The sequence below is a fragment of the Mobula birostris genome, unplaced genomic scaffold (genome assembly GCF_030028105.1).
Source record: "Mobula birostris isolate sMobBir1 unplaced genomic scaffold, sMobBir1.hap1 scaffold_672, whole genome shotgun sequence".
Taxonomy (NCBI): domain Eukaryota; kingdom Metazoa; phylum Chordata; class Chondrichthyes; order Myliobatiformes; family Myliobatidae; genus Mobula; species Mobula birostris.
In genome coordinates, this window is record NW_027278391.1 from 150,768 (window position 1) to 222,856 (window position 72,089).

Genomic DNA, 72,089 nt, shown 5'->3' on the forward strand with positions numbered 1-72,089 from the left:
ATGTGCACAACTTTGGTTTACACCCTGGTTCGAAAACACATTGTCTCATTTCTATATACAAACGTACATTATCTGGTTACATATGTTATATACATGTATATAGTTAAATGACAATAAGCTTGACTTGAATTGATTCTACAAATTCTTTCTCTTAAGATCCAGCACCAGCCTGCATATTGAAATCCCTCATGTCCATCGTGACATTGACCCTTTTACAAGCCTTTTCTATCTCCATTGTAATTTGTACTCCACATCCTGGCCACCGTTCAGAGGCCACTATATAACTCCCATCAGGGTCCTTTTACTCTTGCAATTTCTTAACTTTCCCCACAAGATTCTACATCTTCTGATCCCATGTCACTTCTTTCTAAGGATTTGATTTCATTTTTTATCAACAAATCCACCCCAACCCCTCTGGCCACTTGCCTGTCCTTTTGATATGATGTGTATCTTTGGATGTTAAATTCTGAGGTATGATCTACTTTCAATCACAGTTCGGTGATGCCCACAATGTCATACCTGCCAATTTATGACTGTGCTACAAGATCATCCACCTTATTACATATATTGTGTGTTTTCCAATATAACACTTTTGTGTATTTACTACCCTTTTCAATTTTCTCTCCATGTTGCCTGAGGATAAATTCATATCTTCTTTGAAACTTTTTGTCTTATTCTTTATTCTGGAGATCTCCGTAACCTCTCCTGCACTCTCTCACCCTTTTACTTTACTCATACTTTTCCAAGCTGTTGTACCCACACCCTTACTATTTAGTTTAAGGTCCTATCCGCAGCCCTAGTTATGTGATTCACAGGGACCCCATCCCATCGGACAGCTCCCTCCTTCCCCAATGCTGATTCCAATGTCCCACAAGTTGAAACCCCCCATTAAGCCGCATTGTGACTCTGAATATGCAAGTTTTATGGAATTTTATTTTAATAGGTGTCAGAATTTGGACGATTTTAGTAAATATTATATCTCCTTTATTTTCAACTGTTTTCGTCTAAAATTGATGTACATCTGTACTCCCAGTTCCGATTTAACCAAATGACACCCATATACTTTGTCTTCAAGTTTAATGTTTCAGAATCAGCTCTCTATAGTGAATGTGACAGTGCCTTGATTTAGTGAGTTCTCTATCCTCTACCTCTGGTCATGATGGTTGTCAACTAACTCATTAGTTGTTAGAAAACAAAGAATAGTGAGAGTGTATCTATTCTGTATTCTCTGGAGTTTAGGGAAGCGAAAGAAAACCTTAATGAAGCTTACAAAATTCTGACAGGCTGGCTGTGCGTTTGAGCGGGTTAAGGAGACTGCAATCAGCATTAAGAATTTAGAATAAGTGGTAAGCCATTTACTACCTAAGCAACGGAAAATTCTTCATGCAGAGATGACGAATCATTGGAGTTTTCTATGGAGACTCATTTGTTTACTTTGTTCAAGCAGAAATCAACGCGTCTGGTAAATTAAGGGGACCATTGCAGGAAAATGGCGTTGAGGTGGCTTAAACATAATCCTGAAGAATAGTGGAGCAGCCTCGAAGGAGCGAATAATCGCACTCTGCTCCTATTTTCCCGTTACACACTCTCCTCTGGTGGGATCTCCAAGGCCACGGTCAGAGTGTGTCGTGACAGGCGCGGCGTGGCCAGCTGTAGGGGTGGGTGGCGGGGGCCTTCGGGGACACGCTGCGGCGCAACTGCGGGCAGCCATTGCTTTCGCATCCTCGCTCTCGGCGTCCTTTTCCTCCTCCGGGTTCCAGTAGGAAAGCGGCGAGGCGCTATGCGGGAGCGGAGCTAGGCTGACTGACTGCTCCGGCTTCCCCTTTGCACGGCAGACGCAGCGTAGAGCCCAGATGGAGTACCTGAAGGAGCCAGCCACCAGCACCCAAGGCCACATGTGAGTAGCGATGTCAGTGCCTGATCACAGCACAAACCCATTCCACGGGAGTGAAGATTAAACAAAGTAAGCCGCAGGTGCTGGAAATCTCAAGTAAATGTGGAAATTATTCAAGCAACACACATCAAAGTTGCTGGTGGACGCAGCAGGCCAAGCAGCATCTCTAGGAAGAGGTGCAGTCGACGTTTCAGGCCGAGACACTTCGTCAGGACTAACTGAAGGAAGAGTGAGTAAGGGATTTGAAAATTGGAGGGGGAGAGGGAGATCCAAAATGATAGGAGAAGACTGGAGGGGGAGGGATAGAGCCAAGAGCTGGACAGGTGATTGGCAAAGGGGGATATGACAGGATCATGGGACAGGAGGTCCGGGAAGAAAGACAAGGGGGGGGGGACCCAGAGGATGGGCAAGAGGTATATTCAGAGGGAGAAAAAGCAGAGTGAGAGAAAGAATGTGTGTATAAAAATAAATAATGGATGGGGTACGAGGGGGAGGTGGGGCATTAGCGGAAGTTAGAGAAGTCGATGTTCATGCCATCAGGTTGGAGGCTACCCAGACGGAATATAAGGTGTTGTTCCTCCAACCTGAGTGTGGCTTCATCTTTACAGTAGAGGAGGCCATGGATAGACATGTCAGAATGGGAATGGGATGTGGAATTAAAATGTGTGGCCACTGGGAGATCCTGCTTTCTCTGGCGGACAGAGCGTAGGTGTTCAGTAAAGCAGTCTCCTAGTCTACGTCGGGTCTTACCAATATATAGAAGGCCACATCGGGAACACTGGATGCAGTATATCACCCCAGCCGACTCACAAGTGAAGTGTCGCCTCACCTGGAAGGACTGTTTGGGGCCCTGAATGGTGGTAAGGGAGGAAGTGTAAGGGCATGTGTAGCACTTGTTCCGCTTACAAGGATATTGTACCTCTTCCTAGAGATGCTGCCTGGCCTGCTGCGTTCACCAGAAACTTTGATGTGTGTTGCTTGAATTTCCAGCATCTGCAGAATTCCTGTTGTTTGCCGAAATTATTCAGGCAGCATTTGTGGAAAAAGAAAGTCAGAGCATCTGGAAACTGGAACTTTAATTGTTTCTCTTTCCATAAGCAACATACCTCACGCTGGGGGGAGACAACTTGCGATTCCGGTATCTGTAGTCTCTCCTGACTTTTCTTTCCACAGATGCCCTCTGACCCTCTTAGTACTTCTAGCAGAAATTGTAAAGTCGTGGTTAATACATCATGGGAACTTTCAACCAACCTTGTCTGTATGAGCCATCAGGTACCATTTTTGGATTAAGAACTGGCTGGCCCATAGAAGTCAGAGTAAGAGTGGAAGGTTGTTAATCTGGCTAGAAGTCCATGATTGGTGGTGTTTTGCAAGAATCAGTGCTAGGACCTCTTATATCAAAGATTTGGATGGAAATTTAGATGGGTGGATTAGCAAGATTGTTAGAGCTGTACACAATGTAAAGGACTATCAAAGAAAATAGTGAGGTATTGATCTGTTGCAGATGTAGTTACAGAAGTGGCAGATGAAGTTTAATCCAGACAAGTGTGAGGTGTTGCACTTCAGGCAGTCAAAGGAGGAATTATACAGTTAATAGTAGACTCCTGACTAGAATTGAGATGCAAAGGGATCTTGAGTTCTTGATATGGTGGGTTTTAGAATAAGGAAATTATGCTGCATCAATATAAAATTTTAGTCAAACCATACTTGGCTTATTAGGTGCATTTTTGGCCACCCCATTGTATGCATGTGGAGAGGGTGCAGAAGGAGGTTGCCAGCATGCTGCCTGGATTAGAGGGTATGAGCTATAAAGAATGGTTAGACAAACTTGTGTTGTCCTTAGAGCTTTGGGGGGAGTTCAGGGGGAACCTGATAGAGGGTTTAAATTTACGAATGGCATAGATTGGGTAGACAGTCAAAATCTGTGTACTAGGGAAGAAATATCAAACACCAGAGGTACCTGGAAAATGCTTGTTTATTGAGATACAGCATGGAATGGGCTCTTCCGGCCCTTGGAGCTCTGCCGCCAAACAACCCTGATTGAACCACAGACAATTTACAATGGCCGATCAGCCTACCAGCTGATACGCCTTTGATCTGTGGAAGAAAACTGGAGACCTTGAGGAAGCCCATGCCAACTTAGGGAGAACGTACAAACTCCTTACAGACAGCGGCGGGAAATGAACCAAGTCGCTGGTACCGTAAAGCATTGTGCTAACCTCTATGCTGCTGTGCCACAGTGGATCAGGCAATTTGGTGGAGTTTGAGGCTTCTAGGTAAACACATGAATATGAAGATAATAAAGGGATATGGATGATAAACTGGAGGAGGACATTTAATATAAATTGGCATCAAGATCAGCACAGCATCATGAGCTGAATGGCCTGTCCAGTGCTGTACAGGAAAAGCACGAGGCAAGTTTTATTTTACACAAACTATGTAGGTGCCTGGAATATGCTTCCAGGGCAGCCTTGGAAACATACAGTATGATAGTAATGTTTAGATTGATACATGCACAGATAGTGAGTAGTGAGGTATGGACCATGAGCAGGCAGATGGAAATAAATCGGTATTGTGATTGGTGGAGACACAGTAAGTTGTAAGTCCTGTTTGTATGCTACACTATAGAATTATGTAAGATTAGGAGAAGCATAGATAGGGTAGATTGTCAAAATCTTTTTCCCATATTAGTTGTTTTGAAGGGGGATCTAAAGGATATTTTTAAAATCTGGAACACAATGCAAGAGGAGGTATTGGGGTCAAATTTAACTATTATGTTCAGGAGACATTTAAACAGGTATTTAACTTGGCAGGGTTTAGAAGGATACAAAGGGTAGATGGAGATAAAAGAGCAGCATCAATTTATTGGCCAAAGAACTAGTTTCTGTGCTGTACAATGCTAAAACTATGAGAGAGCTCAAAAGAAATAGCCTGGTGTCACACATGTAGACGTGGAAAGATTTGGAGATAATCTAAGATAATAGAAGGAGGATGGGTAGATAAAAATGTGTATTGTATGTTCTAGACAGTGGCAGGGCAAGATTGTAGTGGCACTCAACAGTGTATTTTGGATACTTGTGAAAAAGAGCATTCACTACATAAACAAAAATCATACTAAACCAGTAGGAACTTTTAGGCACTGCTCCTCAGAATGATTTCGAGAGTAGTAATGGAAGAGGTTTACTCAGTGGTACGAGTGGTGAGGGACTTCAGTTGTGTGGATCGATTGGAGAAGCTAGGATAGTTTCTAGGATAATTATGAATAAATATAAGTAATTGAAGGAATTTGATAAATCAAATAGAGAACATTATTTCCACTGGCAGCTGAGTTTACTGACTGGTTGTAAATGTGAAGTAGAGATATAGAGCTCTGTAGCACAGAAATAGGCCCCTAGGCCCGTCTAGTCTGTGCTGAACTGTTATTCTGCATAGTCCCATTGACCTGTAGGTGAACCATAGCTCTCTATATTTCTCCCATCTGTGCACTTATCTAAACTTCTCTTAAACATTGCAATTGATCCTGTATCCACCGCTTCCACTGGCAGCTCATTCGAACTCACATTGTCCTCTTGTGTAAAGAAGTTCCACCTCAGGTTCCCCTTAAATATTTCACCTTTTATCTTTAACATGACGTCTAGTTCTAGTGTCACCCAACCTCAGTGGAAAAAGCCTGCTTGCATTTACCCCTCATAATTTTGTGTACCTCTATCAAATCTCCCTTCATTCTCTCAGGTTCCAGGGAATAACATCCTAACCTATTCAATATTTTCCCATAACTCAGGTCCTCAACTCCTGCCAGCATCCTTGTAAATTTTCTCTCTACTCTTTCAATCTTGATCATATTTTTCCTTAGGTAGGTAACCAACACTGTACACAATATTCCAAATTTGGTCTCACCGACATCTTACACAACTTCGACATAACATCCTAACTCCTGTACTCAGTACTCTGATATATGAAGGCTAATGTGCCAAAAGCTCTCTTTACGACTCTATCTACCTGTGACATCGTTTTCAAGAATTATGGATCTGTATTCCCACGTTTCGGTCCCACTCCTTAGTGTTCAACCTTTCACTGTGTAAGCAACTTCCGCCACCTCCAACGGGATCTCATCACCAAGCACATCTTTCCCTCCCCCCCCCCTTTCTGCTTCCCACAGGGATCGCTCCCTATGTGACTCCCTTGCCCATTCGTCCCCCCGCCACATCCCTTCCCACCGATCTCCCTCCTGGCACTTATCCTTGTAAGCGGAACAAGTGCTATACCTGCCTTTACACTTCCTCCCTCACCACCATTCAGGGGCCCCAGACAGTCCTTCCAGGTGAGGTGACACTTCACCTGTGAGTCGGCTGGGGTGATATACTGCGTCTGGTGCTCCCGGTGTGGCCTTCTATATATTGGTGAGACCCGACGCAGACTGGGAGACCATTTCACTGAACACCTACGCTCTGTCCGCCAGAGAAAGCGGGATCTCCCAGTGGCCATCCATTTTAATTCCACGTCCTATTCCCATTCTGATATGTCAATCTATGGCCTCCTCTACTGTCAAGATGAAGCCACACTCATCTTGTAACAACAAGATGAACAACACCTTATGTTCCGTCTGGGTAGCCTCCAACCTGATGGCATGAACATTGACTTCTCTGACTTCTGTTAGTGGCTCTCCTCCCCTTCTTACCCCATACCATATTTATTTTTATTTCCCCCCCTTTTTTTTCTTCTCTCCCTGTTCCTCTCACAATCACTCCTTGCCTGCTCTCCATCTTCCTCTGGGCTCCCTTCCCCCTTTCTTTCTCCCTAGGCCTCCTGTCCCATGATCCACCTCTTCTCCAACTCTGTATCCCTTTTGCCAATCAACTTTCCAGATCTTAGCTTCATCCCTCCCCCTCCTGTCTTCTCCTATCATTTCGGATCTCCCCCGACCCCTCCCACTTTCAAAACTGTTACTATCTCTTCTTTCAGTTAGTCCTGACAAAGGGTCTCAGCCCGAAACGTCGACTGTACTTCTTCCTATAGATGCTGCCTGGCCTGCTGTGTTCACCAGCATTTTGTGTGTGTTGCTTGAGTTTCCAGCATCTGCAGATTTTCTCGTGACTGTAAGTTCTACCCAGTTTTGTCCTTTCAAAGTGGAACACCTCACACCTGCCTGCATTAAATTCCATCTGCCATTTTTCACCCCATTTTTCCAGCTGGTGCAGATCCCACTGCAAGCTTTGGGAGCCTTCCTCTCTGTCTATTATGCCCCAAACTTAGTGTCATCTGCAAACTTGCTGATCCAATATAACACATTATAATCCAAATTATTAATATAGATTACAAACAATAATGGACCTGATATTGATTCCTGCAGCACATCTCTGATCACAGGCCTCCGGTCAGAGAGGCAACCATTTGCTACCACTCTCTGGCTTCTCCCATGAAGCCAATGTCAAATCCAGTTCACCACCTCACCCTGAATGCCAACCGACTGAACTTGCTCCACCTGCCTCCCATGTGGGAATGTGCTAAAGTCAACGTTGACAATGCCCACTGCCTTTCCTCCATCAGCTTTCCTGGTAATCTATAAAAATTTTGTAAGATCGGTTAGACACAAAGCCAAACTGACTATCATTAAACATGCCCTGTTTATCCAAATACTTATATATCCTGTGTCTTAGAATATCTTCCAATAACTTATCCACCACTGATGTTAGGCTCACTGGCCTGTAATTTCCCAGCTTATTTTTGGAGCCTTTCTTGAGCAGTGGACGTTAGCTATCCTCCAGTCCTCTAGCGCCTCATCCATGGTAAATGATGTTTTAAATACCTCTCGGGGCCCTGTAATTTCTGCACTAGCCTCCCACAAGGTCCTTGTCAGGCCCTGGGGACTTATCCACCCTAATTTGTCTCAAGACAGCAAGCATCTCCACTTCTATTACACTCACAACACGCTGGAGGAACTCAGCAGGTCGGGCAGCATCCATGGAAACGATCAGTCAAAGTTTCAGGCCGGAACCCTTCGTCGGGACTGTAGAGGGAAGGGGCAGAGGCCCTATAAGGAAGGTGGGGGGAGGGTGGGAAGGAGAAGGCTGGTAGGTTCCAGATGAAAAACCAGTAGGGGGAAAGCTAAAGGGGTGGGGAAGGGGAGGCAGGGAGGTGATAGGCAGGAAAGGTGAAGAAGGAATAGGGGAAAACACAATGGGTAGTAGAAGGAGGCGGAACCATGAGGGAGGTAGTAGGCAGCTGGGGGAGGGGGCACAGTGAAATAGGGATAGGGGAAGGGAGGGGGAGGGAATTACTGGAAATTGGAGAATTCAATGTTCATACCAAGGGGCTAGAGACTACTTAGGCAATATATGAGGTGTTGCTCCTCCAACCTGAGTTTAGCCTCATCATGGCAGTAGAGGAGGCCATGTATAGACATATCCGAATGGGAATGTGAAGCAGAGTTGAAGTGGGTGGCAACCAGGAGATCCTGTCTGTTATGGCGGACGGAGCAGAGGTGCCAGAAACATTGACTGATCATTTCCACGGTTGCTGCCCGACCTGCTGAGTTCCTCTAGCGTGTTGTGAGTGTTGCTTTGACTCCAGTATCTGCAGAGTATTTTGTGTTTACGATCCACTTCTGTAGTCTGGATACTGTCCATGTCCCCTCTGCTGTTTAGCCTCATTTCTGTAGACTCTGCCAAAGGAAATAATTGACAAAAGGGTAGGACATGTGATGAGAATTCATTTCACACAGAATTATGATCGGAAAGTGTTGGATCAACAAAAGATGATCTTTGAAAGGAAATGGTGTATGAGATTTGGAGGCGATTTGTAGCATTATGGGGTACAAGCAGGGAACAAGTAGGACGGATGTTTACAAACAAGCGTGGGAATTACAAACAAAATAGTTGCTTCTTGTGAAATAAGATCTAATTAAAATTGATATATTTTCCAACGTTCATCACCTCAACTTTGCTGCTCTTGTGCAACTGTGCATTAAACTGTTTAAACATTGGCTGCTCTTTGAATACTTGTCTACCAAGCAATTGCTTCCAGCAACAGGTTAACAGAGAACAGCTTTGCTTTCTGATCTGGTGACCTGTGACTAACTTCTGATATTGATCATGCCTTTTGTGCCTTAAATATCCAGCTGATGCATAATTATCCATTTTCCATCAGATCATTTTCTATTGCTGGGAGTGCAAAGCATTATTAACAAGTGTGTGCAAGGTTATGATCATACATGTTTAAAAGAAATCAAGTTTTCTAGATTAAGCAGTGAATCATTTTGTTTAAATAATAAACTGAAGTGGTCTAAGCCCTTGCCCCTAGCTTTCAAATTCTCAACATTTATAATTAAATATTAAGAAAGTGCTTCACTGAACTTGTAAAGTTCAAAAAAACTTGGTCTTATCAGCTTCCTTTCTAGAATATGGGAAGGTATGTGCTGTTGCATAATGTTTTATTTGTCAAGTCCCTTTGATATATTGAAATTAATTTTGTTTTCTTTCATCCTTAGTTTATGTTGCCAGTGTGGTGTCCCTATCTCTCCAAATCCTGCAAATATGTGTGTTGCCTGCTTGCGGATCCAAGTTGATATCACAGAAGGAATCCCAAAACAAGTAAATGTTCATTTTTGCAAGCAATGTGAGAGGTAATTTTGCCAAATTTAAGTAACGCTTTGTTTAATAAATGTGTGTATGAGGACAGGGGAAGGCACGAGCTTGTAATAATACAGACGTAAGAGAAATCTGTGTGTTCCTAAACTGACTGGTTCAAGAGTTGCTTACCTCCTACTTCTTTTCTGGAGAGGCTTAGTCTCAATTTATAGTCTTGATTTTAAAAAAAATTCTATAAAGTTCTGTATTCATTGGAGTATTTACTTATTATATAATAGCCTATTCTGTAAAAATAAACACGCTTATGAATCTGGTCTTTTGGAGAGTTGATAGTCAGATATTGATGTCAAGAACATTCCAACCTGATTATTTTTAAACGATCATTCAAACCACTTGAAGTTCAGAGTTTAAAAATATAGCAATATCATTTGATTGTAGAGTTATGAAAATGGTCTATTTATAGTCTGCTTAATTTTGCTTTTAAAATGTTGCAGTTTTGAGAAGATTAATCTGGGAGTTATTTGTTTATTATTGCCATATGCACCGAGATACAGTGAAAACTTTTATGTTTGCATGACATCTATTTGGATTATTCCATGTATAAATACATTGAGGTAGTACAAGAACAAGAAAATAAAACAATGTAGAATATACTTTTTTCAGTACAGGGAAAGTGCTGTACAGGTAGAGTCATAATGTCATAGAAGAGTACAGCACACAAACAGGCTCCTTGGCCCATCTAGTCCATGCTGAACTATTTAAACTGCCTACTGCTGTTGACTGGGACCATAGCCATCCGTAACCCTAACATCCATGTACCTATCCAAATTTCTCTTAAATGTTGAAATTGAGCTCGCATGTACCACTTGTGCTGACAGCCTGTTCCATGCTCTTACGACTCTCTGAGTGAAGAAGCTTCCCCTCATGTTCCCCTTAAACTTTTCACCTTTCACCCTTAACTCATCACTTCTAGTTGTAGTGCCACCCAGCCTCAGTAGAAAAAGCCTGCTTGCATTTACCCTATCTATACCCCTCATAATTTCCATATAACTTAGGTTCTCCAGACCCAGCAACATCCTTGTAAATTTTCTCTGTACTCTTTCAATCTTATTTACATCTTTCTTGTAAGTAGGTGACCAAAACTGCACACAAAACTCCAAATTAAGTCTCACCAATGTCTTGTACAACTTCAACATAACGTCCCATTTATTGTACTCAGTATTTTGATTAATGAAGCCCAATGTGCCAAGAGCTTTCTTTATGACCCTACCTACTTGCAATGCTGCGCAATGAATTCCCAGGTCCCTTTGTACTGTTGCACTCCTCGGTGCCCTACTGTTCACTGTGTAAGACCTACCCTGGTTGGTTCTACTGAAGTGCAACACCTCAAATTTGTCTGCATTAAATTCCATCTGCCAGTTTTCCAGTTGGTCCAGATCCTGCTGCAAGCCATTCCTCCTGTTCACCACCTCCAATCTTGGCGTCATCCGCAAATTTGCTAATCTAGTAAACCACATTATCATCAAGATCGTTGATATAGATGACAAACAACAAAGTACCCAGCACTGATCCCTGCAGCACTTCATAGTCACAGCCCTCCAGTCAGAGAGGCAACCACCTACTATCACTTTCTGGCTTCTCTCACAACACCAATGTTTAATCCAATTTACTACCTCATTTTGAATGCTGAGTGACTGAACCTTCTTTAGCAACCTCCCATGCAGGGCCTGTAAAGTCCATATAGACAATATCCACTGCTTTGTCTTCATCGACTTTCTTCGAAAAACTCTATAAGGTTAGGCATGACCTGCCATGCATGAACCCATGACTATCCTTAATCAGTCCATGTCCATCCAAATACTCGTACATACTGTCTCTTAGAGTAGCTTACAATGACTTTTCCACTACTGTCATCTCACCAGCCTATAATTTCCTGGTTTATATTTGGAGCCTTTCTTAAATAGCGGAACAACATTGGCCCTCCTCCAATCCTCTGGTACCTCACCTGTCGCTAGGGATGATTTGATTATCTCTGCTAGGGCCCTGGCAATTTCTGCACTTGCCTCTCGCAGGGACTGAGGAAACACCTTGTCAAGCCCTGGGGAATTATCCACCCTAATTTGCCTCTGAGATAGTGATGCTGAGGAATTTAAAGTTACTGACCCTCTCCACCTCTGATCCCTGATGATTCCTGGCTCATGAACCTCTGGCTTCCATCTCCTGAAGTCTACAATCAGTTCCTTGGTCTTATTGACATTGAGTGAGAGGTTGTTGTTATTACACCACTCAGCCAAGTCTTCAATCTCCCTCCTGTATGTTGATTCATCACCCCCTTTGATATAGCCCACAACAGTGGTGTCATCAGCAAACTTGAATATGGTGTTGAAGTTGTACTTAGCCACACAGTCATAGGTGTAAAGCAGGTAGAGCAGGGGGCACGTATAAGTACATATCCCTGTGGTGCTGCTGTGCTGATAGAGATTGTGGAGGATATGTTTTTGCCTATCTGAACTGACTGGGCTCTACAAATGAGGAAATCCAGGATCCAACTGCAGTACTTGGGTGTGGTGACCCAGGTTTTGGAGCTTCCTGATTAGTTTATAGGGGACGATGGTGTTAAATACTGAGCTGTAATTGATAAAGAGCAACCTGATGTATGCATCTTTGCTGTCCAAATGTTTCATGGTTGTGTGAAGCGCTAGTGAGAGGGCATCCTCTGTAGACTTGTTGCTTTAGTAGGTGAATTTGAGTGGATCTAAGTCATCATTCAGACAGGAGCTGATATGCTTCCACAGCAGCCTCTGAAAGCACTTCGTCACTGTGGATGTAAGTGCCAGTGGGCTGTAGTCCTTTAGACAGGTTACCGCATTCTTCTTGGGCACTGGTACGTTTGAAGCCTGCTTGAAGCAGGTGGGCACCTAACACTGCCGGAGTGAGAGTTTGAAGATGTTGAATACACTAGCCAGTTGGTCAGCACAGATCTTCAGTACTTGGCCTGATCCTCCACCTGGACTGTATGCTTTCCTTGGATTCAGTCTCTTGAAGGCAGCCTGCAAGTCATCTTCAGATACTGAGACTAAAGGTTCATCGGGAGACATTGGGGTGTGCAATGGCTCTTTCCTGTTCTGGTGATCGAAGTGAGCATAGAAGGCATTGAGCTCATCTGGAAGTGAAGCTCTGCTGTCCCCTATGTCGCAAGATTTAACTTTGTAGGAGGTTATGGCATCCAAACCCTGCCACAGCTGTTGAGCATCCCTCATTGATTCCAGTCTAGTCCGGAAACCCCACTTTGCCTGAGAGATGGACTTCCAGAGATATGCCTGCATGTATTGTAGCATGCTTGATCTCCAGACTTGAATGCTTCTGATCTGGTTCTCAGCAGGTTCTGCATTTCATTCTTCATCTCGAGCTTCTGATTGGGGAAAACCCGGAATGATATTGTGGGGACACACTCATCCTCGGCTGTTTTTATAAAGTCTGTAATGACCCTGGTGTAGTCATTCAGGTCCTCAGATGAATTCCTGAGCACGATCTAGTCCACTGACTTAAGGCAATTCTATAATTGTTCCTCAGCCTCTCGTGGCCACCACTCGGTTGTCTTGATCTCTGGAGCCTTGCTCTTTAGGCTGTGTCTGTATGCAGGTGGCAGGAGTGCAGCCAAATGATCTGACTTGCCAAAATGCGGACTTGGGAAGGAACGATAGGCATTCCTTATCGAAGTGTAGCACTGGTCTAGAGTGTTGGGACCTCTGGTGCAACAGGTTACGTGCTGGTGATAATTGGGCAGGGTCTTCTTCAAGCATGCAGAGTTAAGGTCACCACCTATAACTTGAAATGCGGCAGGAAAGGCCATTTCTTGTTTACAGACAGAATCGTGCAGTTTTGCGAGCGCTTGCTTATGGGTATACAGACTGTGGTTAGGATCACCGATGAGAGCTCTCGAGGCAAGTAGAATAGCCTACATTTAATCGTTAATTTTTCCAAGTCAGGGGGACAAGAAGTTGACATAACCCCAACATCCATGCACCAGCGAGAATTGACTAAAAAGCATATGCTGCTACCTTTTTCCTTACCAGAATTTGAGCTTTGATCCATTCTGAAAATAGTAAAACGTGATCGGATAGCTGGGTCTGGCGTGACCAAGTCTCAATGCAACAAACAATTGAGATCTGCCTTATCTGCCTCTGATACAGCAGCTTTGCCCTGAGATCGTCAATTTTATTTTCAAATGACTATACATTCGCCAACAAGATGCTTGGAAGAGGAGGCCTCATTCTGCGTCTCCTGCCGCATTTTCAGCCATGATATTGACCCTGAAAGGCGTCGCGATTAACTGCTCTGCATTGAACTGTTGAACTTGAGATCTGAAGATCATTGATGTAACTTTGTATCCTGTTGTTAAGAGGAAATTTACATGTTGCAGATTGCAATGAAAGTAGTTCAAAAGGAATATTTTTAAAAGGAAAACAGGTACAAATTCCTACAGTCCGCAGTGAGTCACCGATGTACATCTGCGCCATCTTCCTTATAGTCAAGTACAAATAATTACTTGATTTCAAGCTACTCAGAGGTATTATTGACAGATGAAATATTACTGAATTGTCACTTTTTTTTGTATGTGGGTAAATGTTCTAACTACATTTGTGGGTAAAAAAATTGAATTTTTGGGTGCATATAATACATTGCATTTTCAGTGAATTTGTTTACTTCTAAAGAATTACTAAGTTGATGTCAGAATAACTTAACATCACAATAGGTCAATGGCAGATGCAATCTCCATGGCTCTTCACACGGCTTTAGGCCACCTGGACAACACAAACATCTGCATCAGGATGCTGTTCATCACCTATAGCTCAGCATTTAATACCATCATTCCCACAATCCTAATTGAGAAGTTGCAGTACCTGGGCCTCTGTACCTCCCTCTGTAATTGGATTATCGACTTCCTAACCGGAAGACCACAATCTGTGCGGATTAGTGATAACATGTCCTCTTTGCTGACGATCAACACTGGTGCATCTCAGGGGTGTGTGCTTAGCCCACTGCTCTACTTTCTGTATACACGTGACTGTGTGGCTAGGCATAGCTCAAACACCACCTATAAATTTGCTGACGATACAACCATTGTTGGTAGAATCTCCGATGGAGACGAGAGGGCGTACAGGAGTGAGACATGCCAACTAGTGGAATGGTGCCGCAACAACAACCTGGCACTCAACGTCAGTAAGTTGAAAGAGCTGACTGTGGACTTCAGGAAGGGTAAGACGAAGGAACACATACCAATCCTCACAGAGGGATCAGAAGTGGAGAGAGTGAGCAGCTTCAAGTTCCTGGGTGTCAAGATCTCTGAGGATCTAACCTGGTTCCAACATATTGATGTAGTCATAAAGAAGACAAGGCAGAGGCTATACTTTATTAGGAGTTTGAAGAGATTTGGCATGTCAACAAATACAGTCAAAAACTTCTATAGTTGTACCATGGAGAGCATTCTGACAGGCTGCATCACTGTCTGGTATGGAGGGGCTACTGCACAGGACTGAAAGAAGCTGCAGAAGATTGTAAATCTAGTCAGCTCCATCTTGGGCAGTAGCCTACAAAGTAACCAGGACATCTCAGAAAGGCAGCATCCATTATTAAAGACCTCCAGCACCCAGGGCATGTTACCATCAGGTAGGAGATACAGAAGCCTGAAGGCACACACTCAGTGATTCAGGAACAGCTTCTTCCCCTCTGCCATCTGATTCCTAAATAGACTTTGAAGCTTTGGACACTACGTCACTTTTTTAGTATACAATATTTCTGTTTTTGCACATTTTTTTAATGATCTATTCAATGTACATAATTGATTTACTTGTTTATTTATTATGTTTTGTTTTATTATTATTTTTTCTCTCTGCTAGATTATGTATTGCATTGAACTGCTGCTGCTAAGTTAACAAATTTCACATCACATGCTGGTGATAATAAACCTGATTCTGATTCTGATATCATTTTTATTTAGGATTTCTGTCAAAGATATTGGGCTTTGAGGGGATTGTGGATTTTTCCAAACTTTTCATATTATAACGGCATCTTTTCTATATTTATTCTACAGAAACAAGTTAGAAGTCATAACAGTGAAAATGTCATTGATAAAGATACCATTCTCTCTCTGTTATGTACTTTAATAATTTGCAAAACAATTATGCTGGAAGTGTATTGGTAAAAAATATTTGCTAAGATTTGGTTTTAACTTTTGGACTACAGTAAATCAGTCCTTTAAAATCAACAATATAGTTTCACCATGCTGAATGTGCAAATATAGCTTGACTTGATGTTGGAGACATGACACCTTATAGAAAAATACTGCTTTTGGGTTACAGAATGAAAGCTTGAAGATATATGGTGATCACTTGTATAATTGAATTAGCTAATGCCACCTAATTCATCAAACTTGCTCAGATTTATTCAAAATACACAACTCTGAAATCTTTCATTTCTCTGAGTAGTCATGAAATCAAGAAAGAAAAGAAAAGGCAGCGTGATCATCAACCCCCAAATCCCACTTCCCTGCAAAAAGAGGATCAGACACATCAACTCGCAAATCCCCGCTTCCGCACAAAAACGCACAAAAAAATGAGCAAAATGGATCTGCTACATAGACCCTAAAATCCCTCCTCCTGCAGAAGAAAAACGAACAAAATGAATCAGGCAAATCAACCCCCAAATCCCTCTTCCTGCTCAAAAAAGTGAACAAAAAATGGAATTAACTTAGATGCTGGCTTTTGATTTTCCTCAACAGATATCTTCAACCTCCTGGAACCTGGATACAATGTGCACTGGAATCAAGAGAACTTTTAACTTTGTGCCTTAAAAAAATGAAGGCCCCTTTGAGCAAGGTTAGTAGATTGGGTCATATGGAAAAAAAGATTGTTTATTTTGAGTTTTGTTTTTCAGAATCTTTATTTAATTGCAGACAAAGAATATTTATACTTCATAGCTTAAGGTTGTGTTGTATTTTTTCAGTTTCAAAGACCTGGTTATAGATCACAAGCTATTACTGATAGTATATTTTGTAAAATTTAACAAGAAAATGTCAGTGTTTATTTTAAAGAAGAAAGTAATCCTTCTGTTTGTTGAATTAGCCGCTAAATATTTAAAAGTAGCTGCAAGTTATCTGATATCAATTTATATACAGTGAATCTACGAAGCTCTTGTGCCAAGATGAGGCCACCCTTGGGGTGGAGGAGCAACAAGTTGTATTCGTCTGCATGGCATGAATATTGATTTCTCCTTCTGGTCAAAAAAATACTCTCTCCTCCCCCCCCCCCCAATTTCCCACTCTGACCTTTTACCCCTTCTCACCTATCCCCTAGGTCCCCACCCCTTTCCCTTTCTCCTCTCCCATCCTATCAGATTAGTCCACTCTCCCATCCTATCAGATTCCTTTCCCACATAGCTGGCTTCACCTATCACCTTACGGATAGCCTCCTTCCTCCCACTCCTCACCTTGTTAACCTGGTGTCTTCCCCCTTCCTTTTCAGTCCTGAAGAAGGTTCTTGGCCCAAAACTTCGACTGTTTATTCATCCCTGGAGATGCTGCCTGACTTGCTGAGTTCCTCCATCATTTGTGTGTGTTGCTATAGTTTTACCACACGGAACAGTTAGCTGGCAGATTTGATCGTACCAAATAAACTTGTAAGAGATATTTTATGTAAAAGATGCTGGGGACTACTAGTAGAGGAGAAATTCTCATTCCAGCACCTATTGCTCATTTGGAATATGAAGTACAAACTTGTGAAATACCAGTTTTGGAAATGTCATCTAGCATATGCTACTGTTTACATCCATCCAATCACCTAATATTATTTTGTGCTTGGTAATTTTTCTTTTAACTAATGTCCTTGGTTAATAGTTAAGCAGTGTGTCTTCTCTATTCTGGAGTCTTAGACAAAATCACCCTTAACAAAGAAATAGTTAAAATAATAGTTGTCAAGTGAAATTTTTGTTTGTGGTCTCTCTGTGGCAAATGTATAGTTTATGATGCTTAGTTATGATTCTCATACTGGTTGCTATAAATACCTGTGTAAATATTATTACTTAGATGAAATTTTGTAGGATGGGATAAATTTTGGAAGGATTTTCATTGGATATTGCCGAATTGACTTTGGGAAGGAGAGAGAGAAAATTGGCAGAGGGAATAACAGTTTGTAAAGAAGGTTTAAATAACTAAATGAGCATTGGAGACTTCATTTTAGAACCTTTATGCTATCCTTATTCTGGTGTAAATTTGGACACATTTCTCTATAGAAAATCTAATGTGGAAAACTAATCATTAAGATACATTAGTTATCAGCATCAGCATGTGGTTTCTCTTACGCAGGTGCGACTTATAGATGCAGGCTTCATTTGGACAGAGCCTCATTCAAAGAGGTTAAAGGTCAAGCTTACCATTCAAAAGGAGGTAAGATGAAGCTTAATCCTTAACAGCAAACTCACTCAAAGCATTATGTCATGACTTGACATTGTCACTTTATTTTGAATATCATGAAGAATCGTGAATGGAAATTTCAAATGTATTTAAAAATTGACATTTAAAGATGTGTACTGTTACTTCTCTTCAAAATGACACTTGATCATGAGTCCTACACTGCTTTCTTAAGAGTTTGAGCAATGAATCTCCATTTAAATTGGATACAGGTGTCCCCCACTTTTCGAATGTTCGCTTTAGGAAACCTCACTGTTAAGAAAGACCTACATTAGTTACCTGTTTTCACTAACAGAAAGTGTTTTCACTGTTACGAGAAAAGGCAGCACGCGGAAAAAGGCAGCAGCTCTCCCCCGGATTCGGAACGGCATTCTCGCCGGCATTGCTTAAACACATGCCTGTGAGCAGCCGTTAGCAAGATGAGTTCTAGCGTATCGGAGAAGCCTAAAAGAGCTCGTAAGGGTGTTCCACTTAGTGTAAAAACTGAACATAATTAAGGGTTTTGATCGTGGTGAACGAAGTAAGGACAAAGTGAGTTTGGCTTGTGGAAGTTGACGAAGATGATGTTGAAGAGGTTTTGGTATCCCATGACCAAGAACTGATAGATGAAGAGCAGATGCAATTGGAAGAGGAAAGGATAACAATCGAAACCGAATGCAGTAGCGAATGGACCGAAAGTGAAGTTGTCCAGGAACTGAACGTGAAGCAACTGCGAGATTTTCGCTGCAATGATAAAGTACGACTTTAATTTTGAAAGGGTATGTCGGTTTAGGGCATATTTGCAAGATGGTTTGAGTGCTTACAAAGAATTGTATAATAGAAAAATACGCGAGGCTCAGCAGTCAAACATACTGTCGTTTTTCAAGCCTTCCACATCAGCCACAGCAGACGACGAACCTCGACCTTCGACATCGAGGCGGGCAGTCATAGAAGAAGATGACCTGCCTGCCCTGATGGAAACAGACGATGATGAGATGACACCCCAGTGTCCCACCACCACAACCCCCGGGCCGCGGACAGATACCGATTCGCGGAGAATGCAGCTGTAGCCGGGAGGCACCCAGCACATCTTTAAGAAAAATAGCCGTAATAAACAAGCTAATTAATTAGGTGCCGCCTGGCATGTAAATGTTGGCCCAGATCAGAGGCGACGCAATCGGCAATCGCCTCTGATCTGGGCCGACAATTACGTGCCGGGCGGCACCTAATTAATCAGCTTGTTTATTTCGGCTTTTTTCTTAAAGATGTGCTGGGTGCGTCCTGGCCACCGCTGGACCGCTGCATTCTTCGCGGATCGGTATCGGTTCGCTGCCCACCCCAACCTCCGACGACTCAGCCTAACACACCATCATCAGTGTGCTCGGCACTGTCTTCCCGATTCCGGTAAGTGATACTACACTGTACATACATTATTTCTACTTTATATCGGCTGTGTACTTTTACGTGTTATTTGGTGTGATTTGGCAGCTTCATAGCTTAAAGGTTACCGGAGAAAGTGTTTCTGCCGAGAGCGCTTGCTGAGATTTTCGCTACGGAGAACAGTGCAGGCAATGATTGTGGAAAAGTATTTCTACTTTATATAGGCTGTGTATTAATCATATTATTCCTGCTTTTACTATATGTTACTGTTATTTTAGGTTTTATGTGTTATTTGGCATGATTTGATAGGTTATTTTTGGGTCTGCGAATGCTCACAAATTTTTCCCATATAAATAAATGGTAATTGCTTCTTCGCTTTACGACATTCCGGCTTACGAACCATTTCATAGGAACACTCTACCTTCGGATGGCGGGGGAAACCTGTATTCTTAATTTATACTGGGCCAGTTATAACTATGTCAAAGTGCAGTTGCACTTATCCAGAATAAGAAAGTTGCCTGGGAAGCGCTTGTTTATTAGATGAGCTACCTGTGGATAACATTCTCAGTTTTGCATGCCTTATGATGACTTCAGATTTTTTAAAAATTACCTTGCACAATCCACAGCTGGTAAGGTTACTGACTCGGCTGGCTGGCTTTGTTATCTGGATGTCTTCAACTTTTGACATGAGGAACATTTTCTGACCTTATGTACAACTGAAATTATTTATGCTATTAAGTTGTAGTATATAATATTCAATCTATTTTACATTTTCTAATAGCAAGTTTTGTGTGCAGGTAATGAGTGGAACAATATTGCAGCAAGTATTTGTGGTAGATTTTGTCATCCTACCACAGATGTGTGATGATTGCCACCGTGTTGAAGCTAAAGACTACTGGAAAGCAGTAGTGCAAGTTCGCCAGAAGGTGAATAAATTGTTTTTAATGTACAAAAATAATGTACCTTAACATTTTGATGTGAGTAACAGCATTTCATCATTTTGAAAGGTGTAGATATGTGTGTGGAACAAATAGCAGTTAAATGCATAGAATTATTTACTGCAACAAAGCTAATGAAATAACATGGATGAAATAAGGTGCATTATATTGTAACGCAGTTAGAAATTGGCAAGTATGACCTTGCAGACATCACAGAGTTGTGGGTGAAAGAAGATACAGCTGGGAGCTTAACATCCAAGGATATTCATATCGAAAGGGTAGACAGGTGAGCAGAGGGAGTGGCGTGGCTTTGTTGGTTAAAAAAGAAAATATAGATGCCTTATCAGTAGAGTTAAGAAACTGCAAAGGTAAAAAGACCCTGATGGGAGTTATAAGCAAGCATCTGAATAGTAGCCAGGATATGAGATACAAATTACAATGAGAGATAGAAAAGGCATGTAAAAAGGGCAATGTTACAATGGTCATGGGGGATTTCAGTTTGCAGGTAGATTGAAAAATCTGTGTTCGTCCATCGTCATCGATGAAGACCTCGACACCATGATTGGAAAATCGGGCTGGTGTTGGATCTCAAGAGAAGGAATTTGTAAAATGCCTAGCAGATGACTTTTTATAGCAGTTTGTAGTCGAGCCCAACAGGGAGAAGGCAATTCTGAATTAAGTGTGTAATGAACCAGATTTGATTATGGAGTTTAAGGTACAGGAACCCTTAGGAGGCAGTAGTCACTCACTCTGCAGTTTGAGAGGGAGAAGCTAAGGTCAGATGTATCGGTATTACATTGGTGTAAGAGGAATAACAGAGGTATGAGAGAGGAGCCAACCAAAGTTGATTGGAAGGGGACACTAGTAGGGATGATGGTAGAGCAGCAGTGGCTGAAGTTTCTGGGAGTAATTCGGAGGATGCAGGATTCATTCATTCCAATGAAGAAGAAGTGTTTTAAAGGGAGAATGAGGCAACTGTGGCTGATACAGGAAGTCATAGACAGCATAAAAGCAAAAGAAACGGCATATAAAATAGTAAGAATCAGTGGGAAATTAGAGAATGGGGAAACTTTTTAAAACCAGCCATAGACGACTCAAAAAGCAATAAGGATAAAAAAGATGAACTATGAAGGTGAGCCAGCCAATAATATAAAAGAGGTTACCAAAAGTTTTTTAGATGTATAAAGAGTAAAACAGAGGCAAGAGTAGTCATTGGACAGCTGGATGCTCGAGAAGTAGAAATGGAGATTTAAAAAAAACAGCAGGCAAACTGAATAATTACGTATTTTTTATCAGTCTTCACGATGGAAGATGCCAGAAAGTCGAGTGTGTCAGGAGATAGAAATGAGTATAGTTGTTACTACTAAGGAGACAGCACTTAGGAAGAAGAAAGGTCTGAAGGTAGATAAGTTAACTGGACCAGGTAAACACCCCAGGTTTCTGAAAGAGGCGGCTGAAAGAGATTGTGGAGGCATTAGTAGTGATCTTTCAAGAATAGCTAGATTCTGGAATTGTTCTGGAGGATTGGAAAATTGCAAATTTCACTCCACTCTATAAGAAGAGAGAGAGGCACAAGACAGGAAATTATAGGCCAGCTAGCCTGACTTCAATGGTTGACAAGTTGTAAGAATCCATTATTAAAGATGAGGTTTTGGGATTTGAAGGCACTTGATAAAATAGGCATAGTTTCCTATGGGGACAGTTTTTCTGACAAATCTGTTGGAATTCTTTCAGGAAACAACAGGTAGGATAGACAAAGGAGAGTCAGTGGATATTGTTTACTTGGCGTTTCAGAAGGCCTTTGACAAGATGCTGCACATTGGGCTACTAAACATAATAGGAGCCCATGGAATTATAAGAAAGATACGAGCATCGATAGAAGATTGGCTGTCTGGCAGAAGGCAGAAAGTGGAGAAAAAAAACATTGCCTTTACTGGTTAGCTGCTGGTGATTAATGGTGTTCTGCAGGGGCTGATGTTGGGTTCACCACTTTCCATGTTATATGTAAATGATCTGTATGATGGAATTGATGGCTTTGTTGCCTTGTTTGTGGATGTCAAAAGAGGTGGAGGGACAAACAGTGTTGAGGAATTGAGGAGATTGCAGAAAGACTTGGAGAGATTAGGAGAATAGGAAAAGTAGTGTCAGATTTTACAGTGTAGGCAAGTATATGGTCGTGCATTTTGGTAGAAGGAATGAACTTTTTACTGTTGGACTTGGCTGCTCGGGAGGTCGTTCCTGCCTGTGGCCATCGAACATGCAGCTCCTCCTGTGGAGAATCAGACACCCTGAGCCAATAGACTGGTCCTGGACTTATTTTCCATCTGGCATAGTTTGCATTTTGTTGTTTGATTGTTGGTGGTTTTTGTATTGCTATATTTACGCTCTATTCTTGGTTGGTGCGGCTGTAATGAAACCAAATTTCCCTCGGGATTAATAAAGTATATCTATCTATCTACCTAAAGCCTTAAGCTATTTCTAAATAGGGAACAAATTCAGAAATCAGAGGTCAAAAGGACTTGGGATTCCCTAAAGGTTAACTTGCAGTTTGAGTCAGTAGTAAGGAAGGCAAATGCAATGTTAGCATTCTTCGCGTGAGGACTAGAATACAAAACTGAGGGTTTATAAGGCATTGGTCAGACTGCAGTCGTAGTATTGTATTCAGTTTTTGGCCCTATAATTTAAGAAATGATGTTCTGGCATTAGAGGAGCCAGAGGAGGTTTATGAGAATGATCCAAGAATGAAAGAGTTAATGCATGATGACTGTTTGTACTCCTTGGGAGTTTAGAAGAATGAGGGGAGAGTTCTCATTGGAATCTACTGAATATTGAAAGGCTTAGATGAGTGGACGTCGGGTGAATGTTTCCTATAGTGGGAGAGTGTAGGACAAGGGGACCCTAGCCTCAGAACAGAGATGAGAAGAAATTTCTTAGTCAGAGGGTAATGAATTAATGGAGTTCATTGCCACAGAAGACTGGAGGCCAGTCTTTGGGTAGATTTAAAGCAGAGGTAATAGGTTCCTGATTAGTTAAGGTGTTAAAGAGTTACAGTGAGTAGGCAAGAGATTGAGGTTTAGAGGGTAAATAAATCAACCATGATGGATAGTGGTTAATTATTTACATAGCATTAAATAGCACACTGATTTATTTAATAGCTCACTTTGTTAAATGTGTATTTTTTTTTCTGTCACAAATTGGAAGTCCCATGGTGATGTGATATCATTAAATCTTTTCACATAAATACTTGCTTCATTTGTAAAGTTTTATGTATATAGCTACAATATTGTTAGTTACAACAGATGGATTGGTGGATATATAAGCATGAGTGTAAACAACATGTCTGTTTGGAATAATTGGCAAAAAGGATTTTTTGTCATATGTTCATTAGTAAGTACATGTCTTATTCATATGACATTTTCCAGTGAAATTGACTTTCATTCAATAAAGCATTCTAGAACTTGCACTCACTGGCCACTTTATTAGGTACAGGAATGGAACCTTGTGTGTGGTTTTCTGCTGCTGTAGCCTATCCAGTTCAAGGTTTGATGTGTTACGTGTTCAGAGATACTCTTCTGCTGTTGTAACACATGGTTATTCGAGTTACTCTTGCCTTTCTGTAAGCTTGAACCAGTCTGGCCTTTCTCCTCTGACCTCTCGTTAAAAAGATGTTCTTTTCCCCCACAGAACTGTTGCTTACTTGACTGTTTTTTTGTATATCACACCATTTTCTGTAAACTTTAGAGACTTGTGCATGAAAATCCCAGGAGTTCAGCAGTTTCTGAGATACTCAAACCACCCTGTCTGGCACCAACAATCATTCCATGTTCAAAGTCACTTAGCTCACATTTCTTCCCTGTTCTGAACAACAACTGAGCCTCTTGTCTGTATGCTTTTATGCATTGAGTTGCCACAACATGATGTTTGCATTTATGAGTGGCTGTACTGGTGGCTAGTGAGTGTATGTCACATAGTGAAGTACTGGAATTTTTTGTGTTTATTATAAAATAAAAATGAAAATACCTTTTCTATTTTTTTATGTTTGGAATTCCTTAGACTGCACACAAGAAAACTTTTTATTACTTGGAACAATTAATCTTAAAGCATAAGCTACATCAAAATACACTGCGTATCAAAGAAATGCATGGTAAGTGAATATTTATGAAATTGTCTTTTTACCATAGATTGGGAATATCCTAGATTTTCACTGATATTAACCAGATACTTCGGTCATGGTCAGAATTGCATTTTGTTCTGGAAGGTGACAGAGCAGAGCCTTAAATCGTTATTCCCACGGTTCGGGTGTATACTTTCTAATAGTATGAAGTTTGTTATGATTGGTACTGGGACTATAAAGTTTCTTTCATTCCCTGCTATTTTAGAGAATCATAGAGTCATAGAAGACTACAGCATAGAAATTGGCCCTTTAGTTCATCTGGTCTGTGCTGAACTGGTTTTCTGCTTAGTCCCATCAACCGGTACTTGGACCATAGTCCTCCGTACCCTTCTCATCCATGTACTTACTCACGTTACTCTTAAATATTGAAATCAAGCCCACTTCATCCACTGTTTCTGCTGACAGCTTGTCCCACTCTTGCAGCGTTCTGGGTGAAGTAGTTTCCCTTAAATATTGCACATTTCACTCTTATCCTACGACCCCTAGTTCTAGTCTCTCCCAACCACGGTGGAAAATTTTTCTTGTGTTTTCCCTATTTATACTGATAATCTTGTATACCTCTATCTAATCTCCCTTCATTCTCCTGCGCTCCAGGGGATAAAGTCCTAACCTATTCAGCCTCTCCCTGTAACTTGGGTCCTCAAGTTCTGGCAGCATCCTTGGAAATCTTCCGTGTAATCTTTTAATGATATCTTTCCTGATTTGCAAATTACACCTCACAAATGTCTTAAACATCTTTCTGGGTGATTGTTAGATAGTTAGTCAAAATAGATTGTTGAGGAAATTTTCGTCTTAGAGCAAGTTAGTTATTTATTGTCTTTAGAAATAGCTTGCAAGGGAATTCTTCTGGTGAGTGTTGCTGCAACTAGATACAGAAACTAACACTGGACAGCAAATTTTTTCAGAAGTGTTGCTTCCAAAATTATTTTTAGTTATGATAGACGGCTCGAAGCTGAACACAAATACAATTTCAGACTGTTTGTATCATGTAGAAATTTGGAGAAACAGGAAATTATCTTTTATTGAATATAATGTGTTTAAATGCATAACAGTGCTAATGCTTTGCAATAGTTCAACTAAGTTAAAAATGTTTTGTTGATGAGTTTTGTTTGTACTCAGTGTCTGAGGCTTCTCACTTACGTGTCCAACAATAATCAGCCAGCATTGATGGATTCTAGTTTCCCTGATACCATTTCTACGTGACCGCAGTGTCCTGGTGAAATCTTTCACCATGCTTGTCACTGACTGCGCCAAGATTTGCAGGGAAGAAATCTAAATAGGAATGCAGAAAATTAATCCTTTGTGACATGCTGCAGTTCAGTCTTGTGTGCTTTAAGCATGTTGTCAACCAGCTGCACAGAGTTTGGTGCTCTGTAGTAGCTAAGAAAAGTTTCAACAACATTCTTAAATGCCTTCCATGCAATATTCTCTAATCCCACTTGAAGTTCTTTGAATTGCCTCATTGATGACCTGTTTGATTTGTGGACCAACAAAAATGCCTTCGTTAATCTTGGCACCGGTTATTCTGGGAAGCATCCGTCTGAAATATCAAAATCCTTCATGGAAATTTTTGTGCATGGTGACAGCAGATTCCATTCTTGCAGTCTTGAACCTTGTAATTCTGCTTTTGCCTTTGACAAACCCAAATCTCTGACTAGGTCACTTAACCAAATTGAGTTATCAGATGATGCTCACTCGACATAAAGGGTTCAAAATTTCTATTAGTATCAGTGTAATTTTCAGTTCCTGGCTTGTGCATCATTCCTTCATCTTTTGCTTCCTCTAGACTCCATGTGGCTTTGATACTGGAAGACTATCATCATGCAGCACAGGTCTCATGGCTGAAGGGAGATTGGGGCATTCAGTGGATTTCTTTTTTTAGCAGAGAAATCAGGCACACTGGTGAGACAGAAGTAGCAGTCTGCCACATGATCTTTCTGCTCTTGCCATATCATAGGGACAGCGAATGGCATTGACTTCCGAGTACCTCTGAGCCAAGCTCTAAGATTGATAACGCATGTTGCACAGTAACTGTGAGCCCAGGCTTTGTCTTGGTCGCCAGTTTTACACCCCAAGTAGAGCTCATAGGCTTTCTTAATACGAGGAGTCTTTATCAGTCTACGATTTAAACTTACACTTGCCACGAATATAACAGAAAGTATCGCCACTGTTACAACATTGGTGAGACATTCTGCTATCACAAATACTCCTAAAAATACAATTACTTTATTATAATGAGCACACACAATGTTCTACGTGCTTAAAGCATACACATCAATGTGATTGCAAACTAATATTCATGTAATCACAATGCCTAGAACGGTGTGTGTGATGCTTTTATAGGCTTTCTAAAACCTGTCCTGCCATGCAGTGTCTGTCACGCCTAAGCATGCTGAGGTATGCCTGGACAAGATAGAAAATTCTCAGTTTACATTGTGGGTAACATTTTAATTGACTTCAATTATGAATTGAAATAACAAATACAGACAATTTCAAATGGTGCATGATAGGGAGATGTCGTGGTGATTTTCGTGATCAGCAGCCCAAAATCCATTAGATACTTCCAAAAGTATTCAGGAAGCAAAATCTTTGTTGTCCAGTGTAATCATACAATTCGGTTTCCTTTTAAGAAAATAGAAGAATAATAACTAGTTAAACTAATGCAGTTAATTAATTTATTATTTTATTGAATATAAATTTTATAATAAAATACTAAATATTCAGACAAGTGTTAGTATCAAGCTTGAAAATTAATGGAGCTTGAGAAACAGATTGATATTAACTGGAAAATCAAAGTAAAAATTTATTTCAAATATCATATATTTCACTTTAAAAGAAGTACTTTCCTTTCAATACTTCTATGGATTTGGGAGAAAAAGCTTAATAAAAGTAAAATACAGAAATCTGAATTTAAAACAGTTTTAACGCATAACTGGATATTGCTGTCAGATATTATTTTTCCCGCTCCTCTGGTGCTGCCTGTGCTGCTAAATATATGTAGGTTTGGGTAACATTGGAGATTTAGACGTTTCTGGTTTTGTTCCTGACTATCCACTTTTGACATAAGATCAAAATATTGCCAATCCTCGAACTATGACAAACAAATAGAAGATACTAGAAGTACAGGCAGCCTCTGCGGAGAAAGCAGTAAACTGAGTGTTTTCAGTGACTATCTTTGTTAATAACATAGGGTGATATTTAAAAAAATGGTCTTAAAATATCACCTTGATTTCTTTTTTTTCAATTTTGAGATGGCTTACTTGAATGTTACAAATAGCCAAAGTAATCAGTATTAACAATGTTTTGATTTTAGATGGTCTGGATTTTTATTATGGTTCCAAGCAACATGCCCAGAAGATGGTGGACTTCCTACAGTGTACAGTTCCTTGCAGGTTGGTATTAAAGTGTTACAGGCAAAATGGAGCTATTATCGAAGGACTTACATGGTATTAAAGATTTTTCATGGCCAATCAAATAATTATTTAAACTAAGATGGTAGTTCATATGCAGTTTTAAATCTGTCCCGTTTAGCATGCTATACATGGTAGGGTGTTCTCAATGTGGGAAAATGAGTTGCTATTTTCATAGGAATGTACAGTGATTTCTCCCACCAACACTTATAACCATCTGGATCTGAAATGGGTATATGGATGGAGAGTACTTTTCCTCTTGCACTCATTCTCAATCGGTTGCCACTGACCTAATCTGAAACTTTTGTGAGTTACTAACTTGAGCAGCAACAGTGCTACTGAACCATTTGTGAACATGATTTTTAATTATTCTCCCTACCCATAACACATTATTTTTGCTCATTCTATTTCTTCCAAGTGATATTCAACAGTTAATTACCTTTATCTGTTGGAAGGAGGACAAAAGGTGGAAATTTGCCACAAGTTACTTTTGAACCTCATATTCTGAGACTTAATTTGTTCTGGGGTCAGAATCATAGCTTTTTGATAGAACATAATACTGGGGTTTAATGTCATACTGGTTAATAATTACTGTTCGACTTGTCCTTAGGACAGCTCTCATACTCTTGATGCTCATCTCCATGTGCTAATGAGGATCTTGCAGGTTCAACTGTACTAGGTTTACTGTTGCCAACAATTATGTAATTTCTCTTCAATGAGATATTGAGAAATCCAGACTTATTGTCATTACTTCTTGCAAATTATATTCCTTAGCCATTTACTCCACTCTTCTCCAAAGGATTTCTAATAAAACCTGTTTTACTAATTTTAAATTAGAATATCTTGTATGCTGATCATCCTTTTAATGAGGGTATAAGATGTATGTTTTTGAACATCCATTTTAGTTCAAGATGTTGGTGTAAAGTATTTCCAGAAAATACTTTTGGGCTTTTCTTTTAATTGATTACAAAACAAATGTGTGTTTTATATTTTGAAGGTATAAGGCATCTCAGCGCCTTATCTCCCATGATGTCCACAGTAATAGCTACAATTACAAGAGTACCTTCTCTGTGGAAATTGTTCCAGTCTGCAAGGTAGGAAATAATATTTGCTTAAAAACAGCTCCATGTGTCATTGGTGTGAAGATATTGGGTTGGTCTTCAGCTGCTATCCCACTCTACTTCCACTGTTCAGCGCACCTACAATTCTGTCATCTGTATAAAGAGATGTTAAAGTACAGGAAGGAACAGAGCTTAGCTGCTGGAGTTCATTGGTATCTCTGGAACAAGCCTGTAAGAGGGGCGAGATGCACATACTTGCAATGTGCGTCTATGGCTAATATTTAAACAGCAGTGACCTTTATTAAAAAGTTCTTTCACTTTTCTTTGTTTCATTGTGTTACATGGTGCTGCAATCTGTTCTTAATTATTTTTAAAATTAGTATTTTTTAATGTTCTGGTTTCTAAACCATTTCAATTGCTTTACGCAACACACATATAAGTTGCTGGTGAACGCAGCAGGCCAGGCAGCATCTCTAGGAAGAGGTACAGTCGACGTTTTGGGCCGAGACCCTTCGTCAGGACTAACTGAAAGAAGAGCTAGTAAGAGATTTGAAAGTGGGAGGGGGAGATCTGAAATGATAGGAGAAGACAGGAGGGGGAGGGATGGAGCCAAGAGCTGGGCAGTTGATTGGCAAAAGGGATATGAGAGGATCATGGGACAGGAGGCCCAGGGAGAAAGAAAAGGGGGAGGGGGCCAGAGGACAGAGGGAGAAAAAGGAGAAAGAGAAAAAGAATGTGTGTAAATAAATAAATAACGGCTGGGGTACGAGGGGGGGGGGATGGGGCATTAGCGGAAGTTAGAGAAGTCAATGTTCATGCCATCAGGTTGGAGGCTACCCAGACGGAATATAAGGTGTTGTTCCTCCAACCTGAGTGTGGCTTCATCTTTACAATAGAGGAGGCCGTGGATAGACATATCAGAATGGGAATGGGACGTGGAATTAAAATGTGTGGCCACTGTGAGATTCTGCTTTCTCTGGCGGACATGATGTAGGTGTTCAGCGAAATGATCTCCCAGTCTGCGTTGGGCCTCGCCAATATATATAGAAGGCCACATCGGGAGCACGGGACGCAGTATATCACCCCAGCCGACTCAAAGGTGAAGTATCGCCTCACCTGGAACGACTGTCTGGGGTCCTGAGTGGTGGTGAGGGAGGAAGTGTAAGGGCATGTGTAGCACCTGTTCCGCTTACAAGGATAAGTGCCAGGAGGGAGATTGGTGGGGAGGGATGGGGGGGACGCATGGACAAGGGAGTCGCGTAGGGAGTGATCCCTGCGGAAAGTGGGGGGGGAGGGAAGGATGTGCTTAGTGGTGGGATCCCGTTGGAGGTAGCGGAAGATTGCTTTACGATGTATTTAATTCTGGAGAAATTTATAACTGTGTCAGAAACCTTTGACAGCAACGACCTGCCAATAGTTGTCTGGACAGTGCTGAGGTGTGGTTTGAGGCTCGATTAATAATTGTCTGTTACACATATTAAAAAGAAGGCAAATTTGAGGCCTTAAGAATGATCCATTCCATGGGTGATGTAGTAGCATTTAAGTCAGGCATTGGCATTGGTGCTGGAGAGAGGGAGAGCAGTATGGTATATGGGTTAAGGTACTGATCATTGAGGCTTAAGACATTTATTTAATCTTCCAGAATATGTACATTTCAATGTAATGATTTCCAAAAAAAATTATGCCAACTTACAACAGGATTTTCAGTTTGTGTAGTGTCGATGCACTCATAATGATATGAAATTAATTTTAAACTTGTGGCTCTGGAAGAGAAATAATCGAGCAACATGTTCACATATGTTTATTTATCCTTTTGGATTCCAAAGACAAGATCTTAAATTTTATTTGATTAGTTTTCTGTCTCTGAATATCACTAGGAATAAAGGCATACACTATGTTTTATAAATGAAGAGTGAATTCAGAAATCGGAAATGCAAAGGGACCTGTGGGTCCTAGTGCAGAATTCCCTAAAGATTAAATTTCAGGTTGAACTGGTAGTAAGAAAGGCAAATGCAATGTCAGCATTTATTTCAAAAGGACTATAATATACTGTAAAAACAAGGATTTAATGCAGAGGCTTTAGAAGGCATTTGAAGCACATTTGAAGGATTGTGAGCAGTTTTGGGCCCCATATTCAGAAAGGATATGCTGGCATTGGAGAGGGTCCAGATGAGGCTTATGAGAAGGGTCAGTGTATAAGGACTGTTTGATGGCTCTAAGCCTTAACTTGTTGGAGTTGAGAAGAATGAGGGGGTGGGGGTGGGGGAATCTCATTGAAACCTACCAAATTTTGGAAAGCCTGTGTGGAGAGGATGTCTTTAGTGTGAGATTCTAGCACCTCAGGACACAACCTTAAAATAAAAGAATGTCACTTTAGAGTAGAGTTGAGGAATTTCTTTAATCAGAGTGTAGTGAGTCTGTGGAATTTGTTGCCCCAGATGGCTGTGGAGGCCCAGTCCTAAGGTATATTTAAAGTGGAGTTAGACAGGTACTTAATTAGTAAGGATGTCAAAGATTATGGGGAGAAGGCTGGAAAACGGGGCTGAGAGAGAAAATGAATTTACCATGAATGAATGGTAGAGCGAACTTGATGGGCTGAATATCCTAATTCTGCACCTATGACATAATGGTCTTAATCCTGTAGTGGCATTCAGCTCTAGGTGATATTGATGTTATAAAACTCTTTTTGATACTCTTAATAAATTATTTGTTTAGTATTTTGAAATAGAGTATACAAATTTCTCTATATGTCTGTTCTCTAGATCTGCATGCAGCCTGGGAAAATATTTTTGTGCTCATCTTGTTGATTTCTATAACTTTAATTCTACATATGCACTGATTGTACCATACTATCATATCTGCTATTCAGTAATGTGGCCACCAAGATTTAAAATGAAATCTTGAAAGTAAGGTAAAGAAAATGGAACTTGGAGTCATAAAGTCATAGAAAAGTACAGCACAAACACCAGCCCTTAGGCCCATCCAGTCCGTGCCGAACCGTTTAAACCACCTACTCCCATCAGCATGCATTGCGACCATACCCCTCCGTACCCCTACCATCCATATACCTATCCAAACCTCTTAAACATTGCAGTCAAGCATGCTTAATTGGACATAATGCTGTACATTTTAAAAAGTACATAAAGTAGAAGATACTTCCAGTAACAAACTTGAACGTAAAAAAAAGCAAATATTATTGTGCAACAGAGTCTTTGCTGTATTCTGCAGCCTACTTTGGTTTCTCCTTTTATAGGACAATCTGGTATGCTTGCCACCACGTGTAGCCCAGAGCCTTGGAAACATGAGTCAGATATGTGTTTGTGTTCGAGTGACTAGTGCTGTGCACCTCATCGATCCTACCAGCTTGCAGAGTAAGTTTTTGCAGACTCGTGCTTCAATTTTAATTGAATTCTAGAAATTTATTGTATAGGAAGGGAGCATTTCTGGAGGTGGGAGAACCTACATTTATTTGTGGTAGCTTTTAATTTTACCTTTGTAATTTAACAGTAGTTTATTTCATTGATGCAGTAAAGAAAAGAATGCGCAACAGATATCTTAATTTACTTTTTCATTACTTACAGTTGCAGAAATTGATGGTTCTACTTATTGGCGCTACCCTTTTTACAGTCTGTGTCAGCCTGGGCAGCTGGAGGAATTTATTGTAATAGATATTGAAGTAATTGGAGACAACAAAAATGTGCCTGGTACAGGCACAAAATCCACCAGGGTAAGTAGACAGATGATTTCTGAGGGACGAAGAAGGCAAAATGCAAAGTAACACTGCCAAAGAGAAAAAATGAAAACAGAATGATGGTTAATATAAAAGGTATCTCAAAAATCTTATTTCAAAGGTATTGAATATAGATATTTCTCCCCATCCTATTACTGCTATCTTTGGATTACCTAAAATTTCCAGCAATCTTTCCTCTTCAGCCCGTAGATTGATTGCATTTCTTACTTTAATGGCGAAAAGATGTATTCTACAACATTGGAAGGAGATTAATGCTCCAACTACGTTCTTTTGGTTTTCCCAGACGATACTATGTTTAAATTTGGAGAAAATTAGAAGTAATCTTTATGATTCTTCAGTTAAATTTGAACAGACCTGGAGATCTTTTATTCAACATTTTCATTTAATGTAACTTTTTTTCTGTCTCTGTCCATATTTACATTCCCTTCTTGCTTTTTAACTGTTCTTAATGGAGGTCGGGTTTGAGGACGTGATTGTTTTAAGTTGTTTAACTCTACTTGATACCTAGTTAGCCCATTGCTTTGCTTTGCTTTTTAGATTAGTTGCATGGTGGTTTTTTTTGGGGTTTTTTTTTGGTTTTTTTTTTCTTTCCTTATTGACATGTATGAAAATTAGTATACTATTATATTACCTTGTTATTTTATATCTAAACTGCACTGTTTGTATTAACTTCTTTTTGTGTATTAATATCTCTTGTAAAGTTATATTGCAACAGTGTATCAGTGCCTATATGGTTTACCTTTTGTGTACTAATTCAATAAAAAGATTTAAAAAGAAAAGAAAAATCACCTGATGGCAATTACATAGTAAATGGGTAGTGAGAGGCATGATTTGATCGATTAAGGTGATATATGCTCAGTGGTGCAGCTAATAGAGCCACTGCCTCACAGTGCCAGAAACCTTGGTTTAATCTTGAATTTGGGTGCCATCTCTGTGATATTTGCATGTTTTCCCTATGACCATATGGGTTTCGTCCAGGTGCTCCAGTTTCTAAAAACTTCCAAAACCTGTCATTAGTGATTGCTCAAGAATCACTAAATTCTGGAATGGTTCTGGAGGACTGGAAAATTGCAAATGTCACTCCAAGAAAGGAAGGAGGCAGAAGAAAGGAAATTATAGGCCAGTTAGCCTGACTTCAGAGGTTGGGAAGATGTTGAAGATGAGGTTGCGGGGTACTTGGAAGCACATGATAAAATAGGCCACAGGCAGCATTGTTTCCTTAAGGGGAAATCTTGCCTGACAAATCTGTTGGAATTCTTTGAGGAGATAACAGGCAGTATAGACAAAGGAGAGACAGTGGATGTCATTTGCTTGAATTTTCAGAAGGCCTTTGGCATGAAGCTGCTAAACAAGATAAGAGCCCAAGTATTACAGAAAAGATAATAGCATGGATAGAAGACTGGCTGACTGGCAAGAGGTAAAGAATGGGAATAAAGGAGGCCTTTTCTGGTTGGCTGCTGATAACTAGTGGTGTTTGTTTATTTTTATGTACTTGTTGAAATACAGTGCCGATTAGGCCCTTCTGGCCCTTCAAGCCATGCCGCCCAGCAACCCCAGATTCAACACTAGCCTAATCATGGAACAATTTATAATGACCAATTAACCTACCATTCAGTACGTCTATGGACTGTGGTAGGAAACTGGAGCACTTGGTTCTTTTCACGTTATATGTCAATGATTTGACTGACAGAATCGATGGCTGTGTGCCCAAGTTTGCAGACATTGTGAAAATAGGTGGAGGGGCAGGTAGTGTTGAGGAAGCAGGGAGCCTGCAGAAAGACTTAGATTTGGAGAATGGGCAAAGCAGTGGCAGATGTAATATAATGTAGGGAGTGTATGATCATCCACTTGGGTATAGGGATTAAAGGCATAGACTACCTTCTAAATGAGGAAAAAATTCAAAAAATCAGAAGTGCAAAGGGACTTGGGAGCTCTTGTGCTGGATCCCCTAAAGCTGACTTGCAGGTTGAATCGGTGGTAAGGAAAGCAAATGCAATGTTATTACTCATTTTGAGAGTACTATAATATAAAATCTAGGATGTAATGCTGAGGCTTTATAAGGGAACACTTGAAGTATTATGATCAGGTTACGGCGAGAAGGCAGGAGAATTGAATTGAGAGGATAATAAATCAGCCACGATGTTATGGCGGAGTAGACTTGATGGGCTGAATGGCATAATTCTGCACCTATGTCTTATGGTCATTTTGGGCCACAGCTGCGGCAAGGCTGATCACTGGAACCTGGCTGCAGTGGAAGGAAACCTTCATGGACTACATCGAACCCCTACCAATTTTACCAGTGGCAAAGCTCGAGGAAGCAATGAAACTCAAGCCGTTCTGCATGCACTTAGGAGAACTCAGGCAGAAATAGAATGAATCTGAACTGATAAGACTCATTTGAGGGACACAGGACAATGTCTTTATGACATGCTTCAGGTTCTCACATCCGTGACACACCCTTGACAAAAATATAGATGAGTTTATCACTCAGTTGACCCTAGTGATGCAGGAATGCAAGTATAAAGATATTCTCTTGAGCAAGTGATGCTTATCCAAGCATAGATTGTTGGAGTCTAAGATGGGAGGACAAAGGAGAGTCTCCTGTCTGAAAAGTACAATTTGTCCTGTGATGAAGTATTCTCCACAGCTCGCCACTGGGAGGTGGTCTTCAGCCCTCTCCTGAAAACGTCAATGTTTACCATTGAATACTAACCCACAGCCTACAGTCATCCCAGATGTCACCTAAGTCTCCACGGAGATGCCATCGCTGTGGTGAAGATCATGCCCAGTGGTCTGATACAAGCATCAAAAGACACTCTGCCCATTCTGTCAGAAGATATGGTACCTCAAGAAGGTGTGCTTTGCGAAGCAATGTGCCATGAGAAAACAGTGGAGTTCAACCATCAACTCCACAAGGATACAGCCGAAGCAAAGAAGTGAGCATTATTTTCTGACCCCATGACATGGCCCACCGAAACCAGCCTTCTTGGTTACACTCGCAGTGGACAACCAGCTTGTGAAATTTAAAGTGGACACTGGATCAGTCATGACCTTGGTAAGTGAATTATCCATATGCCGGATTCTAAAATTCTGATCGCCTGTGTTCCGCAGCTACACTGGAGGTAGCATGGACACGGGAAATCTGCGGTGTCTTTATGGCAGACATTATTATACAGTGGGACCTGTTTTACTTACCTGTGCATGTGGTCAAGGGGAGGCCAGTAGCCTAATTTGCTGGGCAGAAATCGGATTAAAAAGATGCCATTGGTGCAGTCCTACATCAACTGTACTGAGGGGAACCTCGCATTGAATTCTCTATTACAAAAGCACTGGCTGGTTTTCCAAGCTGACACTTCAGATCAATACTGTTGACCCGAAGGGGAATTGCCAGCTGAAGTTTTAACACGGCCCTCCCAGTGCCGTATGCGAACTTGACTGGCTACAGAGAGCAGATCTGCGGCAGGCTCTTCAGCAGAGAATTTGTGCAAGCAAGGGGCTATGAAACAAAAATATGACATGCTCACTGTGGTAGGCTGAGAATGTTTGATACAGACAAAATCTACACCGGCATCCCACAGGAAGAAAACTGGCCTTTGGCTGTCATCTGGCATTATCATGGTCAAGTAGTAGAGCTTGTGCTGCCAGATAGACAAATTGTGAGACTTCATTTGGATCATGTAAACTGCTGGGGTACCCGGGGAAGCTACAGAAGTGTCCTCTACTGATAAAGTCAGTGTCCCAGCAGGTGAACCAATGGACACTTCATCAAGAGGAGATTCGCAGTCCACTGCCTTTATCAGCTAACCAGGATGGCACAGAAAGAGAAGTTAACCCCTGTAGTGGTCCTCAAGGTTGCACCAACCATTTGATGGGCACCAAGCGGGGTAGACATTTCAACATTTTTCTCAGTTTACTACACTTATTCCTTTCCTCTGTGATTCCCATCTATGGGGGGAGGAGGGACGTACTGTCTCAGATTGATTGCGTGGTGAATTGTTTAGGCCTGCTATGCGCAGAGGGCTCTCTCTTTTGGGAATGGGCTTTCAAGCATGTTGTTGACTTGGCTTGTCTAGTTCATAGCTCCTGCACTTTACTGTTACTAACATAACTCAGTAAAATCACTACTGTACTCCATTGTTATTCTTGCTCTGCGCTTATGTAACAAATTGACCTTTGTACCCTTAGTGTATAGGTGAGTGGTAGATTCTGGGAGGATTTGATGAGAATGAGGTGGAAGTAAATGATTCAATGTAGGATCAGTGTAAATGAGCAGATACTGGTTGATGCAGACTCTGACTTGCATTGAGAGAAACACTGCCATTTGTTTCATTTGTTCTCATTTGGATTTTTGTCTTTTTATTATTCTCCTCCATAGTCTAGATGTCTTGAACATTGTATCCTATAACTAAATGTCAATACAGATTCTGTTTATTTCCTTCCATTGGACATGGACTGCATCTCCATTCCGTCATAGTGATATATTCACCAATTCTACAACTGTGTTGCATGTAAAAAAAAATATTCGCTGTATTTATTGAAAGCAAAGAAAACTTTCATTTCTTACATATGAGACATTGGAATTATCTAACTCAACAAAGATACATTTTCACATTTTCCCTCACAAATTTTGATAATGTAATGTGTATTCCAACCTTCATAAACTTTGTCAACCAGTTTTGTTCCTGTTGCCCATTTCTTGCCAAATTCTGTTCACCTAAGTGGTAGGAAAGACATAGGTGTCAACTCTGGAATTACCTCCTCAACTTCTCCACTCTATATTTCCATCATTTCTTTTAAGACGTTTTTAAAACTTACTTCTTTGAGCAAGCTTTTGTTGGACGGCCCCAGTGATCTCTTTAAGTGCCATGTTCAGTTTGTTAGATTAAATTTCTGTGATATAATGTACATTGAGATACTCGCTACACTTTATACCAAGCTGCCAACAGAAATTTAAAATAAGTTAGTACTTAACTGATTCCACAGTAATCCCTCTGTAATCGGGTTACTGTACAACATTGGTCAACTATTAACAAAACTATTTTTTTAGATATCATCATTAAAACTTTTCCATTTGGATAAGTTGGTTTAGCTACTTTTTGATAGTTTTCTAAAGGTGTACATTTGCAGATGCATACAGTTTGTAGGGCTAATTTCTGGAAAATGTAGAAGTCAGAACTGTTAAAGATTTTCACTAAAGTGCAATTAATTTTAACAGTTATGTAGCCCTACAGAAGCAATCTAAATGGCAAAAATGTTTGTCAAAATAAGTAAGTTATGCTTTAAATTCTTATGTTCTCTTTCATATTTTTATTCTAGCATACGTTGGCTGAGGCCTGGGTACAAAAAACATCTGAAATGAACACCAATCAACAGTACTATTGTCGTACTCATTTGGGGCATTTACTTAATCATGGTGACCTGGTGTTGGGGTTAGTAATTTCCTATATAAAAAATAGTTAACTATAAAGCATTATGGCATGAGATGTGAATTGTCTTCTAAGATGGTAGATCTGAAACATTTATACTCAAATCTGTGAATTTTGCTTCTTATTCACAAGCTAGTTATTTTCATCTTACAAAATCTCTGCATAGTATTGTGTTCTTAAAGATAAGGTTCTTATAATGAGTGAGTATGTGTGTGTGTGTGCCTGCGCACATGTTGAAAGATTTATTTGAATTTTTAAAAAATTGCTTTTAATTAATAGGTTTGATTTGGTTAATTCAAATCTCAATGATGAACACGTGAATAAAATGAATCCTCAACGAGTTCCTGATGTGGTAAGAAGCAATCTTATATAATAAAATAGAAATATTTTGTTAACTATCTTCTAAAGAATGAATTTGATGTTTATTACAACACAGAACCAAAATGCCCGTTTTGTAATACAGTGGACTCCAGTTAATTGGGACATGTGCAAACTAGTACATTCTGGCCCAATTCAGCAGTTTCCTCAATTAGCTGAAGTTTCATGGAATAGTTAAAAAGGTATAAAAAAGACAAACTATTGTTTGACTGAGTAACAAGTTATGTATTTAAATGAATTACAGACAAATTAGAACACCAACAATACTACTACCATACTATAATATAGCATTAATGGTAAGACCCTTGGCAGTGTGGAGGATCTTAGGGTCCGAGCCCATAGGACGCTCAAAGCAGCTGCGCAGGTTGAGTCTGTGGTTAAGAAGGTGTATGGTGTATTGCCTTCATCAATCGTGGAATTGAATTTAGGAGCCAAGAAGTAATGTTGCAGCTATATAGGACCCTGGTCAGACCCCACTTGGAGTACTGTGCTTGGATCTGGTCGCCTCACTACAGGAAGGATGTGGAAGCCACAGAAAGGGTGCAGAGGAGATTTACAAGGATGTTGCCTGGATTGGGGAGCATGCCTTTTGAAAACAGGTTGAGTGAACTCGGCCTTTTCTCCTTGGAGAGGTGACCTGATAGAGGTGTATAAGATGATGAGAGGCATTGATTGTGTGGGTAGTCAGGGGCTTTTTCGGAGGGCTGAAATGGTTGCCACAAGATGACACAGGTTTAAGGTGCTGGGGAGTAGGTACAGAGGAGATGTCAGGGGTAAGTTTTTTACTCAGAGAGTGGTGAGTGCATGGAATGGGCTGCCAGCAATGGTGGTGGAGGCGGATACGATAGGGTCTTTTCAGAGACTTTTGGATAAGTACATGGAGCTTAGAAAATAGAGGGCTATAGGTAAGTCTAGTAATTGCTAAGGTAGGGACATATTTGGCACACCTTTGTGGGCCGAAGGGCCTGTATTGTGCTGTAGGTTTTTTATTTTTTTTGTTGGCGTGTGCCTGCGTGCGTGTGTCCGTGATGATGTCTTTTTCATGGCTTTTTACAAGATGCGGAACGAGAGAGAGACTGCATGGTGCTACTCCTCCCACAGACATTTTCTCAGTATTTTCTCTTTATTTTATGAGGTTGAGTTGTGATCTTGACACTCAGCCCAGCACGGATGGAAAGCATACTCGGGAGCGGACCCGACTGGTTTTGAACCCGGGAACCTCCACTCCTGGGTCCGGCACCGATGTCATTGCGCCACCAGCCGGCCCGGTTTTCTATGTTTCTATGCATGTTTCTATAAAACTGTATTAGTTCCTAATAGTTCTTGACAGAGGAACTCATCCAATGTATGCAGATGTGCTCTTTTGGTTGACTATAAATGAACAAAATCCATCCACAAAATGCTGGAGGAATGAACTTAAGGTAGAGCAACCTCCTCACCTCCTATCACATACATAACATTTCTCTTTGGCATGTTAGACGTCCTCCTCTACAAAAAGACAACACAATAGTTGTTCAAAGCCTCAGCTGTTTCCGTATAACCCAATATTAATTCCTGTTTCTTGTCTTCCAAGTCCCAATCTCCCAGTTTCTAACTACTCTTTACGATTTTGTATACGTGATCTTTTAGTTCGTTGCCGCCTTTTATTGCCTTAGTTATCCAAGGCAAGAGGCCAGTTAGCTTAATGCCTGTGATCTGTAAAGTGATGCTTGGATTTAGAGGTGATTTATTAGCATAGATACAGGATTGGTTAACAATAGACAGTAGAGAGTTGGGATAAATGGATGTTCATCTGACTGGCAATCAGCAGTGAGTGGGGTGCTTCAGGGGTGGGTGCTGACCCTGCAGCTTTTCACTGTACACATTAATGATTTGGAAGAAGGGTCTGTGTGTAGTTTATCTAAATTTGCTGACGACGTGAAATTGAGTGGAAAAGCAAACTCTGCAGAGGATACAAAGATTCTGTAGAGAGGTATGGTAGGCTAAATGAGTGACCAAGCGGCTGACAAATGGTATACAATGTTGGTAAATACGAGGTCATCCACTTTGGATGTAAAAATAGAACAGATTGTTATTTAAATGGTGTAAGGTTGCAGCATGCTGTTACGCAGAGGAATTTGGAACTGTTGGTGTGAATTGTAAAAGGTTGGTTTGCAGTACAACAGGTACAAAGAAGGCAAATACAATGTTGCTCTTCATTGATAGAGGGATTAAGTTTAAGAGCAGGAAGGTTTTGCTACAACCGTACAGTGTACTGTTGAGGCCACGCCTGCAGTGCTGAGTGCAGTTCTGCTCTCCTTTGAGAGAAGATGTACTGGTTTTGGAGTTGGTGCCGAAGAGGTTCGCCAGATTGATTCCGGAGATGAAGGGGTTGGCATGTGAGAAGAAAGAGTGGGTCGTCTGGGACTATACTCATTGGAATTCGGAAGAATGAGCGGGAATCTTATAGAAACTTACAAAATAATGAAAGGAATATATCGGATAGAGACAGGAATGATTTATCATGCTTATACATGCTCATACAGTATAATGCATTCTTAGTCCACTGTACCATGTTCATTTTTTTGAACAAGTCCATGCTAAATTGTACAGTTTACACTTGTGGATTTCTTTGTCTTATTTTGTTTACAACAAGCTCTAAAACTGCTTTTCAGCGCATTATTTCTCACTTTCCTTTATCCTTCCCACTCATCCATGGTTTTCCACCACCTTGTAAAACACTTTGAGCTGTAAGTGGTCTAATTGTAACAATGATGATTGTTAAAAGCATAAACTTAAACTTATAAAACATCATTCTTTAAAAAAATTGGAAAATGTTGCACTTTAGCATGGACCGATTTTATCTACATTAATTTGAAGATACAGTAACTTGTGAGTTATTTATATTTATTTATTGATAAGTACTCTTCCTTTAGATTTTAATTAAGAAGAGCTATGATCGAGCCAGACGGCAACATCATCGGAACTGGAAACTTAAAGAACTGGATAAAGATCATGACGAGATGGGAACAGATGATGAAAAGTATAGTATAGTCTATTATTTCCTCACAAATCTCATGGTTATAGATACTTGAAGCTGTGACACCAAACAAAAAGCTGCTGTGGGTAGAAAGGTCTGAGGAGTTGTTATATTAGCGGGCATTGAGTTGAATTGGAAGTATTTGAGTTTGTTGGTTGAATTTTGTAAGATGCAAAGAAACACAGGAGGTTAACAAGATGATCAAGGTAGACCATCAGACATAAGAGCAGAGTTAGGCCACTGAGCCCGTTGAGTGCTTCACCATTCAGTCACGGCTGATTTATCATTTCCTCTCCATCCGATTTTCCTGCCTTTTCCCTGTACTTATTGTCACCCTTACTAATCAAGAACATATCAACCTGCACTTTAAATATACTCAACAACATGATATCCACAGCCGTTTGTGGTTATGATTCTACAGAGTCTGGCTAAAGAATCAGATTCAGTAGTATCCAAGATATCTTCAAGGAGCGGTGCCTCAGAAAGGCGGCGTTCATTATTAAGGACCCCCATCACACAGGACATGCCCTCTTCTTATTGTTACTGTCAGGAAGGAGGTACATAAGCCTGAAGGCACACACTCAGCGATTCAGGAACAGCTTCTTCCCCTCTGCCATCCGATTTCTAAGTGGACATTGAACCCATGAATGCTACCACACTTTAAAAAAAATCTGCTTTTGCTCTATTTTTAATTTTAATTATTTGATATACAAATATATATGCTTACTATAATTCATTTGTTTTTTTCTATATTTATCATGTATTGCATTGTACTGCTGCTACCAAGTTAACAAATTTCATGAAGTATACCAGTGATATTAAACCTGATTCTGAGTCTTCTGAACTCTAGCAGGTACAAGGACAGAACGGTCATATGCTCCTCATACATTAACCTTTTCTTTCCCAGGATCATTCATGTAAACTTCCTCTGGATCCTCTCCAATGCTAGAGTATCCTTTCTTCAATTTGGGTCTCATTGCTGCTCACAGTACCCCAAATGTGATCAATATCATATAAAGCCTTACCATTACATTCTTCCTTTTATATTCTAATCCTCTCAAAATGACTGCTAACATTACATTTACCTTTCTGACTTCATTCTTAACCTCCTAGTTAACCATTAGGAAAAGCTGCATTATGACTCACAAGTCCTGTTGACTCTTTCTCCATTTAGAAACTAGTCTATATCTTTATTCCTTCTACCAAAGTGCATGACCATAGACTTTTCTACACTGTCTTCCATCTGCTACTTTCTTGCTCATTCTCCCAACCCATCTGAGTCCTCCTGCTTCCTCAACTCTTTCTCTTTCCCTCCACCTACCTTTGTATCAAGTGCAATCCTGGCCGTAATTCTATCTATTCTGTCACTGAGACAATTAACATGTCATGTGAAAAGCAGTGAACCCAGCGTCACCTCTGTGGAATGCTGCTTGTCACTAGCAGCCAATTAACGAAGGCCCCCTTTATTCCCACTCTTTGCCTTCTTCTAATCAGCCAATCTTCTATCCATGCTAATGCCTTTCCTGTCATACCATGGGTCCCCATCTTGTTTCGCATCCTCATGAGTGGCGTTTTGTCAAAGGCCTTTTGAAAATTCAAGTAAACAATGTTGACTGATTCTCCTTCATCTGTCCTGCTTCTTACGTCTTAACAGGTTTGTCAGGCAGGATCTTCCCTTAAGGAAGCCATCCTGAGTTTGGCCCATTTTGTCATGTGCCTCCGAGATCCCTGAAACAACATCCTTAAAATCTTGCTAACCGGTTTATAATTTCCTGTATTTTCCCTCCCTCCCTTTTTAAAGAGTGGAGTGACAGTTGTGATGTTCTGGAACTATTTCTGGCTCTCGTGTTTCTTGAAAGATCACTGCTAATGCCTCCACAATCGCTTCAGCTACCTCTTTCAGAATCCTGGTGACTTATCTGCTTTCAGACCTCTCAGCTTCCCAAGCACCGCCTCCTTTGTAATAGTGACTACACATACTTCTGACCCCTCAGCCTCTCAATTCTGGCATGTTGCTGGCGTCTTCCATAGTGAAGGTGGATGCAAAATACTTATGTAGTTCATCTGTCATTTCTTTGTTCCTTTTGCTACTTTCCCAGGGTCATTTCTTAGCAGTCTAATGTCCACTTTTGCCTTTCTTTTACTTTATGTATTCAAGTAAGCATTTGGCATTCTCTCTTGTATTGACTAGCTTACTTTCAGATTTTGTTTTTCCTTCCTTTATTGCTTTTTTTAATTGCCTTCTGTTGATTTTTAAGTTTCATAATCTTCTGGCATTCTGCTAATTTTTTTTTTCAATATTATGTGTGTTCTTTTTTGCTTTTATGCTCTCTTTGATCTTCCTCATCAGCCACTGTTACCTCATCTTCCCTATATAATGTTGTTGCTTCTTTGGGATGAAATGATCCTGAACCTTCTGAATTACTCACAGAACCTCCTTCAATTGCTGCTGTACCATCATCCCTGCTAGTGTCCACTTCCAATCAACTTTGGCCAGCTCCTCTCTTATGCCTGTGTCGTTACCTTCTCTCAACTGTAATACTATTGTATCCAATTTTAGCTTCTCCCTCTCAAGCTGCACAGTGAATTCTGATACATTATGATCACTGCCTTCTTAAGGATTCTTTTTCCTTGGCTTCCTAGTCAATTCTGGTTCATTGCACAGCACCAAGTCTAGAATTGCCTTTTCCCTTGTGTGTTTGACCACAATCCATCTTGCAGTCATTCTACTAATTCTGGCTCTTGGGATCTAGTGTCTACCTGATTTTCCGGATCTGCCTGCATATTGAAGATCCCCATGACGACCTTAACCTTATCTTTCATTCATGCCTTTTCTATCTCCTGTAGTAATTTGTACACCACATCCTAACTATTTGGAGTTCTGTATATAACTCCCATCAAGAATTTTCCTTATTCTACCTCCAGCAACTAGATCCCCCCCCCCCCCGCCCCCGACTCAAAATCCGTCTGCAGGCCAAATGTGATGTTCCGAACCCAGGGACCACACAGGTAACAAACACAGCCTTCGAGGTTATGACAGATAATAATTGCCTAGTCCCCTGACTATACCATCCCCAGTTACAATACATTTCTCTTCTCTCCCCCTTCTTGAAATGCTCCCTGAACCACAGTGGCATAGTTGCTCATCTTTCCTACAGCCTTTACTGTTGACCACACAGTGTACAAGTCTCAAACCTTTTTGATAAGCTTAATGGTTGAGGCTTCTGCAGCACTACCTCTTGAATCCCACTACCTGCCTCACTTTCAGCTGCACCCTCTTGTCCCTGACATTAGTTAATCTAATGGGTGTGGCTGCCTCCGGAAACAAAGTGTCCAGGTAGCTCTTCCCCCTCCATGAAGTGTTGCAGTGTTCGAAGCTCAGGTTCCAGGTTATCAGCTTTGAGCCTGAGATCCTTGAACAACTTACAAGCAACCAAATTGGAGATTGCAAAAACACTGAATAGAGGTTTCAGTAGGCGGGCAATGTAATAGGAAGAAAATAGGCAATACCATGGAAATGAACAATTCTGGTAATGAACATTTGAAATTCTGGGTTAGACAGCATCATGTATTAGATACAAAGGGCCAAGAGGTAAATATAAGGGATGAGGATTGTTGAACAGAGTTTAAAGGAAATGTAAGCAATACTCACAAATTGCTAGAAGAACTCAGCAGGCCAGGCAGCATTTATGGAAAAGAGTAAACAGTCGATATTTTGGACCGAGACCCTTCATCAGGACTGGGAAAAAAGATGAGAAGTCAGAACAAGAAGATGGGGAAGAGGGGAGGAAGTAGTGCAAAGTGGTAGATGAGAGAGGGAGAAGGGAGCGACTTGTATTGTAAAGGAATTGTCTTTGGTCTTCATAATAATTAATTAAATAATAATGATTTGGCAATAATATGATAATATGGAGCTAAAGGTTGTCATTAGGGTGGAAAAACAGTGCTAGAATTGGCAGGTGATCATGTGCTATTAGATGACTAAAGGCAGCATAGTAGTCTCTTTTTCTGAAATGAAGCAGTGTTGTTACACAAGAATTATTGCCCCATAATGACCATTTTGAACAATATAATATTGGCATAGAGAAAGGAGGGTTGGAAAACTCACAACACAATTGCAAACATGGAAGTGTTAGGCAGAATAGTTTGTTTTCTCTGTTATAAATACATTAACATAATCCAGTGTAAAAGGTTGCTTTCTTTTGTAAGAACTTGAACCCTTTGAATTTGTTCATGTATCTAATTTTATAAGAGGAAGAAAATTACAACTATACAGATAACCTAAAAACACATCTAGGAAGGAATTTAATATATATGATGTTTAATGTATTTCGGGTGGTAATATTTAAGATGGTGTATCGTCACAAAACTGCAAATATGACTTACATTATTTAAGAAGAGAATGAGTCAGGTGAATACCAATGCCAATCTGAAGTTATAAAAGTTTATGACTAAGAACAGATTAACAGTACTTGGATTAGTAGAAACTGATTTGTGTCTGTATGGTTTTGCTAAGGAGGTCAGGTCTGACTGACTAATTGTACTAAACTGGTTGATGCTGGAATTTCACTGTGGACCAAAAATCTATCTATTTAGGCTTGAATTTTTTAGTAAAAGTAAGCCCACAATTGGAGCTAATATTTTGACGTGGTTTAGAACTGAAGAGATAGAAGTTAAGAGGAAGAAATAATGTTCTTTAACTATCCATATCAAGTGTTGTTCTGCAGGGATCTGAATGGGACCCTGCAAGTAAGTTTTGCTACAAATAAGTTTTTCGCTGTATCTGTGCATACATGTTTTTGTGTATATGTCAGTAAACCCGACTTTGACTTTGGAATGCAGTTGTCAGATTTTCAGCATGTGTTGATTTGGTTAGATGAATAGATATGGATGCAAGACTGTAAATGCTACTAACTTAAGTGGCAAGACATTTATGGATGGAATAGAAAATTACAAAAGGATGTGGACAGATAACAGGCAAAATTTTGGCTGGGTAGTCTAAAGTTGGGGAACGTTGAAGGAAAACAAATTGGACAATTAATGGTGAGAGTCTACAAATTAGTATAAAGTAACTATTGAACTGTGCACAAATACTAAAAAACCCATAATAATGATAGCTTTTATGTCTAAGGAATTAGAATTCAAAAATGAATTTACTTTGTGTGTTAACCAAACTCCTAATTTGATTACTGGATTTGGAAAACACAATGGAGGTGATATGCAGATGTTATTGGCTGAAATCAAGCTTTCAGTGAAATTGCGGCAGGTAATATTGTTGTGAACTCCCTTGACATTGTACAGTTGTGGGAAATAAAAACTATTCCCCTTGCTGGAGAGATCAAGGGCAAAAGCCCATGAAAAAAATAACTTAGCCATTTGGGAATGAGATCGTGAAGTGATTAAGACCATAAGACATAGATGCATAATTATGCCATTCAGCCCATTGATTCTGCTCTGCCATTCCATCATGGCTGTTCCCAGATCCCACTCGACCCCATACACCTGCCTGCTCGCCATATCCTTTGATGCCTTGACCAAACAGGAAACTATTTGTTTTAAAACTATCTGTTTTAAAAAGTTGCCCCTCAATTTTGAGGTTGTGCCCTCTAGTTCTGGATACCCCCACATTAGGAAACATCCACATCCACCCTATCTAGTCCTTTCAACATTTGGTAGGTTTCAATGAAACCAAGCCCGCCCCCCCCCCCCACATACTTCTAAATTCCAGTGAGTACAGGCCCAAAGCTACCAAACAGTCCTGATATGCTAACTCCTGCGTTCCCAGAATCATCCTCATGAACTTCCTCTGGACTCTCTCCAATGACAATAAATCCTTTCTGAGATGTGCGGCCCAACATTATTGACAATACTCCAAGTGTGGCCTGACTCATGTCTTATAAAGCCTCAACATTACCTCCTTGTTTTTATATTTTATTCCCCTTGATATGAGTACTAACATTGCATTTGCCTTCTTTAGCACAGACTCAACCTGTAAACTAACCTTCTGGGAGTCTTGCACAAGAACTCCCAAGTCCCTCTGTACCTCTGATGTTTGAATTTTCTTTCCACTTAGATAATAGTCTGCATTATTGTTCTTTTTACCAAAATGCATTATCGTACATTTCCCAACACTGTATTCCATCTTCCACTTTTTTGCCATTTTCCCAATTTGTGTAAGTCCTGCTGCAATCGCATTACTTCCTCAGCACTACCTACCCCTCCACCTATCTTCGTATTATCTGCATACTTTGCCACATGCCTTCAGTTCCATTATCTAAATCATTGACAAAAAATGTGACCCCTAAGGAACACCACTAGTGACTGGCAGCCAACCAGAAAAGGCCCCCTTTATTCTTACTCGCTGCCTTCTGCCTGTCAGCCGTTCCTCATTCCATGCCAGTGTTTTTCCTGTTATGCCATAGGATTTTATCTTGTTAAGCAGTGTGGCTGGCACCTTATCCACTGCCTCTCCCTTCTTCAACCCTGCTTGTTACTTCCTCGAAGAACTCTAATGGATTTGTCCGGCAAGATTTCCCTTTACAGAAGCTGTGTTGACTTTGTCTTATTTTATCATTACTCTCCAGGTACCCTGAAACCTCATCATTAATAATGGACTCTAAAACTTTTCCAATCACTGATGTTAGACTAACTGGCCTATAATTTCCTTTTTTTTTTGCCTTCCTCCTTTCTTAAAGAGTGGAGCGACAGTTGTAATTTTCCTGTCTTCCAGGACCACGCCAAAATCAAGTGATTCTTGAAAGATCATGACTAATGTATCTGTTATCTCTTCAGCAACCTCTTTCAGGACTCTGGGATGTAGTCCATCGGGTCCAAGTGACTAATCCACCTTAAGACCTTTCAGTTTGCCTAGCACTCTTTCCTTTGTAATAACAATGGGAATCACTCCTGTTCCCTGACACTCATAGACCTCTGGCCCACTGCTAGTGTCTTCCACAGTGAAGACTAATGTAAAATACTCATTAAGTTCACCTGCCATTTCTTTGTCTCCCGTTACTGCCTCAAATGCTAATGAATTCTGGAACATCTCCCCCTAAAGTGCTTCTAACTTAGCTGTTGAAATCTTTGAAACTAAATGATAAATATTTGTTATATATTGAGATTTAAAGTGCAAAGGTGAGGAAAGCAAGTTGATACAGATTGTCACATTTGAATTGAACGATCTCTTGTTCTTGTGACGCAGCAATATAATGAATTACTGAAGCCAAGTGTAGACCACAAAGGGGCAACAAATTGCTTCTTTTTTAAAGCAAAATAGGAGAGCCTTAATCAATATTGGAATTGTTCCATATTATCAGATTTGTGGAATTCATTTTCAGAAATTGCCAGTGTGGGATGGACTCCTAACTTCTGTATTAATAATGTAGTGCTATAATATAAGATCCTATCCATCTGTATGCTTGTTGTTTGAATATCCTTCACTTTCCTCAACCATCTTCAAGAGTCACAACTAGATTTGATCTTAAATTTTCTTTTACTGAAGTGTGCTAAAACATAGCTGAGTATGCTGAAAATGTTGGGAAAAGCTGTAGTGGAAAACCACTCATTATTATTGATACATGTAATCTATATAAAATAACAAAAATTTCTGTACATTCTAGACAATACTTAGAATTTCTTGAAGACCTTGAAGATGATGCTATCATCAGAAAAAATGTCAATATTTATCGGGGTAAGTTTAACATTGAGGTTGCTGCTTTATGTGACATGAGAGAAAATTACTTTTTGTTTTTTTTTCCCTCCATCCATACCTGGTTTCTTTGATGGAAATCTGTTAAGCATCTCTTAATCTCGTGGCACAGTACATAATTTTTTAACTGAATTCAATGCACATTCAGTGTACTTAATGTACTTATCCAATGTCATGCACCTGTTTGCCACAAACTTGAGGGGTGGTAAGAAATGTTCTTCATTGACATTTGTCTTCATTCTTGCTATATGTTGGATTTAGTATAGTTATGAAATCAAAACTGATTTAACGTTAAAGTTGTTTTTTTGACCCGTAGAATGCATGTAAGCAGTAATATTTTAATCCCCCACCGAGATGGCATTGGAGTGCTGTCCAGTGCTCATCTTGTTTGGATTGGAAATATTACTATTTGTATTGCAAGTCTGCAGTGCATTGAAAAAGGTAATTAATTTTAAGTTCTGTGGACTCGGGTCAGGTGCATCTACTTCTGAATCTTGTAGTGAAATCAGAGGAGCTGAAGCATTGTTGGTCATAGTGGTAGAGCATGGAAACATGCTGACCAAGGTGCCAGTGGATGCTAATTTGATATTCCTGCATTTATCCTACAATTCAAATAAGAACCAGAGTTGGTGGGGGGTGGTGGGGTGGGAAGAAACCTGGTTACATGTAACCGCCACACAGTAATCAGACACATTGTTTTTTAAGATCACAGGTTGCCAGTTACACCATAGGACACTTAAGAGGATTGCTTTTGGTAATTGACAAGCAATCACATATATGGAAACTTGTGAAACAAAACACTATTAAACAATGTAATATCCACTGCTATTTCAAGCTCATTGAAACTAGACATTGAACTTGGGATATCCGGATTCTGTTTCAGTATACTTAGGCAGGGGAAGACCATAAATAAATGTTCACTGTAAGTGATCCTCCTCAAAGGCATTCATTACAGTACTGTGGAGATATGGTTAGTGTATCCAGTGATTTGTGCATTTTCTGACTTGTGGGGAAAATTAACTTATGGATATTTGTAAAAATGTTTTTAATCCAGGATGGCCTGCATTTGTAAAAGGCTTTGTTATTTAAACCAAAAGAAACTCATTGATGCTTGTAAATTATTTGACATTGTATTTGTTCAATATTCAAATGGTTCCATTTGAAACATCATTATACTGAATTTCAGTTAATAGAAATTACATAAATGTATCTGATTATAGTAAATGCAAATAATTTTTATTCACAGATTCCTCAAAAGTTCCAGTTGAAAGTGACACTGATGATGATGGTGCTCCCCGGATCAGTCTAGCAGAGATGTTAGAGGACCTTCATATTTCTGTTGATGCTACAGGTGGTGAGGGTGCAGCAATGATGGACTAAAAAAAAACTTGAAATTAAACTATTGAATTCATTGTGATGGTAACATGAGACAATGTTCAATCTAGCCTGCCGTGAAAGAGGTAATCACTATGTAAATATTTCCATTTTACTGAGTCTAGCCAGCACAGAGATTCCTATTTTCAAGCTAGTTTTCCGCAAATATTCTGCAAGTTAAGGAACTTGATAAGATTGGAGGTATGAAGTTTTTCTGTGTATCTGTGGAGCTTTGTGTCTGCTGGCATTTCAAGACAATTTTAGAATCCTGATTACTGATCATTATCACTTAAGATAAGACTTAAGCTTGGTTTTCTTAGGAAATTTTTTGTTTGAATTTGAGATTCCAGATATAGCTAAAAATATTTATTGTTAACTATACAATATTGAAATAATACAAATAGGTGGAATATATCTAATCTGTAATGACATTATATTCTCAAATAAACGTTTCTTAGTAAACAATGGCATTTCTTTATTTTCTTGTGCTGATCTAGGCGAATTTGATCTACTTAGACACCTTTCAAGTAGGGTCTCTGTAATGCAGGATATCCAAAAGCCAGTGTCTGCCTGAAAATGTAAATAACAGGCAGACCGGATTTTATTTTCTTCACGAGTTTGGAAAAAGTAAATACCGTCCATGACATTCAAGATGTAAATGAAACTTGTACTGTCATGGAATCTTTTGTATCTACCAGAAACGGACATCCGGGACATGCTCTCTTCTCATTGCTACCATTAGGGAGGAGGCACAGGTGCCAGACAGCTGGTACTCAATATTTTAGGACCAACTTCTTTTCCTCTGCCATCAGTTTATGAGTGAATGAACAATAACTTGCTATTGCTATTTTGAATTACAAACGTTTGTATTTATTTATTGTAACTTGTAATTTTTTATAACTTGCAAATTTCTGCTGCCACATAACGATTTTCAGGGCATATACTCACTGGCTACTTTATTAGATGTCTTTTGTTGAGTTACTGTTGCCTTTCTATCAGCTTGAACCAGTCTGGCTATTCTCTTCTGACCTCTCATTAACAGGACGTTTGCAGCCACAGAGCTGCGCTCACTGGATGATTTTCTTTTTTGTTTTTGCTTTTTGCACCATCTGCTGTAAAGTAGAAATGTGTGTGGGCAAATCATAGGAGATCAGCATTTTCAGAGATGCTCAAACTACTCTGTCATACCAGTAACAATCATTCCACGGTCAAAGTGACTGAGATCACATTTCTTCCTCATTCTGAAGAAAACTGAACCTCTTGACGATACATCGAGTTCCTGCTGCATGATTGGCTGATTAGATATTCACATTAACGAGCAGGCATACCTAGTAAAGTGGCCACTGAGTGTATGTCAGTGATAATAAATCTAATTCTGAAAATTTAATGCCTTTTGTAAATAGTATTACGTGCAATATTGGTAAGTGCACTGTCACTGAGATGCCATATTATTTTGTGTTTAAACTTCTGTAATGTGTATGAGCATACTGGAATACTCTGTTAAAACGTACAGGCATGCTGGGTGCAATTTAAACAAGTGTCACTCTTCATACAGTCAGAATTAGAAAGGCTCACTTATGGTGGAAGGTCATTGAGAAGGTACTTTGGGGGGTTCCGGTGATGTCATCGTCCAGAATGGCAGCTTAAATCAACAGCTGCTCCAGAAAAACGCAAGTTTTGCCCTGTTAATCCGTCAAATATAAGATCTTTCGAAATATCTGAATTGATAAGGGGGGCAAGAATGGGGAGAAATAATGGAGATTAAAAAAAGCACCACTGCAGAGTCTATGCAAGAGAGAGGTACAGCGCGCTGCTCTCTTACACGTGCGTGTGGCGGCGAGGCTGACGCTGGGCCTTGTGCAGGTGATGCGGCAAATATGAGGATTCTGGAGGAGATAGGGAAGTCCAAAAAGATATAAAGCAGCAACTCAATGATATAAAGTCAGAGCTCGCTAACATCAAGCAGAAAATAGCGGTGGCAGAGACTTGAATTGAAAAGGTGGAAGATCGCGTGCAAAACCTGGAACAGATACTACGTAAGATGATAAAAATATTAAATCAACAAGAAAGTAAATTGCTTGACCAGGAGGGAAGATCGCGATGGAAAAATATCAGGATTTATAATGTTCCCGAAGGAGCGGAGGGATTGTCGATGATAGACTTTGTAGAAAAGCTGCTGCGGGAAGCTCTGGAGATTCCCCCGACTATGGAGATTGAAATTGAGAGGGCGCATCGTTCGCTCGTTCCACGACCTCCCAGAGACAGACAAAGTAAACCGCGCTCAATAGTACTTCAATTCCTTCGATTCAAGAGCAAGACGGAGATTCTATGAAGGGCCTGGGGTAAGAAGAGGGTGTTTTGGAACGGGAAGTTAATATACTTCGATCATGATTACCCCCCGGCGGCCTACAGAAACAGAAGGAATATTTCGAAGCAAAACAAATATTCAAGCAAGAAAAGACTAAATTCCAAACCCGTACCCTGCTAAACGGAGGGTATTTTACCAAGAAGGGATACAGCTATATCAGACGGTGGAAGAAGCCACTACAGACATGAATAACAGAGGGCTGCCCATTAGCGTGGTCAAACCAAGGGAGCAGTTATCCCGATCTGCTTGGGAAATGGTAGAACCGAGAAAGCAGAGGATGGGAACAGGACAAGAGGATATTAGGAAGAGACAATGAGTTCTCCGAGGAGAGCCCTCACCTCCTCCAGAAGAGCCATTATGTTTGGCTAACTTTAAAAGTGCTGAGAAATGAAACGGAAGCAAAAATAGACGGTGATATACCTACATCGAGAAATACGTATTATAATATAGATTTTATATTACTCAATTTTTAAAAAATTAATTCATTCATTCCTTTTCCCCCACCTAAATGAGAATATATACATGGGAGGAATACACAGTGAAATCTTTTCTGTGTAATGGACATAGATTTTTTTACTTACTTTTATAGGTACTGCAGTGGGGGCCCTCAACTCACAGGTAGGAGTGGCTATCCCCCACGGCTAGACATTTCTTCTAGCTCAACCCAGGGTCATCTAGAGACCCCAGCCTTGGAATCACACCTTCGTACCTTTTTTTTAAAAAATCTTTCATGTTTCTTGGCTCTTATTTGTTCAGGGAGTAGATCGATTAAATTATAATACTAACAGATAAATACACATGGCTAAGGACAAAGTAAAATTCATTTCTTTTAATGTCAGTGGGCTGTTGAATCCAGTCAAGCGCAGTAAAATTCTATCAAAAATGAAAAAAAGAACAAGCCCATGTAGTATATTTACAGGAAACTCACTTAAGTGATAATGAGCATGGAACATTAAAGAGAATGGGCTTCACTAATCTGTTTTTCTCCTCATATAAATCAGGACATAGAAAAGGAGTTGCTGTTCTCATCTCAAGCAAGCTAAAAAAGGATAGCAGAAAATACAATTCATAGAATTAGGGATCTAAGAACAAAAGTGATACAAAAAAAATAAGCTAAGTGAAATTTATGAAGCTTTTGAAATGTTTTACAAAACTCTATATTCCAAAGTTCCAGGGGGAAACTTAACCCAAATTGACACCTTCCTGAATTCTTTAGAGTTACCCACTTTAAGCAAAGAACAAAATAGAAAGATGACTGCTGACATAACTGAAGCTGAACTAAAAACTGCAATTAGTAGGCTTAAATTAAACAAGTCATCAGGATCAGATGGATATACGGCAGAGTGGTATAAAGAGGTTAGAAGTAAGTTAATCCCTGTTTTACTTCCCACACTGAACTGGGCCCTGAGAAAGACACAAATGCCATCCAGCTGGAAGGAGGTGATAATCTCAGCTATACCGAAAGAAGGCAAGGATAAAATAGAATGTGGTTCATTTAGACCAATATCTGTTCTTAATGTGGATTATAGAATATTTACCTCCATCATGGCCAAATGATTAGAAGAGTTTCTACCCACACTGATACATAATGATCAGACAGGTTTCATACAACAACGCCAAACGCAAGACAAAATATGAAAGACACTTCACATTATGTATCATATTAAAAAAAATGACACTGAAGCAATAATGATAAGTGTGGAGGCTGAAAACCCTGAAAATGATGCCCTGAATCTCATGCCCTGAATCTCATGCTCTGAAACTCATGCCCTGAATCTCATGCCCTCAAGTTCCTGCACTGAAACTCATGCCCTGAATCTCATGACCTGAAACTCATGCCCTGAACCTCATGCCCTGAAACTCAAGCCCTGAATCTCATGCCCGGAATCTCATGCCCTAAATCACATACCCTGAAACTCCTGCCCTGAAACTCTTGCACTCAAACTCATGCCCTGAATCACATGCCCTAAAACTCCTGCCCTGAAACTCATGACCTGAAACTAATGCCCTGAACCTCATACCCTGAAACTCAAGCCCTGAATCTCATGCCCTGAAACTTATGCCCTAAATCACATACCCTGAAACTACTGTCCTGAAACTGATGCACTGAAACTCATGCCCTGAATCACATGCCCTAAAATTCCTGCCCTGAATCATCTGCCCAGTAAATCATGCCCTGAATTACATGCCCTGAAATACCTGCCCTGAATTTCATGCCCTGAAACTCATGCCCTGAATCTCATGCCCTGAATCTCATGCCCTGAAACTCCTGCACTGAAATACCTGCCCTGAATCTTCTGCCTTGAAAATCATGCCCTGAATCTCATGCCCTGAATCTCATGCTCTGAAACTCGTGCACTGAATCTCATGCCCTCAAGTTCCTGCACTGAAACTCATGCCCTGAATCTCATGCCCTGAAACTCATGCCCTGAACCTCATGCCCTGAAACTCAAGCCCTGAATCTCATGCCCTGAAACTCATGCCCTAAATCACATACCCTGAAACTCCTGCCCTGAAACTCATGCACTGAAAATCATGCCCTGAATCACATGCCCTAAAACTCATGCCCTGAATCATCGGCCCAGAAACTCATGCCCTGAATTACATGCCCTGAAATACCTGCCCTGAATATCATGCCCTGAAACTCATGCCCTGAATCTCATGCCCTGAATCTCATGCCCTGAAACTCCTGCACTGAAACACCTGCCCTGAATCTCCTGCCCTGAAAATCATGACCTGAATCCCATGCCCTGAATCTCATGCTCTGAAACTCATGCCCTGAATCTCATGCCCTCAAGTTCCTGCACTGAAACTCATGCCCTGAATCTCATGACCTGAAACTCATGCCCTGAACCTCATGCCCTGAAACTCAAGCCCTGAATCTCATGCCCGGAATCTCATGCCCTAAATCACATACCCTGAAACTCCTGCCCTGAAACTCTTGCACTCAAACTCATGCCCTGAATCACATGCCCTAAAACTCCTGCCCTGAAACTCATGACCTGAAACTAATGCCCTGAACCTCATGCCCTGAAACTCAAGCCCTGAATCTCATGCCCTGAAACTCATGCCCTAAATCACATACCCTGAAACTACTGCCCTGAAGCTCATGCACTGAAACTCATGCCCTGAATCACATGCCCTAAAATTCCTGCCCTGAATCATCTGCCCAGAAAATCATGCCCTGAATTACATGCCCTGAAATACCTCCCCTGAATCTCATGCCCTGAAACTCATGCCCTGAATCTCATGCCCTGAATCTCATGCCCTGAAACTCCTGCACTGAAATACCTGCCCTGAATCTTCTGCCTTGAAAATCATGCCCTGAATCTCATGCCCGGAATCTCATGCTCTGAAACTCGTGCACTGAATCTCATGCCCTCAAGTTCCTGCTCTGAAACTCATGCCCTGAATCTCATGCCCTGAAACTCATGCCCTGAACCTCATGCCCTGAAACTCAAGCCCTGAATCTCATGCCCTGAAACTCATGCCCTAAATCACATACCCTGAAACTCCTGCCCTGAAACTCATGCACTGAAAATCATGCCCTGAATCACATGCCCTAAAACTCATGCCCTGAATCATCGGCCCAGAAACTCATGCCCTGAATTACATGCCCTGAAATACCTGCCCTGAATATCATGCCCTGAAACTCATGCCCTGAATCTCATGCCCTGAAACTCCTGCCCTCAAACTCATGCACTGAAACTCATGCCCTGAATCTCATGCCTTGAAACTCCTGCCCTCAAACTCATGCCCAGAAACTCATGCACTGAAACTCATGCCATGAATCTCATATCCGGAAACTCAAGCCTTGAATCACATGCCCTGAAACTCCTGCCCTGAAACTCATGCCCTGAAACTCATGCCCTGAAACTCATGGCCTGAATCTCATGCCCTGAATCTCGTGCCCTGAAACTCCTGCACTGAAACACCTGCCCTGAATCTCCTGCCCTGAAAATGAAGCCCTGAATCTCATGCTCTAAAACTCGTGCACTGAATCTCCTGCCCTGAAAATCATGCCCTGAATCTCATGCCCTGAATCTCATGCCCTGAAACTCATGCCCTGAACCTCATGCCCTGAAACTCAAGCCCTGAATCTCATGCCCTGAAACTCTTGCCCTAAATCACATACCCTGAAACTCCTGCCCTGACACTCATGCACTGAAACTCATGCCCTGAATCACATGCCCTAAAACTCCTGCCCTGAATCATCTGCCCAGAAACTCATGCCCTGAATTACATGCCCTGAAGTACCTGCACTGAATCTCATGCCCTGAAACTCATGCCCTGAATCTCATGCCCTGAAACTCCCGCACTGAAACTCATGCACTGAAACTCATGCCCTGAATCACATGCCCTAAAACTCCTGCCCTGAATCATCTGCCCAGAAACTCATGCCCTGAATTACATGCCCTGAAATACCTGCCCTGAATCTCATGCCCTGAAACTCATGCCCTGAATCTCATGCCCTGAAACTCCTGCACTGAAACTCATGCACTGAAACTCATGCCCTGAATCACATACCCTAATACTCCTGCTCTGAATCATCTGCCCAGAAACTCATGCCCTGAATTACATGCCCTGAAATACCTGCCCCGCATCTCATGCCCTGAAACTCATGCCCTGAATCTCATGCCCTGAAACTCCTGCACTGAAACTCATGCCATGAATATCATATCGTGAAACTCACGCCCTGAATTATATGCCCTGAAACTCCTGCCCTGAAACTCATGCCCTGAAACTCATGCCCTGAAACTCATGCCCTGAATCTCCTGTCCTAAAACTCATGTCCTAAATCTCATGCCCTGAATCTCATGCCCTGAAACTCCTGCACTGAAACCCCTGCCCTGAATCTCCGGCCCTGAAACTCATGCCCTGAATCTCATGCCCTGAATCTCACGCTCTGAAACTCGTGCACTGAATCTCATGACCTCAAGTTCCTGCAGTGAAACTCATGCCCTGAATCTCATGTCCTGAAACTCCTGCCCTGAATCACCTACCCTGAAACTCATGCCCTGAATCTCATGCCCTGAAACTCCTGCACTGAAACTCATGCCATGAATCTCATATCCTGAAACTCACGCCCTGAATCACATGCCCTGAAACTCATGCCCTAAATCACATACCCTGAAACTACTGCCCTGAAACTCATGCACTGAAACTCATGCCCTGAATCACATGCCCTAAAATTCCTGCCCTGAATCATCTGCCCAGAAAATCATGCCCTGAATTACATGCCCTGAAATACCTGCCCTGAATCTCATGCCCTGAAACTCATGCCCTGAATCTCATGCCCTGAATCTCATGCCCTGAAACTCCTGCACTGAAATACCTGCCCTGAATCTTCTGCCTTGAAAATCATGCCCTGAATCTCATGCCCTGAATCTCATGCTCTGAAACTCGTGCACTGAATCTCATGCCCTCAAGTTCCTGCACTGAAACTCATGCCCTGAATCTCATGCCCTGAAACTCAAGCCCTGAACCTCATGCCCTGAAACTCAAGCCCTGAATCTCATGCCCTGAAACTCATGCCTTAAATCACATACCCTGAAACTCCTGCCCTCAAACTCATGCACTGAATATCATGCCCTGAATCTCATGCCTTGAAACTCCTGCCCTCAAACTCATGCCCTGAAACTCATGCACTGAAACTCATGCCATGAATCTCATATCCGGAAACTCAAGCCTTGAATCACATGCCCTGAAACTCCTGCCCTGAATCTCATGCCCTGAAACTCATGCCCTGAAACTCATGGCCTGAATCTCATGCCCTGAATCTCGTGCCCTGAAACTCCTGCACTGAAACACCTGCCCTGAATATCCTGCCCTGAAAATGAAGCCCTGAATCTCATGCTCTAAAACTCGTGCACTGAATCTCATGCCCTCAAGTTCCTGCACTGAAACTCATGCCCTGAATCTCATGCCCTGAAACTCATGCCCTGAAACTCTTGCCCTAAATCACATACCCTGAAACTCCTGCCCTGAAACTCATGCACTGAAACTCATGCCCTGAATCACATGCCCTAAAACTCCTGCCCTGAATCATCTGCCCAGAAACTCATGCCCTGAATTACATGCCCTGAAATACCTGCCCTGAATCTCATGCCCTGAAACTCATGCCCTGAATCTCATGCCCTGAAACTCCTGCACTGAAACTCATGCACTGAAACTCATGCCCTGAATCACATACCCTAATACTCCTGCTCTGAATCATCTGCCCAGAAACTCATGCCCTGAATTTCATGCCCTGAAATACCTGCCCCGAATCTCATGCCCTGAAACTCATGCCCTGAATCTCATGCCCTGAAACTCCTGCACTGAAACTCATGCCATGAATCTCATATCGTGAAACTCACGCCCTGAATTATATGCCCTGAAACTCCTGCCCTGAAACTCATGCCCTGAAACTCATGCCCTGAAACTCATGCCCTGAATCTCCTGTCCTAAAACTCATGCCCTAAATCTCATGCCCTGAATCTCATGCCCTGAAACTCCTGCACTGAAACCCCTGCCCTGAATCTCCGGCCCTGAAACTCATGCCCTGAATCTCATGCCCTGAATCTCACGTTCTGAAACTCGTGCACTGAATCTCATGACCTCAAGTTCCTGCAGTGAAACTCATGCCCTGAATCTCATGTCCTGAAACTCCTGCCCTGAATCACCTACCCTGAAACTCATGCCCTGAATCTCATGCCCTGAAACTCATGCCATGAATCTCATATTCTGAAACTCACGCCCTGAATCACATGCCCTGAAACTCCTGCCCTGAAACTCATGCCCTGAAACTCATGCCCTGAATCTCCTGTCCTGAAACTCATGCCCTGTATCTCATGCCCTCAATCTCATGCCCTGAAACTTCTGCACTGAAACACCTGCCCTGAATCTCCTGCCCTAAAAATCATGCCCTGAATCTCATGACCTGAATCTCATGCTCTGAAACTCATGCCCTGAATCTCATGCCCTCAAGTTCCTGCACTGAAACTCATGCCCTGAATCTCATGCCCGGAATCTCATGCCCTAACTCACATACCCTGAAACTCCTGCCCTGAAACTCATGCACTCAAACTCATGCCCTGAATCACATGCCCTAAAACTCCTGCCCTGAAACTCATGCCCTGAAACTCATGCCCTGAACCTCATGCCCTGAAACTCAATCCCTGAATCTCATGCCCTGAAACTCATGCCCTAAATCACATACCCTGAAACTACTGCCCTGAAACTCATGCACTGAAACTCATGCCCTGAATCACATGCCCTAAAATTCCTGCCCTGAATCATCTGCCCAGAAACTCATGCCCTGAATTACATGCCCTGAAATACCTGCCCTGAATCTCATGCCTGAAACACATGCCCTGAATCTCATGCCCTGAATCTCATGCCCTGAAACACCTGCACTGAAATACCTGCCCTGAATCTTCTGCCTTGAAAATCATGCCCTGAAATACCTGCCCTGAATCTCATGCCCTGAATCTCATGCTCTGAAACTCGTGCACTGAATCTCATGCCCTCAAGTTCCTGCACTGAAACTCATGCCCTGAATCTCATGCCCTGAAACTCATGCCCTGAACCTCATGCCCTGAAACTCAAGCCCTGAATCTCATGCCCTGAAACTCATGCCCTAAATCACATACCCTGAAACACCTGCCCTGAATCTCCTGCCCTGAAAATCATGCCCTGAATCTCATGCCCTGAACCTCATGCTCTGAAACTCATGCCCTGAATCTCAAGCCCTGAATCTCATGCCCTGAAACTCATGCCCTAAATCACATACCCTGAAACTCCTGCCCTGAAACTCATGCACTGAAAATCATGCCCTGAATCACATGCCCTAAAACTCATGCCCTGATTCATCTGCCCAGAAACTCATGCCCTGAATTACATGCCCTGAAATACCCGCCCTGAATCTCATGCCCTGAAACTCATGCCCTGAATCTCATGCCCTGAAACTCCTGCCCTCAAACTCATGCACTGAAACTCATGCGCTGAATCTCATGCCTTGAAACTCCTGCCCTCAAAGTCATGCACTGAAACTCATGCCCTGAATCTCATGCCCTGAAACACCTGCACTGAAACTCATGCCATGAATCTCATATCCTGAAACTCACGCCTTGAATCACATGCCCTGAAACTCCTGCCCTGAAACTCATGCCCTGAATCTCATGCCCTGAATCTCGTGCCCTGAAACTCCTGCACTGAAACACCTGCCCTGAATCTCCTGCCCTGAAAATGAAGCCCTGAATCTCATGCCCTGAATCTCATGCCCTGAAACTCATGCCCTGAAACTCATGCCCTGAATCTCCTGTCCTGAAACTCATGCCCTGAATCTCATGCCCTGAATCTCATGCCCTGAAACTCCTGCACTGAAACACCTGCCCTGAATCTCCTGCCCTGAAAATCATGCCCTGAATCTCATGCCCTGAATCTCATGCTCTGAAACTCATGCCCTGAATCTCATGCCCTGAAGCTCCTGCACTGAAACTCATGCCATGAATCTCATATCCTGAAACTCACGCCCTGAATCACATGCCCTGAAACTCCTGCCCTGAAACTCATGCCCTGAAACTCATGCCCTGAATTTCCTGTCCTGAAACTCATGCCCTGAATCTCATGCCCTGAATCTCATGCCCTGAAACTCCTGCACTGAAACACCTGCCCTGAATCTTCTGCCCTGAAAATGATGCCCTGAATCTCATGCCCTGAATCTCATGCTCTGAAACTCATGCCCTGAATCTCATGCCCTCAAGTTCCTGCACTGAAACTCATGCCCTGAATCTCATGACCTGAAACTCATGCCCTGAACCTCATGCCCTGAAACTCAAGCCCTGAATCTCATGCCCGGAATCTCATGCCCTAAATCACATACCCTGAAACTCCTGCCCTGAAACTCTTGCACTCAAACTCATGCCCTGAATCACATGCCCTAAAACTCCTGCCCTGAAACTCATGACCTGAAACTCAAGCCCTGAAACTCAAGCCCTGAATCTCATGCCCTGAAACTCATGCCCTAAATCACATACCCTGAAACTACTGTCCTGAAACTGATGCACTGAAACTCATGCCCTGAATCACATGCCCTAAAATTCCTGCCCTGAATCATCTCCCCAGAAAATCATGCCCTGAATTACATGCCCTGAAATACCTGCCCTGAATCTCATGCCATGAAACTCATGCCCTGAATCTCATGCCCTGAATCTCATGCCCTGAAACTCCTGCACTGAAATACCTGCCCTGAATCTTCTGGCTTGAAAATCATGCCCTGAAACTCCCGCACTGAAACTCATGCACTGAAACTCATGCCCTGAATCTCATGCCTTGAAACTCCTGCCCTCAAACTCATGCACTGAAACTCATGCCCTGAATCTCATGCCCTGAATCTCGTGCCCTGAAACTCCTGCACTGAAAATGAGGCCCTGAATCTCATGCCCTGAATCTCATGCCCTGAAACTCATGCCCTGAAACTCATGCCCTGAATCTCCTGTCCTGAAACTCATGCCCTGAATCTCATGCCCTGAAACTCATGCCCTGAAACTCCTGCACTGAAACACCTGCCCTGAATCTCCTGCCCTGAAAATCATGCCCTGAATCTCATGCCCTGAATCTCATGCTCTGAAACTCATGCCCTGAATCTCAAGCCCTGAATCTCATGCCCTGAAACTCATGCCCTACATCACATACCCTGAAACTCCTGCCCTGAAACTCATGCACTGAAACTCATGCCCTGAATCACATGCCCTAAAACTCATGCCCTGAATCATCTGCCCAGAAACTCATGCCCTGAATTACATGCCCTGAAATACCTGCCCTGAATCTCATGCCCTGAATCTCATGCCCTGAAACTCCTGCCCTCAAACTCATGCACTGAAACTCATGCCCTGAATCTCATGCCCTGAAACACCTGCTCTGAAACTCATGCCATGAATCTCATATCCTGAAACTCACGCCTTGAATCACATGCCCTGAAACTCCTGCCCTGAAACTCATGCCCTGAAACTCATGCCCTGAAACTCATGCCCTGAATCTCATGCCCTGAATCTCGTGCCCTGAAACTCCTGCACTGAAACACCTGCCCTGAATCTCCTGCCCTGAAAATGAAGCCCTGAATCTCATGCCCTGAATCTCATGCCCTGAAACTCATGCCCTGAATCTCCTGTCCTGAAACTCATGCCCTGAATCTCATGCCCTGAATCTCATGCCCTGAAACTCCTGCCCAGAAACTCATGCCATGAATCTCATCTCCTGAAACTCACGCCCTGAATCACATGCCCTGAAACTCCTGCCCTGAAACTCATGCCCGGAAACTCATGCCCTGAATTTCCTGTCCTGAATCTCATGCCCTGAATCTCATGCCCTGAATCTCATGCCCTGAAACTCCTGCACTGAAACAACTGCCCTGAATCTCATGCCCTGAATCTCATGCTCTGAAACTCATGCCCTGAATCTCATGCCCTCAAATTCCTGCACTGAAGCTCATGCCCTGAATCTCATGACCTGAAACTCATGCCCTGAACCTCATGCCCTGAAACTCAAGCCCTGAATCTCATGCCCGGAATCTCATGCCCTAAATCACATACCCTGAAACTCCTGCCCTGAAACTCATGCACTCAAACTCATGCCCTGAATCACATGCCCTAAAACTCCTGCCCTGAAACTCATGCCCTGAAACTCATGCCCTGAACCTCATGCCTTGAAACTCAAGCCCTGAATCTCATGCCCTGAAACTCATGCCCTAAATCACATACCCTGAAACTACTGCCCTGAAACTCGTGCACTGAAACTCATGCCCTGAATCACACGCCCTAAAATTCCTGCCCTGAATCATCTGCCCAGAAAATCATGCCCTGAATTACATGCCCTGAAATACCTGCCCTGAATCTTCTGCCTTGAAAATCATGCCCTGTATCTCATGCCCTGAATCTCATGCTCTGAAACTCGTGCACTGAATCTCATGCCCTCAAGTTCCTGCACTGAAACTCATGCCCTGAATCTCATGCCCTGAAACTCATGCCCTGAACCTCATGCCCTGAAACTCAAGCCCTGAATCTCATGCCCTGAAACTCATGCCCTGAATCATCGGCCCAGAAACTCATGCCCTGAATTACATGCCCTGAAATACCTGCGCTGAATATCATGCCCTGAAACTCATGCCCTGAATCTCATGCCCTGAAACTCCTGCCCGCAAACTCATGCACTGTAACTCATGCCCTGAATCTCATGCCTTGAAACTCCTGCCCTCAAACTCATGCACTGAAACTCATGCCCTGAATCACATGCCCTGAAACACCTGCACTGAAACTCATGCCATGAATCTCATATCCGGAAACTCAAGCCTTGAATCACATGCCCTGAAACTCCTGCCCTGAAACTCATGCCCTGAAACTCATGCCCTGAAACTCATGCCCTGAATCTCATGCCCTGAATCTCGTGCCCTGAAACTCCTGCTCTGAAACATCTGCCCTGAATCTCCTGCCCTGAAAATGAAGCCTTGAATCTCATGCTCTAAAACTCGTGCACTGAATCTCATGCCCTCAAGTTCCTGCACTGAAACTCATGCCCTGAATCTCATGCCCTGAATCTCATGCTCTGAAACTCATGCCCTGAATCTCAAGCCCTGAATCTCATGCCCTGAAACTCATGCCCTACATCACATACCCTGAAACTCCTGCCCTGAAACTCATGCACTGAAACTCATGCCCTGAATCACATGCCCTAAAACTCATGCCCTGAATCATCTGCCCAGAAATTCATGCCCTGAATTACATGCCCTGAAATACCTGCCCTGAATCTCATGCCCTGAATCTCATGCCCTGAAACTCCTGCCCTCAAACTCATGCACTGAAACTCATGCCCTGAATCTCATGCCTTGAAACTCCTGCCCTCAAACTCATGCACTGAAACTCATGCCCTGAATCTCATGCCCTGAAACACCTGCTCTGAAACTCATGCCATGAATCTCATATCCTGAAACTCACGCCTTGAATCACATGCCCTGAAACTCCTGCCCTGAAACTCATGCCCTGAAACTCATGCCCTGAAACTCATGCCCTGAATCTCATGCCCTGAATCTCGTGCCCTGAAACTCCTGCACTGAAACACCTGCCCTGAATCTCCTGCCCTGAAAATGAAGCCCTGAATCTCATGCCCTGAATCTCATGCCCTGAAACTCATGCCCTGAAACTCATGCCCTGAATCTCCTGTCCTGAAACTCATGCCCTGAATCTCATGCCCTGAATCTCATGCCCTGAAACTCCTGCCCAGAAACTCATGCCATGAATCACATATCCTGAAACTCACGCCCTGAATCACATGCCCTGAAACTCCTGCCCTGAAACTCATGCCCGGAAACTCATGCCCTGAATTTCCTGTCCTGAATCTCATGCCCTGAATCTCATGCCCTGAATCTCATGCCCTGAAACTCCTGCACTGAAACAACTGCCCTGAATCTCCTGCCCTGAAAATCATGCCCTGAATCTCATGCCCTGAATCTCATGCTCTGAAACTCATGCCCTGAATCTCATGCCTTCAAATTCCTGCACTGAAACTCATGCCCTGAATCTCATGACCTGAAACTCATGCCCTGAACCTCATGCCCGGAATCTCATGCCCTAAATCACATACCCTGAAACTCCTGCCCTGAAACTCATGCACTCAAACTCATGCCCTGAATCACATGCCCTAAAACTCCTGCCCTGAAACTCATGCCCTGAACCTCATGCCTTGAAACTCAAGCCCTGAATCTCATGCCCTGAAACTCATGCCCTAAATCACATACCCTGAAACTACTGCCCTGAAACTCATGCACTGAAACTCATGCCCTGAATCACACGCCCTAAAATTCCTGCCCTGAATCATCTGCCCAGAAAATCATGCCCTGAATTACATGCCCTGAAATACCTGCCCTGAATCATCTGCCCGGAAAATCATGCACTGAATCACATGCCCTAAAACTCATGCCCTGAATCATCGGCCCAGAAACTCATGCCCTGAATTACATGCCCTGAAATACCTGCGCTGAATATCATGCCCTGAAACTCATGCCCTGAATCTCATGCCCTGAAACTCCTGCCCGCAAACTCATGCACTGTAACTCATGCCCTGAATCTCATGCCTTGAAACTCCTGCCCTCAAACTCATGCACTGAAACTCATGCCCTGAATCTCATGCCCTGAAACACCTGCACTGAAACTCATGCCATGAATCTCATATCCGGAAACTCAAGCCTTGAATCACATGCCCTGAAACTCCTGCCCTGAAACTCATGCCCTGAAACTCATGCCCTGAAACTCATGCCCTGAATCTCATGCCCTGAATCTCGTGCCCTGAAACTCCTGCTCTGAAACATCTGCCCTGAATCTCCTGCCCTGAAAATGAAGCCCTGAATCTCATGCTCTAAAACTCGTGCACTGAATCTCATGCCCTCAAGTTCCTGCACTGAAACTCATGCCCTGAATCTCATGCCCTGAAACTCATGCCCTGAACCTCATGCCCTGAAACTCAAGCCCTGAATCTCATGCCCTGAAACTCTTGCCCTAAATCACATACCCTGAAACTCCTGCCCTGAATCATCTGCCCAGAAACTCATGCCCTGAATTACATGCCCTGAAATACCTGCACTGAATCTCATGCCCTGAAACTCATGCCCTGAATTAAATGCCCTGAAACTCCCGCACTGAAACTCATGCCATGAATCTCATATCCTGAAACTCACGCCCTGAATTACATGCCCTGAAACTCCTGCCCTGAAACTCATGCCCTGAAACTCATGCCCTGAAACTCATGCACTGAATCTCCTGTCCTAAAACTCATGCCCTGAATCTCATGTCCTGAATCTCATGCCCTGAAACTCCTGCACTGAAACACCTGCCCTGAATCCCCTGCCCTGAAACTCATGCCCTGAATCTCATGCCCTGAATCTCACGCTCTGAAACTCGTGCACTGAATCTCATGACCTCAAGTTACTGCACTGAAACTCATGCCCTGAATCTCATGCCCTGAAACTCATGCTCTGAAACTCGTGCACTGAATCTCATGCCCTCAAGTTCCTGCACTGAAACTCAAGCCCTGAATCTCATGCCCTGAAACTCATGCCCTGAACCTCATGCCGTGAAACTCAAGCCCTGAATCTCATGCCCTGAAACTCATGCCCTAAATCACATACCCTGAAACTCCTGCCCTGAAACTCATGCACTGAAACACCTGCCCTGATTCTCCTGCCCTGAAACTCATGCCCTGAATCTCATGCCCTGAATCTCACACTCTGAATCTCGTGCACTGAATCTCATGACCTCAAGTTACTGCACTGAAACTCATGCCCTGAATCTCATGTCCTGAAACTCCTGCACTGAAACACCTGCCCTGAATCTCCTGCCTTGAAAATCATGACCTGAATCTCATGCCCTGAATCTCATGCTCTGAAACTCGTGCACTGAATCTCATGCCCTCAAGTTCCTGCACTGAAACTCAAGCCCTGAATCTCATGCCCTGAAACTCATGCCCTGAACCTCATGCCCTGAAACTCAAGCCCTGAATCTCATGCCCTGAAACTCATGCCCCAAATCACATACCCTGAAACTCCTGCCCTGAAACTCATGCACTGAAACTCATGCCCTGAATCACATGCCCTAAAACTCATGCCCTGAATCATCGGCCCAGAAACTCATGCCCTGAATTACATGCCCTGAAATACCTGCCCTGAATATCATGCCCTGAAACTCATGGCCTGAATCTCATGCCCTGAAACTCCTGCCCTCAAACTCATGCACTGAAACTCATGCCCTGAATCTCATGCCTTGAAACTCCTGCCCTCAAACTCATGCACTGAAACTCATGCCCTGAATCTCATGCCCTGAATCTCGTGCCCTGAAACTCCTGCACTGAAAATGAGGCCCTGAATCTCATGCCCTGAATCTCATGCCCTGAAACTCATGCCCTGAAACTCATGCCCTGAATCTCCTGTCCTGAAACTCATGCCCTGAATCTCATGCCCTGAATCTCATGCCCTGAAACTCCTGCACTGAAACACCTGCCCTGAATCTCCTGCCCTGAAAATCATGCCCTGAATCTCATGCCCTGAATCTCATGCTCTGAAACTCATGCCCTGAATCTCAAGCCCTGAATCTCATGCCCTGAAACTCATGCCCTACATCACATACCCTGAAACTCCTGCCCTGAAACTCATGCACTGAAACTCATGCCCTGAATCACATGCCCTAAAACTCATGCCCTGAATCATCTGCCCAGAACTCATGCCCTGAATTACATGCCCTGAAATACCTGCCCTGAATCTCATGCCCTGAATCTCATGCCCTGAAACTCCTGCCCTCAAACTCATGCACTGAAACTCATGCCCTGAATCTCATGCCCTGAAACACCTGCTCTGAAACTCATGCCATGAATCTCATATCCTGAAACTCACGCCTTGAATCACATGCCCTGAAACTCCTGCCCTGAAACTCATGCCCTGAAACTCATGCCCTGAAACTCATGCCCTGAATCTCATGCCCTGAATCTCGTGCCCTGAAACTCCTGCACTGAAACACCTGCCCTGAATCTCCTGCCCTGAAAATGAAGCCCTGAATCTCATGCCCTGAATCTCATGCCCTGAAACTCATGCCCTGAATCTCCTGTCCTGAAACTCATGCCCTGAATCTCATGCCCTGAATCTCATGCCCTGAAACTCCTGCCCAGAAACTCATGCCATGAATCTCATCTCCTGAAACTCACGCCCTGAATCACATGCCCTGAAACTCCTGCCCTGAAACTCATGCCCGGAAACTCATGCCCTGAATTTCCTGTCCTGAATCTCATGCCCTGAATCTCATGCCCTGAATCTCATGCCCTGAAACTCCTGCACTGAAACAACTGCCCTGAATCTCATGCCCTGAATCTCATGCTCTGAAACTCATGCCCTGAATCTCATGCCCTCAAATTCCTGCACTGAAACTCATGCCCTGAATCTCATGACCTGAAACTCATGCCCTGAACCTCATGCCCTGAAACTCAAGCCCTGAATCTCATGCCCGGAATCTCATGCCCTAAATCACATACCCTGAAACTCCTGCCCTGAAACTCATGCACTCAAACTCATGCCCTGAATCACATGCCCTAAAACTCCTGCCCTGAAACTCATGCCCTGAAACTCATGCCCTGAACCTCATGCCTTGAAACTCAAGCCCTGAATCTCATGCCCTGAAACTCATGCCCTAAATCACATACCCTGAAACTACTGCCCTGAAACTCGTGCACTGAAACTCATGCCCTGAATCACACGCCCTAAAATTCCTGCCCTGAATCATCTGCCCAGAAAATCATGCCCTGAATTACATGCCCTGAAATACCTGCCCTGAATCTTCTGCCTTGAAAATCATGCCCTGTATCTCATGCCCTGAATCTCATGCTCTGAAACTCGTGCACTGAATCTCATGCCCTCAAGTTCCTGCACTGAAACTCATGCCCTGAATCTCATGCCCTGAAACTCATGCCCTGAACCTCATGCCCTGAAACTCAAGCCCTGAATCTCATGCCCTGAAACTCATGCCCTGAATCATCGGCCCAGAAACTCATGCCCTGAATTACATGCCCTGAAATACCTGCGCTGAATATCATGCCCTGAAACTCATGCCCTGAATCTCATGCCCTGAAACTCCTGCCCGCAAACTCATGCACTGTAACTCATGCCCTGAATCTCATGCCTTGAAACTCCTGCCCTCAAACTCATGCACTGAAACTCATGCCCTGAATCTCATGCCCTGAAACACCTGCACTGAAACTCATGCCATGAATCTCATATCCGGAAACTCAAGCCTTGAATCACATGCCCTGAAACTCCTGCCCTGAAACTCATGCCCTGAAACTCATGCCCTGAATCTCATGCCCTGAATCTCGTGCCCTGAAACTCCTGCTCTGAAACATCTGCCCTGAATCTCCTGCCCTGAAAATGAAGCCTTGAATCTCATGCTCTAAAACTCGTGCACTGAATCTCATGCCCTCAAGTTCCTGCACTGAAACTCATGCCCTGAATCTCATGCCCTGAAACTCATGCCCTGAACCTCATGCCCTGAAACTCAAGCCCTGAATCTCATGCCCTGAAACTCTTGCCCTAAATCACATACCCTGAAACTCCTGCCCTGAATCATCTGCCCAGAAACTCATGCCCTGAATTACATGCCCTGAAATACCTGCACTGAATCTCATGCCCTGAAACTCATGCCCTGAATTAAATGCCCTGAAACTCCCGCACTGAAACTCATGCCATGAATCTCATATCCTGAAACTCACGCCCTGAATTACATGCCCTGAAACTCCTGCCCTGAAACTCATGCCCTGAAACTCATGCCCTGAAACTCATGCACTGAATCTCCTGTCCTAAAACTCATGCCCTGAATCTCATGTCCTGAATCTCATGCCCTGAAACTCCTGCACTGAAACACCTGCCCTGAATCCCCTGCCCTGAAACTCATGCCCTGAATCTCATGCCCTGAATCTCACGCTCTGAAACTCGTGCACTGAATCTCATGAACTCAAGTTACTGCACTGAAACTCATGCCCTGAATCTCATGTCCTGAAACACCTGCACTGAAATACCTGCCCTGAAACTCATGCCCTGAATCTCATGCCCTGAAACTCATGCTCTGAAACTCGTGCACTGAATCTCATGCCCTCAAGTTCCTGCACTGAAACTCAAGCCCTGAATCTCATGCCCTGAAACTCATGCCCTGAACCTCATGCCGTGAAACTCAAGCCCTGAATCTCATGCCCTGAAACTCATGCCCTAAATCACATACCCTGAAACTCCTGCCCTGAAACTCATGCACTGAAACTCATGCCCTGAATCACATGCCCTAAAACTCATGCCCTGAATCATCTGCCCAGAAACTCATGCCCTGAATTACATGCCCTGAAATACCTGCCCTGAATCTCATGCCCTGAAACTCATGCCCTGAATCTCATGACCTGAAACTCCTGCCCTCAAACTCATGCACTGAAACTCATGCCCTGAATCTCATGCCTTGAAACTCCTGCCCTCAAACTCATGCACTGAAACTCATGCCCTGAATCTCATGCCCTGAAACACCTGCACTGAAACTCATGCCATGAATCTCATATCCTGAAACTCACGCCTTGAATCACATGCCCTGAAACTCCTGCCCTGAAACTCATGCCCTGAAACTCATGTCCTGAAACTCATGCCCTGAATCTCATGCCCTGAATCTCGTGCCCTGAAACTCCTGCACTGAAGCACCTGCCCTGAAGCTCCTACCCTGAAAATGAAGCCCTGAATCTCATGCCCTAAATCTCATGCCCTGAAACTCCTGCACTGAAACACCTGCCCTGAATCTCCTGCCCTGAAAATCATGCCGTGAATCTCATGCCCTGAATCTCATGCTCTGGAACTCATGCCCTGAATCTCAAGCCCTGAATCTCATGCCCTGAAACTCATGCCCTAAATCACATACCCTGAAACTCCTGCCCTGAAACTCATGCACTGAAACTCATGCCCTGAATCACATGCCCTAAAACTCATGCCCTGATTCATGTGCCCAGAAACTCATGCCCTGAATTACATGCGCTGAAATACCCGCACTGAATCTCATGCCCTGAAACTCATGCCCTGAATCTCATGCCCTGAAACTCCTGCCCTCAAACTCATGCACTGAAACTCATGCCCTGAATCTCATGCCTTGAAACTCCTGCCCTCAAACTCATGCACTGAAACTCATGCCCTGAATCTCATGCCCTGAAACACCTGCACTGAAACTCATGCCATGAATCTCATATCCTGAAACTCACGCCTTGAATCACATGCCCTGAAACTCCTGCCCTGAAACTCATGCCCTGAATCTCATGCCCTGAATCTCGTGCCCTGAAACTCCTGCACTGAAACACCTGCCCTGAATCTCCTGCCCTGAAAATGAAGCCCTGAATCTCATGCCCTGAATCTCATGCCCTGAAACTCATGCCCTGAAACTCATGCCCTGAATCTCCTGTCCTGAAACTCATGCCCTGAATCTCATGCCCTGAATCTCATGCCCTGAAACTCCTGCACTGAAACACCTGCCCTGAATCTCCTGCCCTGAAAATCATGCCCTGAATCTCATGCCCTGAATCTCATGCCATGAAACTCATGCCCTGAATCTCATGCCCTGTAACTCCTGCACTGAAACTCATGCCCTGAAA

At 42.3% G+C, this 72,089-nt stretch overlaps 1 protein-coding gene across 2 annotated transcripts; it reads left to right on the plus strand.

The window, feature by feature from the left end:
• The first annotated feature begins 1,666 nt into the window (after window positions 1-1,666).
• Window positions 1,667-50,988, plus strand: LOC140193648 (60S ribosomal export protein NMD3-like). 2 transcript variants are annotated; one of them, XM_072250808.1, is made up of 15 exons: window positions 1,667-1,897; window positions 9,381-9,515; window positions 16,262-16,358; window positions 17,843-17,923; window positions 20,104-20,232; window positions 24,298-24,388; window positions 27,732-27,810; window positions 28,826-28,922; window positions 32,143-32,260; window positions 32,471-32,616; window positions 37,957-38,069; window positions 38,346-38,418; window positions 41,360-41,466; window positions 49,083-49,153; window positions 50,418-50,988. In XM_072250808.1, exons 1-15 carry the CDS (start codon window positions 1,854-1,856, stop codon window positions 50,549-50,551), a joined length of 1,515 nt encoding a protein of 504 aa, XP_072106909.1. In that variant the 5' UTR covers window positions 1,667-1,853; the 3' UTR covers window positions 50,552-50,988. The 2 variants fall into 2 exon arrangements, with proteins under 2 accessions (XP_072106909.1, XP_072106910.1); XM_072250809.1 differs by lacking the exon at window positions 1,667-1,897 and adding an exon at window positions 1,912-2,123.
• The last annotated feature ends 21,101 nt before the right edge of the window (window positions 50,989-72,089 follow it).

What these genes read in the sequence shown, in the direction of transcription:
- LOC140193648 (XM_072250808.1), top strand. Translation starts at nt 1,854, where the DNA reads ATGGAGTACCTGAAGGAGCCAGCCACCAGCACCCAAGGCCACAT. An exon ending in GCGTATCAAAGAAATGCATG is followed by an intron (nt 24,389 to 27,731) that starts GTAAGTGAATAT and finishes TTTTGATTTTAG; the next exon opens with ATGGTCTGGATTTTTATTAT. An exon ending in CGATCCTACCAGCTTGCAGA is followed by an intron (nt 32,261 to 32,470) that starts GTAAGTTTTTGC and finishes CATTACTTACAG; the next exon opens with TTGCAGAAATTGATGGTTCT.